Below are 70469 nucleotides of genomic sequence, written 5' to 3' on the forward strand. Positions count from 1 at the left end.
CGGCTTGGTCGTGCGGGCGCTCGGCCGGCGTGCCTCGCCATTGGCTGGCCGCCGGTAGCCCCACTGGCGTGCGTCGCCCCCATAGGCGGGCGCGGCCGTCCGTCCGCGGGCCCGGCGCCGCTCGAGCGCGCCGCGCGTGTCCCGCCCTCGCCGCCGCTCGTCGCTCGCCGGCCGGCGGCCTCGCTGGGCCTCAGCTCCGTGGCGGCGGCGGCGGAAGGCGCCGGGCCGCGCAGGCCCATGGCGGCGGCCGCGGCGCTCCTGGCGCGAGCGGGCCTCCGCGGGCGGCGGGGCCGGCGGCGGCGCGGGCGGCGGGTCTCCGCCGGGCGGCTGGGCCGTGGCGCGCCTCGAGGGCCGCGAGTTCGAGTACCTGATGAAGAAGCGCTCGGTGACCATCGGCCGCAACTCGTCGCAGGGCTCGGTGGACGTGAGCATGGGCCACTCGAGCTTCATCTCTCGGCGCCACCTGGAGATTTTCACGCCCCCGGGCGGCGGCCATGGCGGGGCGGCCCCCGAGCCCTCGGCGCAGCCTGGGCCCGACGCCGGCGGCGACTTCTACCTGCGCTGTCTGGGCAAGAACGGCGTGTTCGTGGACGGCGTGTTCCAGAGGCGCGGGGCGCCGCCGCTGCAGCTGCCGCGCGTGTGAGTGGGCCCGCGGCCGCGACCCCGACCCCGACCCCGACCCGCGCTCTGACCCTGCCCCTGACCCGCGGCGCCCGCCCCCCGCTCCCGGCCTCGGCCGGGGCAGCTCCTGGCCTCGTCCCTGCGCCCGACGACCGGGCCACCCATCGTCCCCGCCGGGTCCCCGTCTGTGACCCAGTGTCCCGGCCTCATCCACGCCGCTCGTGATCAGGGCACAGACGCCACCGCCTGTCGGAGGCCGCCCCTCCCTCCCTCCTCCGAGGCCGGAGGTGCAGCACCTCGCACGTGGGCCTGGCTTGGTGGGGTCCGTGCTCCGGGAGTCTGCGCGTCTCCATAACCAGCGCGTCGATAGTGCTGAGCGAGACGTTCGACTCTAGTTGGCGGATTTACCCAGAGCTGAGCGCCGTCGTTGCTCGGTTGAGGATGGCGTGTCTGTTACTTCCTTTTTGTTCTGCGCGTTTCAGTAGTGAATTATTTCAGGAGTGTGTCTCTTAAGCTACGAGGACTCCTTTTGCCGCCTCTTATTTTCAGTAGCCTAAAAATTGAAAACTTTTCGAGCACGATGAATTTTTAAGTCTTTGCCCAGAACCTTAAAATTTGGGGAAAGCTGGATACTTTTAACATTCCCACACTTTTTAAAGTCAGATGATTATTTAGAGATAATTACAAAGCCTTAGGGTGTGTTAATTGAGTTGGCCTCTTGGGGAATGTCAGTCCTGCTGCAAAACAGTTCAACTTGGTTCTTTGGTTTTATGAAGTTATCATTGTGCTTAAAAAACGACTTGCTCTCTAGGAAATGCTAATTATTCCTCAGGTGCTCCTTTCCAATCGTTGCCAGTAGAGCCTTTGTCACAAACTGGAATTTTTAAGTGCTTTTGTTGGAAATGCTGATTGGAGCTGTTGCTTTTCGTAATTCCTTGATTTTTGTATCTGTGTGTTGTGCTGTTACTTAGACAGCTTTTGTTCCCTAAACCTTGATGGGAGCATTTCAATCCAGAATGCTGTTTCTGTGTATTTATGCTCTAGACTGCGTAAAACCCATAGGACGGGCCTTTTAATGACAGTTTGTTGTTTGCAAATAACTTGATGTCACAACAAAGGTATCTTACCTCTGAGGATTTTGAGGTTTTTAAAGAAAATTCTTATTACCATTCAGCCAAAACCATTTGTGTTAACATGCTAAGCATGGAAATAACTTGACCTTTTGGTGAGGAGCGGAATTCAGACGTTTTGAGGGCAGTGTGGGCCTCGCAGAAGTGATGAGTAAGAAGGGAGTGGGGTGGGGGCCGGCCTCTGACGGCGCCCCCCCGGCGTGTGTGCAGGGAGGAGTCCGGGCAGCAAGGCCGAGCCCTGGACTTCTGAAGGGCCTGGAACCTCTACGCAAACTGGCAGGGGAGTGGTTTTTTCCACAAAGGGATTTTTATATTTTTACAGCTTAAAATAAGTGGGACTTTGCAGCGCCTCTGTTTTTGTAAGGCATCATTTTCACGTTTCTAGCGTAGTGGGCACCAGGTACAGGTAAACGGAAGACACTGTAAAGACTGTTGGTACTAGCGAAATGTAGACAGATTGTTTTAAAAATCTTTTTCTTGAAATTAAATTCAGCTTTATGTTACACATTCTTTTTAAGTTAAAAAAATCAAACTCTAAGTTTAAGAAAAGCGCATGTAATATAGAGCAATTAGGCAGAGGTTGAAATATTGCTTATTTACATTTGCCTATTGAATTGAAAATAACTGTAGAGTTAAAAAATGACAACCCAAGGTTTGTTATTTGAATGACAATGATTTTATTCCAATTCCAATTTTAAGATGAATGTACGTTTTGTAGTTAATATTAAAATTTCACAATGACTGCAGAGCCTGGAAAAGCTATGGCTGCTATTAATGCATAACATACTGCTCTTGGTCTTTACACACACACACACACACACACACACACACACACACACACACCGGGGATGCCAAAAAAATGTGTACAAGTGGACACTTTGGCCAATGTTGCTCAAGCAGTCGTTCGCCGTAATCACAAGTGTCTGGATGCTGATGGTAACCACTTCGAGCATCTCTTGTAATTGCAAAAGTCAAACGTGACTTGTATTCATCTTTTGTTATCGGTATATATTGAGTATTACAATTTTAATACAGTTTTCCTTTTTAAAAATGTATATGCATTTTTTTGACATTCTCTATGTGTGTGTGAATATATATATATATATATATATATATATAATTATATAATTATGTAGTATATAGTTGTATATGTATAATTTGAATTTTTGGAAACTTTAGCTGTGCTGTCAACTTTGGAAAAAGTATCCCAGTTGTACTGTGTTGGGTTGGCATTGTACAGAAATAAACACCCATACTGGTCTAGAATCGTTAGGCATCATTTTTTCCATTTGTACAGGGGTAACACTGTATTAAATACGTAAGGTCTTATCTACATGGGTTTGATTGCAGACATTAATGAAGTATTCTCTAAATAATGAAAAAAATTTTCAGAGCATTTGGAAGCGTACGTAAGTAGTCCAGGCTTAAAGTACGGTTCATTGTTTTATTAAAATGCTAAATAATGTATTAATTAGGGGGAATAGAGATAGACGAGGACTGTGCTGCAGTCATGAGTATTTCATGGTTTGGGTGAGATCTGAGTACAGCGCCTTTTGCACAGTGGTTGGTGAGCCATGCCCAGTGTGGACCAGCGGGTGTAGGGCTGGGAGTGCTGAGCGTGTATAAGAGGGCCAGGCCTGCGGTTTTCTAGAAAACAAGTGACTTCCAGAAATCCTTGGTGTTTGGCCAAGTATGCAGGGCTGTGTGTACAGAAATGCAACTTTCCTCTCTAGAAAGGAGCGTCTGACTTGGCTGGAGGTGCAGGTGTTATTGGGACTGGGGGTGGTATGTAGGGTGGGCTGCACGGGAGAGCCCAGAGCCACATGGGCGGGGCTTCTGGAAGTGGGAGGTTGAGGCACCTTGCAGGTGAGGCTGGGCTGGCAGCCTGGCGCTAGAGAAGTTGGAATTGGGGCTGGAAGGGCCCTTGGGGTGAGCTGTGGAGCGTGTGAGTTGCCTGGGCCTGGTAGGGGGAGCGTGCACGGCCCTCAATGACAGACTGAAGAATGCCCTCTTTGAGGACCTGGTCTGGGGTCTGGGTGAGCAGCCAAGTGTGTTAGCAAGGCTGTTGGGCGAGAATGCCTGGGGGTGTCGCTGCTCTTGTTGCCATGGTAGCAAACAGTATAATTTACAAATAAAAATAAACAACTCCTTAACAGTTGTTTACACCTTGAGATATCAAGTGAATTTGACAACATTTTTGATCAATAAGATCCTGTGATATCTAATAGCCAAACAAAAGCAGAACAAGTTGAATTCATTATTGCCCTAAACTATTGAACGTGCAAAAGTGTAGCTGTGTTGGTTTAGAAAAGTGGCCCGTTTCTGTGCTGAACTGCCTGTCAGTCGGTGATACAGCAACACCTCCTTTCTTTGTGGGATGTTTTAACTTGCAGATTAAGTTTGGTGATGTCACATTTGAAGACTCATTAAGTTAGATAGCATCCTCTAAGGTGAGGACTGGAGACGCCAGCACACAGTGGCTTCTGGAGCTTTCCAGGTGGAGACTCCCAAGAGATGTGAACTCAGAAATGGGGGTGGGGCAACACCGAGGTTCCCAGAGAAGAGCAGAACCAGAAAGCGAGATAATAAGCCGGCGCTGCCAAGAGAGGAGCTGGCCTGGAGAAGCGGACAGTGACCTGAGGGCATTTTGGAGGATGAGAAAGGCTGGGCAGTGGGATGGAGATGGGGTGTAAGGTGTTTGTGGGTGGGATGGGTGTGGTAAGGAGGGCAGACCTCAGGATTCCCAGGGGAGGTGGGTGTAGGACCCACTGAGCGATGCAGCTGAGGCCAGTCGGCCCGAAGAGTGGGCACACACGAGGTGTGGAGGGGACAGTTCCCAGTAGAAGGTAAAATGGGGCATCTTGTTTGAAGACCCGAGCAGGGCCACTAATGAGGCCTAGCGGATTTTATTTTTCTTTTTTCATTCACTTTAAACACTTTACCCACCCTCCCACCCCCTCCCTTTCGGAGGCTGTCAGCTTGTTCTCTGTCTGTGGCATGGTTTCTTGTTCCAGGGCTGTAGGATTGGTTGAAACGCCTTCATTTTTATGACCTGAGACTGGGATGAGCTTGTAAGCAGAGCTGAGGGTCAGAATCCCTGATGGCAGGACCCCAGGACCCAGGGGTGGGCAACGTGCCATGGGCAGGTGCTCAAAGCCCAGGGGCAGAGGTGCTTTGTGCTTTGAAAAGTGCTTAGTGTACAAATGAATAGCTTTTCATGACCACTGTGTACTTTTCTTTAAAAGCTACAATATGCATTCATGCATCAAATTGAGATACATTTTTATCATTGACTTGCAGACATTGGAAACACAGTGCAGCTGTGTTAGCATAATCATTACTGTACTGTGTTAAAAATCACCTCGTGTTCAGTAGTTCTTCTAGTGGTAAAACTCAGTTTGCTCCTTGGCTTAGATTTAAAATAAGTTGAATTTCTAACACATTTTGAGAAACAAGTCTGCGTGATGGGACTTGTCACCTGTGGGATCGCTTGTATGCTTACTAACTGTTAGGAGAGGGCGAGGAGGGTTCTGGAGTCGGACAGACTGGGGCCAAATGCCAGCTCTGCTGCTTAACCTGCCTGAGTTTTAGTTCCCTCATTTCTGACACGGGGATAACAACTGACATCATGTGACAATTAGCACCACACCTGTGCCCCTGCTAGACATCAGGGGCCACATGTGTCCTGGTGTAGAGGGCCCCATAAGGATCTGATGTGACAGAAAATGTGACATGAGGGTAGAAATGTCCCCTTGCTCATAACTCCACGTGCACACATGCGTGCAGTAAATTGATCGAGGGCCTCTTGGAGTACGGGGGGAAGTCTGAGCTTCCTTCTGCCAGGGGAGGTTGCCCTTCCCCAGCAGGACCTAAGGCTAAAGACTGGCCTTGGGACGTGGTCGGTGTCGCCCAGCAGGCCGAGCCTGGACAGGTCCATCTGGGCGTACCCCTCCCTCCCTCCCGAAGGCTCCTTTCCAACATGTCAGTTTCACCACAAACATCCTGCTTCAGAGGAAAAGGGGAAGGGCCCCTGCCTTGGGCCGTCAGCAAAGGTTCTGATTTGAAGCATATTTGTTCATTGATGCCATCAGTCAAAGAACTATGATTGACCATGTGCTGTTTTTCTTTCCAAACTGCTTTTCACTGAAGTGTAATGAGCCACAACATGAGGTCGGATGATTAAGGTCGCAAACTCACCCTATAAACAGTGCTACACACCTCATTGCTGAATATCACTATGGTCACCTTCGAAGTCCTCCCCTTGGGAAGCTATGCACCGACGCCAGTGCCTAGTCCACCCTTCAAAGCCATTTTGGAACTCTTTTTCTGGAATGGCCATCAGAGCTGTCGTCGTATTACCCTTGATGTCCTGAATGTCATCAAAATGTCTTCCTTTCAATATTTCCTTTATCTTTGGGTAAAGAAAGAAGTCATGGGGGCCAGATCAGGTGAGTAGGGAGGGTGTTCCAATACAGTCATTTGTTTCCTGGCTAAAAACTCCCTCACAGACAGTGCTGTGTGAGCTGGTGCATTGTCGTGATGCAAGAGCCATGAATTGTTGGTGGAAAGTACAGGTCGTGTAACTGCTTCATGCAGCCTTTTCATTACCTCCAAATAGTAAACTTGTCCAGTTGGTACAAATTCGTAATGAATAATCCCTCTGATATCAAAAAAAGGTCAGCGACATTACTGCAATGAGTTCGCGAACTTAATTGTCAGACCTGTACTTTTGAAATGGGTCATGGTTTCTTTCTGGGAGGCAGCGAGGACCTGAAGCCGGGGTCCCCTGCAGGCCTGCAGGTGAGCGTGGGTGCTCAGGGCCCCTAGGAGTGGAGGTCACAGCCGTTCTGGTGACCAGCCTGTTCGCAGCCGCTTCTGCTGTCAGGGTCGGGAAGATAGATCGCTCCCTTTTCCTGGCCTCGTGCTGTAACTCCGCTTGTCTCTCGGCTCCTCCATGGGGTCCAGGTCCTCTGTATGTCTGTGCCACCCAGAAATGGCACAGAGCCATCGTCACGTGGTACATGTCCAGAATGTGTGCGCCAGGTGACTGGTTTAGGACGGTGCTGGTACCTGGGTGTCTCACGTGCTGGTTCTAGTCAGATGTGGCTCCCCCATTGATGCCCCCACTTACCAGCAAGTCCCATCTAGTTGCAGAAGCACAGCATAGTTTCATGCGTAATTGGTGGAAATATTCCAGAAGGTGAGGCTGTTATAGTAACAGCAGATTTTTCCATTGTGACATTGGAACAATTCTTGCTTTGCTGAGGATAAAGGTGGGTTTTTTTGGAAAATGAAAAAAGGGGTTTCTAAAATAAGGAAGCTTTGAATGAAAGCAGTTATCATTTTGGATAGTATTCTTATCTGTTTAACATTTTTGTGTGGCTCCTGTTTTCTTTCATGTCTGGGTTTTGGAGTAGTTTACAATATCTTAATGATAACATAGGAAGCCGACTCCCACACTTCCAGTCCCAGTTCCTAATGAGGATTTTTGAATTTGTTAATGAAACCTAACACACCAGCATGTTTAAGGCACACGTTGTCACTTCTGTGATTTGAAGCAGTGTGAGCCCCGCGACAAGGAAGTGGCCGTGGGGACATGAGGCAGCGCTTTTCAGAAACTCACACGCATCAGTTTCTAGGGTGTGTGTTTGGTCCCGGGCACCCCGCTCCTTGGCTGGGGACCGGGAAGGAGCTCTGCTGAGACTTCCACAGAGTTTAGACATTTGGTTTTGCTGCAGTTTGTCATTTGGGACAGAATGCTTGTGTGTCTTCTTCAGTGAGAGGTATCAGAGCATAGCAGGTTCTCAGATAATACCGTTTCGATGTAACGTTGATGAGTTGCCCTAGGAGCTTAACTCTTGCTTATATCACTTAGGCTGGGGTACAGTCGGTTTAGTTATACGTTGTTTCGCTCAAAGTCGCAGAGCGTATAAGTGAGGACTAACTGCAGAACAGTGGGTCTCACTGGGGCACCCTCTCCCTTCCCGCGATGTTTGGCCATATCTGGAGACACGTTAGGTTGGCACAACAGGGGGAGGTACTTCTGGCGTCTAGTGGGTCAGGGCCAGGGACGCTGCTAAATGCCCTCCAATGCACAGGACAGCCCCCCAAGAGTGAAGGGTCCAGCCCCAAGCTCCGTGGTGGGGTGCTAGAGGCCTGTGCAGTAGAGTGTGATCTGGCAGTTGGTAGCAGTTGGACATCACTCTCAGCCCAATGGGTGGTCCTTGATTAGGACCTTTAAGTGACCAAAGCATTTGCTGCAAAGCGTGTGGTGGGCACCTTTCTGACACGGCCCGAGGTAGAGAGACCTGGTGTGGGGCCACTCCTCTGCAGCTTCAGAAAAACCCAGAATGCGGTCCTAAATCTTCCCTGAGTTGTTAGCAGGTTGGTCTCAGTACTGTAGGGAGTAGCCTGAGGTTCTCTCCCTTGGAATATGTACTCAGGCATGTCCACTGGCTTTCGTGAGGTTGGTAAAATTACTCTGAGAACATCTATGATTAATGGGAAAAAGACATTGAGTTGTTCTAGTGGAGTTCCAGTTTTTTGTGGTCTTGGTTTCCCTGGAAAATAATTGACAGTGTGAGGGAGTGTGACATTACTGTCACTGCAACCACACTGTGAAAGACTTCTGCTGCCAGATGTTGTCTTCTCGTGTATTTGTCACTAATACAGTCATGCGTCACATAGCATTTCAGTTAGTGACAGGCCACATGTGGCATGTACGACAGTGGTCCTGTAGGTTACAATGGAGCTGAAGATTCCTGTGGCCTAGTGACATCGTGGCCGGCATGACATCACAGCGCACTCCCCATGCGTTTGTGGGGACGCTGGTGTCAACAGACCCCTGCGCTGTCAGTCGTGTAAAAGTCAGCACATAATGATTGTGTGCAGTGCACAATACTTGATGGTAAACGACCATATCACTGGTTTATGTTTACTGTACTTTTATCATTATTTTATAGTGTACTCTTTATACTTATTACAAAATGTTGTGAACCAGTATGCCATCTTAACACTGGCATTACATCTCGTGTTTAGTGTGTTTCTCTTGATTGCATCGTGTTCCCTTGTGTTTGATTTAATCTCGTGTTTTGTTCATCACGGCCCCTCAGCGTACACAGAATCACTGCTATGTTGCCAGTAAGAGGCCACGTCCAGTGACTGACCTGGAAATGAAGTTAACAGTGACTAAGGGCTGTGAAGGTGCGACATCAGTGATGGTTTTACTTGCCAGTCAGGCCTGTCCCATCCCATCATGGTACGATCGTGAAGAATAAGAACAAAGTGACAGAAGCTGTTAAAGGTTCTGCTTCATTGGAGGCAATGAGATGAGTAAAAGTGTGAAGGGCCTAAAATCAGACGTGGAGAGATTTCTACTGACCTGAACTGAAGGCCAGGCACAGAGCGTGTCCCTCTGAGCACCATGACCAAAGCAAAAAGTTAGTTGAAAGAAAAGGCTGGACCCAACTACAATGTTGAACTGACTGCTTGCCCTGTGTGGTGTAAACGATTCAAGAATCCTCATTCATTCCATGACGTGGAAGTGAGTGGTCAGACTGTGAGTGCGGATGTGAAGGCAGCTGAAGAATTTTGGGAAACTCTAGATCAGCTGATTGTGGAGGAAAATTACTCGCCAGAGCAAATATTCAATCTGGATGAAACCTCCCTGTTTTGGAAACGGACCCTGAAAGGACTTTTCCTCCAGAAGGAGGCCAAGTCAGTGCCAGGTTTCGGGGCTTTTACGGACCAGGTGACAGTCTTGCTTGGGGGCAGTGCTGCAGGCTGCAAACTGAGACCCTTTGTGATCTGAGAACCCCAGGGCCTTCAAACATGTCAGACAGCACCCAGTGCCAGTCAGGAGGCACGGACGGCACAGCACCGCTTCCAAGCAGCCCTCCGGAATTGCTGCTACACCAGCAAAATGGAGAAGTGCTGTGAGGACAATGACGTGCATTTCAAAAATTTGCTTCTTGTTGGTAGTGCTCCCGGACACCCTCCTCTTATGGGTGACCTTGCTCCCAATGTCACAGTTGTGTTTCTCCTTCCAAACACCACCTCTGACCAACCAGGGGGTCAGGGAGTTATGGTCAGGGAGCTATAGCAGCTTTTAAGGCCACTGCGCTGCCAGGCTGTTGCTGCCCCTGAGGGGACACTGAGAGAACACGGACGCAGTTCTGGAAGGATCACACCTCTCTGACAGCATCGAGAGCCTTGCTCAGGCTCTTGGGGCGATGTCACCAAGGACTAGGAGTGGCGTCTGGACAAAGACATCAAGAGGCTCATCCGTGATTTCAAAGGGTTTGCCAAGGAGGAGGAGGCTGCAAACGTCACCAGGGCTGTGGCAGAGATGGCAAACGACTTGCCCTGGTGTGGATGAGGGTGGCATCGGGGAGCTCCTACAGGGGTCCCTGAGGAGACGTCTAACCAGGGGTTGGTGGGGCGGGAACAGGCAAGAGAAGAGGAAACTGCAGGAGAAGAGAAAGAAGAGGAACCCCCAAGACACTCACAGTGAGCGTTTAGCAGACGCTTTGTAGACCTCAGCAAGCTCCTTAAAAAGTCCGAAAATGTGGCCCCAACACGGCCCAACACTGAAAGGTTTTCAGAATAGAGAGGAACGTTCATGGTGTGTTATTGCTTACACGCAAACCTACGATGCCCAAAAAAAAAGGAGAAAAAGAAAGAAAAGAAACCCAGCAAACCATTCTGGGCATATTTCTAAAAAGAGCGACATCTCCTCAAAGAGTCTCAGGCGGGCCCTTCGGGGGTGCTCCAGAAGAAGGCAGTATTGTCACAGGAGACGACAGCTGCATGCGTGTCATCGCCCCTGAGACCTCCAGTGGGACAGGATGTGGGTGTGGGGACAGTGGTACTGATGGCCGGGACCCTGAGGCGGCCTGTGCTAAGGTGTTTCTGTGTCGTAGTTTTCAACAACAAAAAATTAAAAAGTAAAAAAAATAAACTTTTAAGTAGGAAAAAGCTTATAGAATTAGGATGTAAAGAAAGAAAATATTTTTGTACAGCTGTACAATGTGTTTTAAGCTAAGTGTTATTACAAAAGAAAGTTTAAAAAAGTTTTGAAGTTTATAAAGTAAAAAAGTTACAGTAAGCTAAGGTTAATTTATTGAAGAAAGAAATTTTTTCATAAATTCGTGGAGGCCGAGCGCAGTGTGTATAAAGTGCACGGCCGTGGGCAGCCGTGTCCGTGGCTGTGGCAGCCCCTGCTCGCTCCCTGATTCAGCGACGACCCGTCCTGCAGGCTCCTCGGCAAGTGTCCTGCACACACAGGCGGACCGTTTCTTACCTTTTATCCGTGTTCTCACTCCACCTGTGCTGTGTTTAGGTCTCTCTAGACGCACAGGCACTCACCACTGTGTTACAGGTGCCGACAGTACTCAGTACAGTAACGTGCTGGACAGGCTGGTAGCCCAGGAGCCTCGGGCTGTGCCATCCAGCCCAGGTGTGCAGTGGGCGGCACTGTCCAGGTGTGTACGTGCCCCTGACGTTCGCACGACGACGAAATCGCCTGACGCCGCATTTCTCAGGAGGAATCCTGTCGTCGAGTGATTCGTGACTGTAATCGGCGGTGTGAAACTCGTCTTTTGACTCTCAAACAGATGGGACACAGAAAACCCTAAACAAGTAAATTGGAGACTCACTGTTGTGTTTTCAGAATATAATAGCGTTTTGAGTGCATACGTGGTGTTTTAAAGAGGCCCATTGCTGTCCCACAGGGGTGGGCAGAGGCAGCGGGATCTAAAACCTGCCCACCCTCCGCGGTCCCTCTTCCCAGTTCAGCACCTGCTGACTGCAGACTTCAGACGGCTTTGCAGAGTTTTCACCAATTGGTTCGGACAGTTTCTGCTTGTTTTCCACGGTTTGGGGGAGGGTGCTGGGGTGAGGCAATGAGAGGAGCTTGGCGCTTCCTACGGGGCCGCCTGGCTCATGTCACTCCCGAGGACCAGTTCTTTTGAGTGGAAATTGTAATTCTTTTAATTCTTATTTCTTCATTGAGTATGAAATAGCAGCAGTTCTTTTTCTTGGATTTAGTGATGTGACATTTGAATAAAATCAAATTGTCTCGTTTTTTAAAAAGAGTATGAAAATATTTCTAAATTATCTCGAGTGTAAAATAACATGAAAGTCACACGCATTCATTCTCAATGAGTCTCTCTTGGCTATTCTTAGTCATGTGTTAGGGTCTATACTTAGAGTCAGGAAATAAGAAATTCTTCAGTGGTCTTATACTGTGTGAAGTGTTGATTTCATTTTCTTTAAAATCCCTCAGGAGAAAGCCAGACCATAATAGTGATTTTGTTAAAGAAATGTTTCCTCATACCTGCAGTCTTAGGAAGGATGTTTACTTTACCATAAAGTAAGAAATAATTTCCCTGTAAGTTTAAAATTTAAAATGTTGCCATGGTCCGGCTCCCCAGCGGGGGTGGGTGGGTGGACTTCTTCCTGCAGGTGGTGGGGGGACAGCAGCTGCCGTGTGAGGGGACGCAGGCCGGCCCGGCTCCCGCTCCTGCGCGCATCTTCCTGTGCGTCCCGTTGGATTGATTCTGGCCCCTGTTCTAGGTGAGAGTTGAGGCTTGGAGGGTGTTGATCCAAAGGGGCAGAGCTTGGAAACGGTAGGGCTGAGATTTGAACCCGCGTCCAGCTTCCTTGCCAGTGTTTTTAACCACTAAGCTCTATTCAAGGCCAAGAAAAAGCCATTAATTGGAGGTTGGGAAAATCTGCAAGTCAAACTGAAACAGGCTTTTTAATTGCACTAATTAGTCTATTTCGGCATTTAGATTATGTAAATTACACTGTGGTCAAGGACGTACCATATAGCCACTCAAGCGTATTTATCCACATAGAATGAAGTTTCCATATTTAGCAGGAAAAGTTAAAAGAACAGTGTGTGCAGCGTGATCTGCTGGTTAGAAGTATGGGTGTGTGTGTGTGTGTGTGTGTGTGTGTGTGTTGTGCCGGGTGCATGTCTGCATTCCAGACACCACCAAGCGGGGAAGAGGCTCCTGTGTCTGCACATGAGCACTGTGGGCTGACATTTCTGCTTTCCTTTGTTAAAAAATTTCTGTAATGAACATATATTTCTGTGTAATGAGAAAACGTTCCATCCCAAAGTTGACGGCTCTGCTCTGGTTTACATCAATCTATTCTCTCGGCATATTAGTGACTCATGTTCTGTAGCAAGTGAAGCCATTTCCCCAGCAGCCTTCGTTCGTTACACAGAATGGCTGAAGAGCTGTGATGCTATAGGCGGGTGTTTTCTTACTTCGAGTTATGCCTTTGACACCGAAGAACATTTAAGCTTGCCTTGAAATGCTGTGTCTTGTTCCTAGAATGGGCAGTGGCCACATGTCGTGGCAGCTGTGCCCACCAGTAGATGACGTCACTACTCTCCACTCTCAGGAACGACTGTTGGAAACATCATCTCCGTTTCTCAAAAATCGGAGGGTCGCTCTTCTGCTCTAAAGGGGGAATAAGGCGCAAATGCATCCTGACCCCACGCGCGAGATGTCTGTTCTGTCTGAGCTACCCTTCCAGGGCAGTCTGAGGGGCACTTGATTCTGTAGTTCTCTGCCTGGGCCTGGCAGCTTGGGACCAGACAGGGAAACCAGCAAGGGCTTAGATGGAAAGGAGTGCGCAGACTCCAGGGACAGAGATGTTTTGGCGTCCTGAGTGCTCTGAGATTGTAGGAGGGTGACATCAGCTGAAAGCATAGCATTTCAGGTGTAAACCCGGCCAGGAGCAGGTGAGGTGCTGGCAGAAGCTGAGCTGGCCTCTCAGACTGCAGGGGCCTGTTGTCAGAGTGCCTCTGCCCCCGGGGTCTGGGTTTCATCTGTCGGCGCCCCCTCTGCCAGGAAGAGGGGAAGGCGCAGGATTGCGTCTGCCTCGCCCCTCCTTGCTGGCTTCATTACTGTCCCTGTGGTGACATGTGGCCCTGCTTCTGGGTGCTCAGACCCCTACTAAGCCCTGCTGTGAGCATGAGGTCGCGTGGGGCCAGGTGGTGTCCTGCTGTGCTCAGCCCCTCACTAGGGTGGGTTCATCCTTTCCAACCCCTGGTTCTTAACTGGGGGTGGGCGTCTTCTAAACACAACCTGTGCTTAGACCGTCCCCCCCCTTCAGAGACTGGTTAACTGGAGGAGGGAGCTGTGGGGGATGCGGGAGTGTGTGGGCACACGTGGGTGGCATGTAGCGGTTGTACTTGGTTTGCCATGTGTGGTTTATTTTTCTTTCTTCCTTTTTCAACTGTCTTTGGCCACTCTAGGTTTACCTGAGAAACTGTGGGATCCGTTAAACGTGAGCAGTTAAGAGACATAATGTTGACAGTGTGGAAGTGCCCCTGCGCTGTGGGCACCTGGTCTGGCTTCAGGGAGGCCTCCTCGGCTTGTTCTCTGGAGGGGCATTTCCCATTTCGGAGTTCAGTATTTTCTAAATCTACTCCCCTCAACTATTTGGAAATGCTAGCTAAATAAAACAACATACTATCAGAATAATATTTTGAAATTCATATATATTTTTTGGTAATAGACTTTATTCTTAGAGCAGTTTTAGGTTCACAGCAAAATTGAGGGGAGGTACAGAGAGTTCCCATCCCCTCCCCCCACTATCAACATCCCCACCAGATGGCACGTGAACCTACACTGACACGTCTTCCCCCAAGGTCCGTGGCTGACATTAGGGTCATTCTCTGTGTTGTACATCCTATGGGTTTGGACAAACAGAAAGTGACACGTACCCCCACTACAGCGTCATGGAGGGTATTTTCACTGCTCTGAAAGTGTACCCCCCTCCATTCATCCCTCCCTCTCCAGCCCGACAACCCCTGATCCTTTTACTGTCTCCTTAGTTACGTCTGTGCTGGAATGTCATAGGGTTGAAATCACCCAGTATGCATGCAGCCTTCTCAGCTGGGCTTCTTTCACTCAGTCATATGCACCTAAAGTTCCTCCCTGTCTTTTCACGCTTTTCCTTTTAGTGCCAGGTAATGTCCCACTGTCTGGGGGGACCTCTCTATATTCATCCATCACCTGCTAAGGGTACCTCAGCTGCTTCCACATTTGGGCAGTTATTGAATGAAACTGCCATAAACATCTGTGTGCAGGTTTTGTGTGGACATAAGTTTCACCTCCTTTGGGTAAATCCCAAGGAGCACGATCGCTGGATCACTTGGTAAGACTGTGTTTCCTTCTGTAAGAAACTGACAAACTGCCTTTTGAAGTGGCTGCGCCATCTGCATCCCCGCCAGGAATGAGTGAGTTCCTGTGGCTCCACGTCCTCACCAGCCTTTGGGGATGTCAGCGTTACTCATTGTGGCCGTTCTGGCAGGCGTGCAGTGGTGTTTCATTGTCTTCGTTTGCATTTTCCTGATGACATATGATGCGAGCATCTTTTCATAGGCTTGTTGGTGAGATGTGTGTTCAGAACTTTGGCTCATTTTTAAATCGTTGTTTTCTTCTTGAGCTTTAAGAGTTCTTAGGTACATTCTTTATCAAGTGTGTCTTTTGCAAATGTTTTCTCCCAGTCTGACTTTTCTTCTCATTCTCTTGATGAAATGTCTTTTAAAAAAAAATAGCTAAGATTTAGTGTTTGCTATATGCCAGACATAATTGTAAATGCTGTTTAAATTTTTTTTATTGTGGTAAAATACACATAGCGTTTACCATCTGAACCATTTTTAAGAGCACAGCTCAGTGGCATTAAGCACTTCACAGTGTTGTCAGCCGTCACCACCATCATCTCCAGAACTTTCCATCTTTCCAAACTGAAACTGCATGCCTATTAAACAACTCCCCACCTCCCTCCCCCAGCCCCTGGCAGCCGCCATCTACTGTCTGTCTCTGTGGATTTGATTCCCCTCGGCACCTCATGTGGAATCATACAGGATCTGTCCTTTTGTGTGTGGCTTACTTCACTTTGCATTATGTCCTCCAGATTCATCCATGTTGTAGCCTGTGCCACAATTTCCTGATGAAATGTATTTAAAAAAAAAAAAAAAGAAAGAAAACATTGTGGGGCTGGCCCGGTGGCTCAGGTGGTTGGAGCGCCATGGTCCTCCCAATGCCGAGGCTGCTGGTTCAATTCCCACAGGGGCCAGTGAGCTGCACCCTCTACAGCTAAGATTGTGAATAACAGCTCTCCCTGGAGCTGGGCTGCCGTGGGCTACCGTGGGCTGCTGTGAGCTGCTGTGAGTGGCCGACCAACAACCAGCAACTGACTGCCTCAGCTGGGAGGCTCCTAATACCAGCAGGGGCCAGGGAGCTGTGTCCGACACAACTAGACTGAGAAACAACGGCTTGAACTGGAGTGGGGGGGGGAGGTGAAAGGGGGGAACAAAATACAACACATTGTGGGGCGGCCGGTTAGCTCAGTTGGTTAGAGCGCAGTGCTGATAACACCAAGGCTGCCGGTTAGATCCCTGCTGGGCCACTGTGAGCTGCGCCTCCTTTTAAAAGAAAAAAAATTGCAGTTTGGTCATTAATGGAGTCTGATCAAGTTATTGAGGATCAAACATGACCCATATGGGGGACGCTACTTACCGAGGAGACAGGTGACATGTAGACATGAATGTTAGTCTACAGGTCTTTGTGCCTCGCTCCGTGGGGGCGGGGCTTTGGGTGTGGCTGTGAGCTGGAGAGATGGCGGGGAGCAGAGGCAGGCACCTTGTCTGCTGGGAGCCCAGGGCCTGCCTTTGGAGGCAGGCTCTCTCTTTACTTCCTTGTTTACTTGAATAGTTCTGGGGTCCCCTTTGAGAGCTGTCATTGGAAACTAGAGCAGTGTGGAGGCCAGAGAGGGGAGGAGTTTTGCTGTTTCTGTTCTTTGATGGCTTTGCATTTTTATGCTGCATGCTTTTATTACTTGTTGAGAATAACAACAGCACTAATAGATGTTCTCTGGACAACATCTGAATGGATTTGTTCTTTTTGAGGGAAGCCGTGTAACTTCCCTGAAACAAAATTTCTGGAGAAATTTGTAGGAAGGGGCACCGTGCGTGGCCCAGCAGGTCTCACAGAAACCCAGGGAGCCAGAGGTGTTTGAGGACATTGGGAAAGTAGGGCAGTGTGTGCATGTAACTCTGTACAGTAGCATTTCTGGCGCTGGCCGGCCGCATGCGTAGTCTAAGTGGGATAGTTAGGCTATAATTAGCTCCTCCTCAGTTCAGGTCAGAACTGGCTGCCAGCCGATTTCAGGCCAGGCTTTTTGGAGCTGTTTGGAAATTGTGAACAAGGAATTGTGGACCAGTCTGAGGCATAGAGGCTCCCCTGAGGCAAGTCACTGTGGCAGGGACACGGAGAGTAGGGTGTGGGCAGGTGACTGCACTCGGCAGCTTTGAAGCCTCCCGCTCCAAGGCTGCAGTGCCGCTGTCTGTCTGCCGCAGCTGTCCCTCCTCCTGTGAGCTGCTGCTCATCGGGACCGGGGGCCCCTGTCCTGTGTACCCTGCGTCTCTGAGTTCGTGGAACTGTGTCTGTCCTGTCATTCCCCTTGAACTTTTCTCACGCCTGCCCCTGGCCTTTCCTTCTGCGGCAGAGCTTGCCTGCTCTTTTGGAGTCATTTCTTACTTGGTGTCTAGCTGTGTCACTCTCCACAGTTGTTTTAGTTTTTAGTGTAATCCATACTCAGAAACGCCCAGATCCTAAATTTAAAGCTTAATGAGAACCCACGGTATAACCTGCTCCCAGTAAAGAGCCATTGAGTTGTCAGCACCCCAGAAGCTGCCATGTGCCCTCCCAGCCCCAGAAACACCGTCCTGAATTCTAGACCGTAGGTGGTTTTGTTTGCTTTGAGCTTGTACACATGGACTCCCTCAGAACATTAGGGGTGGTGTTGGCTTCTCACTGAATACGCCATGGTTTTGTACCTGCTGTGGGTCATTCATTCTCTCTGCTGTCAAGGACTGATTTCAGGAACACGACTGTCCCACATCTTAATAGTCTGCTGCAGGTGGACATGTGGCTGGTTTTGGGGGCTGTGACAATGGGTAAAGCTGCGAGTGTTTGACAGGCGTGTTTTCAGCTGGAAGACTTTCCCACTAGAAGCTTCATCGAGATGCCGGCAGCAGTGCTGTTATGTGTGCTCGTGACTGCCGCTCATGGGACTGGGGCGTCAGCTTCGGGGGTGCAGCCCCGTGGGACACACTGCAGAGGGCCCGCCCCGCCGTCTGCACCGAGGCTGTGGGTGATCCAGATGGGGGGCGCTGGTGGCGTTATTTCTCACAACTAGTGGGTGTCTTCGTTAGTCCAGATGGTTCCTGAATGACTGAAAATTACAGCAGTTTGTGCCACGCTTTATAAGTCTTCTGGAAGCACAGCGTGGCCACACTCATGTGCAGTGCCGCCCTCGTCCCCAGCCTGGCATCAGGATCTGAAATGGATGTGTCCTCTGAGTGGGCCTTTCCCCAGCAGCAAAAGGCCACACAGAGGGGTAGACGAGGCAGTGCTTTCCAGCACTTTCATTAACGGGACTTCAGCACAGCAGATGGGGACAGGGGGACAACACACAAAATTCTTCTCCAAGCCAAAGAAAAACGCAGAAGCACTGGGCAGCCACTAGTGAAGCTGCGGTCAGGAGTGTTTCTGGAATCGAGGCTTTCTGGTGTGTGGGGACAGACACACATGGAAGGGCACCGTTTCTCAATATCCGGTGTCTTAGGGTGCAGGGCCCACTCCATCATACGTGGGGGCCAGTGCAAACTGGAAGTGCAGATGAAGAAAGCAGGAGGAGGGCTTTTCATGTCTTCTGTGCCCTCTCAGTCTGCCATGCTGCTTTTGTTACTTGATGCCAAGCTTTCTTAGGTGGAGGCCAGTGCACACCGTCCCAGACACCCCCGCAGCCCCTGTCCAGGCCCAGCCGGGACGCGGCTGCAGGAGGCAAGGTGTGTGTGAGCCGAGTCTTCAAGCCCTGGGCTAGGCACCATTGTCCCGTTGGACGTCACTCACAAAACACAAATTCAGAGGTGAAATTCTGCGGGTTTCAAGATGGGGCGATAGGGCGGTGAGCTTCACCCTGGGCCCTTCTGAGCGCCGCCTGTGTGTGAGCTTTATTTCACCAACTGTCGTTTCTGAGTCCCTTCGAAACAGGACACGCGGTGCAAGTGTCTCCGCACTCAGAGACGGGGGTCCCAGCTGGTGCTGCAGCCCGAGCTGCAGGCACCTTCCCAATACAAGATTCCAGGCTCGCCAGAAGGCGGGCGCAGAATCTGAGGGAAACCACAGCAAGGCGTGCTTCCGTAGCCGCACAGTACGTCCCGCGTTGGCGTAGAAACCCGCCTTCAGCGTGTGCAGGGTGGGTAGGAGGTGCAAGCCGAGGCGATCCCTGTGTCTTAAGGTCCATTGCTGAGGAGTGACAGAAGGAAAGGACGGACTGTTCAGGGCTTCTGACTTCTTTCCCAGTCTGTGTGTCATTGTCCGAAAATGTCTTAAACTCAGTCATGCTATCTGAACCTTGTGAGCTTAAAGTCACCGCTGGTCTCTCAAAGCTGCCACCCCGGAGGGGCACTACAGCCCCTCCCTGAACGGGCACAGCTGTCCCCTTGCTGACTCCCTTCGGGAGCGAGGCTGCGCCCGCCAGGCCCTGGGCCGGTTCACACTGATGATGGTGGCAGCTCGCCGCGGTGTGGCATGTCACTCCTGCTCCTAGCACAGCGGAAATGGCCTGTGTGGTGGGAGGGTCACTCAGGAGTCGCTGACACACTTGGTCAGGTAAGGGCCGCTGGTCAGGCCAGGCTGTCGTACGTTTCAGTCTTTCTTTCGTACATTAGAGGACACGAGGAGAGCATGATGCAAGTGCACGTAGAGGCCCATTTAAAATGCCTCTGGCTGCAGTCCTTCTCCGAGTTTGGAAAGAAGAACAGTTTGGCTCACATTTTTGCAGAAGATAAAAAGGGAAGCGGGTTCGCCATCGTGGCTGAGTGGGGCCTGGAGCCCATTTTGAAGTCCCCTGTCATGTTGCTCCTTCATGGGGATGCTGGCTGAGTTCTCCAGGTTCCTCCTCTTCCTTGAGTGGCATGGGGCCCTCTCTACGCTGAGGACACCGAGGTGTGTCCCCATCCAGGCTTCACTAATGGCCACTTGGTGTCCCCTGGGGTGGTGGGTAACAGGCACCTCACGTGTCACATGTCCCCATAGCCATTGCACCCTGGGCGTGTTCCTCAGCCACCCATTCATTTGCATCTCCTGTCACATGGGCCAGAGCGTGGAGCTGGTCATTCTGTGTCTTCCCTCCGCACCCACACAGCAGGGCTCAGACCAGCCAGACCCCACCTGCTCCCTGTCCCCCGTCCCCACACCCGCGCCCTGGGCTCCTCTCTCCCAGGTCACTGCATTGAGTTGCCCCCGTCCTGCCCTTCCACTTGTGCCATGCCGCGGCCTTCCTTCCGTGACGTTGACAGTTTTGAGGAGGACAGGACAGTGTTTTGTAGAACGCCCTTCAATTTAATGTGTCTGCTGTTCCTTCTTGGTGAGGTCCGGGTTATTTTAGCAGGAAACCCAGAAGTGAGCTGTGTTCTCTCTGCGCCCCACGGTGGGGACACGCCTGCGGGGCTCTCCTCTCCCAGTACCGCCGTTACCTGGTTCCCCGGGTTCCTCCTGAGTGGTCTCCTCGGACGCAAGGCACCCAGCCCAGTGGGTGCCATGTGGGTCACTGAATTAGGTCAAGCGACAAACTGAAGAGTTTGTTCAGTTTTCTGAAATACTCTTAAACCCTGAGCTACTCCAGAATGATCCTGACGACGCTGGCATTCCGATGTGCTTTCTTGAGTAGGTGGAAATGAGCCCGCTCGGGAGAATTTTCGAGCTCGGAGTGTGTGTCTGAGTACGTGCAGCAGAGGATATCGGGAATCGGGGGCACAGGGCGCCATTCTACCTGGGCCTGCGGTCCCTGTGGCTGCCAGGGCGCTCACCTTGCAGAGTGGCACTGTGGGGCCACACCTGCCATCCCTGCCGTATTAGCTCCTGACCTGGGAGCCAACCATACCTCTCAAGTGGCCCGATGGGACAGCGGGTGGCTTCTGTCACCCAGGTTCCCAGCAGACATTCCTTGATGCCTCCGGATGTGTCCCTTTTGATGGAGCGAGGGGTCTGCATTCCTGAGGCCCGGGGTGAGGAGGCTCAGACTCTGCCTCTGGATCTCAGAGCAGTGCACACACCTGGGAAGGGCTCCGAGGAGCTCGTGCAGTCAGACCGTCTCCTGAGAGGGCCGTCCGTCCTGTCCTGTTGGCGGGTTGTGTGTAGGTTGTGGTTGGCAAGGGGAGAGTGCTGGGCGGTCGGGGGAGGCCGCTGTGTGGGTGGTGAGGGGTGGGAGGGGACCCCGTGCAGTGAACGAGCGGACGTGATGTCAGAGGAAGGATGGCGCCCAAGGAGCCCGTGAGGGGCGGGCTTGTGCCCGCGGGCAGGAGGGGCGCAGGCTGACTTCCCCCTGAGCCTTGCTGTATCCTCGAGCACCGGTGCAACTCATGCTGTTTTAGAAACTCACTCTGGCTACTGGGGGTGGGGCTGGGCGGAGGGGTGTGTGGGGCGTCTCTGGTGGCATCGTACGTGCGCAGGGGTGACGTCATCCCTACCTGGCCTCTGCCCACTCTCCAAGGGAGCACCTCTGTGGTCCGACTGCCTGTCTCTGGACACTGCCTGGTGCCCCTTGGGGCTGCGGACGCGGTACAGGAGCAACGCAGGTGGACATGTGGGAACCAGTGGTTGGGGCTGCAGACACCACGGTTTCCCCACTGCTTTCTGCATGCATCGCTTTTCTTGGTGGGTCTTTGTGATCTTGGGACATGTCACTTGTGCAGGTTTGAGGATCCCCTGGGGCGGCCGCTGGGGCTACATTCCCCTCCCTCCCCCAGCCCCTGGCCACCACTTGTCTGTGGTTTTGTTGTTTCGGGAATGGTGCATAAATGAGATCCCACGCCATGTAACTTTGGGGACCGGCCCTGCACGATGGCTGCTCCTTTTACGACCGGGTTGTATCTGAGGTGAGTGAGTCAGTCTGGCGCAGCACTGGCCATCCGGGGTGGGGGACAGGGGCGTCCTTTCCAGGTGGGCAATGAACAGCTGCTGTGGACACTCGTGTGGCCACTGGGTGACCGCGAGTGTTCACTTCTCCTGGGAAACACCCAGAGTGTAATTGCTTGGTTGTGTGATATACGTGTTTCACTTCACGAGAAACTGCAGGCTGGTTTCCTGGGGGCCACACCTTTTCCCTCACCACCAGCAGCGTGGGGGTCTGTTTGTCCCATCCTCACCGCACTTCGCCCGTTCTAGGTATTTAGTGGCATCTCATGGTGCTTTGCTTTGCATTGCTCGAGTGGCAGGTGACGTTGAACATTTTTTCACGTGTTTGTTTGCCATCTGTGTATCTTTGGTGAAGTGTTTTTTCCACATGTTTTGCCCATTTTATTATTTGTTTTCTTACTGTCATTTCCAGATAGGTCTTCTTTACCGTCTGGATCCGAGTCCTCTGTCGGACATGGGATTTGTAAAGGTTTTCTCCTAGAAGGCGAACACGCGAGATGTGGCTTGTGTTTTCAGTGTCTTAGCAGCGTCTCTGGCAGAGCAGACGTTTTCACTTCTGATGATGGGGTATGTTGTGAAAGTGAGAGCTGACGGCTTAGCAGCTGAGTTGGATGAAACCTGCCATTCTGGCCTGAGCAGCGGCTGATGCTGTCCGCCACGTGGGGGGCACAGGGGAGCAGCCGGTGTGGGACTCGTTAGAGATGCCCATGTGGGTGCATGTGCGAAGGCAGGGCAGACAGGTCCAGAGCGCAGGAAATGGGGGTTTGGGAGTCATTCGGGTCATGTGGAATTGAAGGTCCCGGGCCTGCCTGCATGAGATGGAGAAACTCAGAAGCTGGGGTTGTGGTCTGGGGCGTCGGTCGTTGGGAGTAGAGGAGGAGCGCCTGGTGCGGGATTGAGAGGGAACCCCGAGTGCAGGGACGGGACACCAAGAAGGAGGTGGTCGGCACATCAGGTTCTGCTCTGTCCACCGAGACTCCGGGGGGACTGACCTCACGAGGGAAGTAAAGGGGCAGAGAACCAGATGGCAGTGCCTTCAAAGGGGGGCGTGTGCAGGGAGGAAGGCAGGCAGTGTGTCCAGCCCTGCCGAGTGACATCCTTTCCTGCCCCAACTAAAGCGTTGGGAAGTATGGACTTGAAATTGTCACTGGAAGTGGGAGGGATGTGAGATCTCCACGTGCTGGCTCCTTCTCTGGCAGGTGCCCAAGTAGGACAGGGTGGTAGGCACAGCCGGCTGAGCACCGTGTGCTGGCCGTGTGACCGTGTAGAGGGAGTGCCGGAAGCAGGCGCCCTGTAACCGGGCGTGAAGGTGGAGCTGTTTTTAACGTTTAGTCTGTGAAGGCGTTTGGCTTGCGTTACTTTTTTTAAAAAAATAAACATACTTGAGTCACGGCAAGAAAGCTATTTTGAAGGTGACCAGAGTATTCAATTGTAAACTTTTCCCTGTAGTTTAATAGGTCTGACTTGTTGGCTCAGTGAAAAAGTTGATGCTATTTTTTAAAAGAAAAGGAATGACCGTTCTTTTGAAGGAGAAATAGTTACAAAACTGTCTGTTTCTGCTGCATGACCCTGGTGTACCTTTATATTTACGGTGAAAGGAACCACGCATGCCAAGTGGTGGTTCTTCGCTAGGAGTCTGCTATGGGACCTGAAACACACCTGCGCATTTCTCTCCGAGGCGTAGTCGGACGAGGTGGTGTCTGAGTCTTTTTTGAGTCTCCTCTCCTGTGTTTTCCTGTTTGGCTGGTCTAAGTGACCTTTGTGTTCATTAGTGTTTCAAGTCACGAAATGCCTCCGTTTCGTCCTAAGCTGAGTGAGCACGGAGGCGCGTCAGAAGGGGGCTTCTCGGGGCTCCCTCACGTCAGGCCGCGGCACCAGGTCCTTCAGCCCAGCAGGACGGGTGCTGACGCTGGGTGTTGTTTTTCAGGTGCACGTTCCGCTTCCCGAGCACGAACATCAAGATAACATTCACTGCCCTGTCCAGCGACCAGAGGGAGAAGCAGGAGGCGCCCGAGTCCCCGGAGAAGCCCGTGCAGGCCCACATCTCGCCCCTGACCATCAACATTCCAGACACCATGGCCCACCTCATCAGCCCCCTCCCCTCCCCCACGGGAACCATCAGGTACCACAGCTCCCGCAGCGAGCTGGTAGGGGGCTGCCATGTCTGTGATCATGTCTGCATTTCAGTCCTCTTGCTTTGGGACCTTCAGGTGCCGTGTGAGTCACGGTGACACACGTGGAAGGAGATGACACACGTGTGGGGGGTGACACGTGGTGGTGTGATGTGGAGGGAAGTGACACGTGGGGGAGGTGACACATGGAGAGGGAGGTGTTGGGACGCTGAAAACCCTGGTTCGTTTCTGAACGCTCTTCGCTCAGTCCTGTCCTGACAGATTCCAAATGGTCCTGGTTTACTTAGGAATCCTTTTATTTTAGCGCAAGTTGAAGGGGCAGGTGACCTGTCCTGTTGGTCTGAAGTCTGAGATAGGTTTTCCTTTGTATTTTGAGTTTTTGTAGTTTGTCAGAAGTTCATGTAGATTCTGGGGACTCGTACTTTGGATCGATGACTTTGACACAATGAAGTGACAAATTTGTGTTCTTCATGATGTCTGAAGAGAGACTGGGCTCCTCGGGAAGCGGAGGACTGTGGCTTCAGGCCACACCGTCTGCGGAGGGCTGGGGGTCAGGCCGAGCAGCCACGGGCACCGTGGACGCAGCCTGCGGTGGGAGCAGAGCTCCGCGTGGCCAGCGGGGCCCGGGGCAGCTGGGCCTCCTGGCTCCTGCTGTCTTGTAGGTGTGCAGACATGTGCCTGGGCATCCGCTTAGCTGTGGTGGTGTTGGACAGGAACACAGTTGCTTCTCTCTGGAGCCAGGCTCCTGCCGTGCAGGTCTGCCTCTTGGGGAAGGGCTGTCTGGCCGCGCGTGCAGACCCTGCGTGTGGCAGAGCTCGTGAGGGCAGAGGGACCTGGCAGCCCCCGGGTGACACCTGTGGTTGCGTGCTCAGCTCTTCCCGCAAACCCAGCGTCAGTGGTCGGCCTCTGGAGCCGCGTTCGCTCTGGCGCCTGGCGGTCAGCTCGGCTGCCCGAGCACCTCGGCCCCTCCCACCTGCTTGACCTGTGCACATGTCCGCATGTGGCCTAAGGGACCGAGCAGTGGGGGTACCGGCGGGCAGGCGGAGAGGAGAGAGCCCGTGGGCACAGGCCGCGCAGGGAAGGCGGGTGGTCAGGGAAGGCGGGTGGTCGGAGACCTTGACCAGCCTCCCCACACCCTCTGCTCCGTCTCCTGCAGGACCCGGGTCACGCCCTCGCCAGCACTGACCAGCCCCCTTTGTGCGGGGTGACACGGCGGGCGGAGCAAACCCGCCGTTTCCAGACCCCTGTCCAGCCCGAGGCCCCTTGTCGTCCTCGGGCTCACACCGCTTAAGCCCCCGCTGGTTTGGAGCCACTAGAGCTGTCGGTGCGCAGGAAACGCCCCGTGCCGTGGAGGCGTGCCCTGCCTGCCCTGCTGTGCGCGTGCGGGGCTGGGCGCTGGGCCCCTCCCCCTTCCTCCCACCCTCCTTCCCGCCCTCCATCCCAGTTCAGTTTTCTGATGGTAACTACGTTCATTAAGTGCCTTTTCCAGAAATTTTCTTTACATTTGCAGTACTTGTCTTTCCCACCCCGACACAAATGAGAGCTAACCATACGCTCTCCTGTACCATAACGGATCTTGAAGCCGACCTTCCCTTGGTGTCCTTGTTTCAATAGCGCGTTCTCTGTGAAGTATAGTACTGCGCTGAAAAGCCAGCACAACTCGGTGACTTACACAAACGAACATGGCCTTGAGTCAGCGCAGATCGTGAGGCGACACCCCGTGCCCAGCCCCACCTGTGAAAGAAACGTGCGTTTCACAGCTGGGTTCCTAGTTCTGTTTCCTGGGTGTGCTCCCAGCGCCGTAGCGGCCTGCAACGTGTCTGTGCCCACAGCCTCGTCCCCTTCTGAGCCACCCTGTCCTCAGCCTGGCTGCCCTCCCCCTCCCCTGGCTCCCCAGTGGGGAGGGCCCAGCGGGGCCTGTGCTGTGTCCCTCTGCCAGGCTGGAGTCCTGGCGCTGGCGCGTTTGGCTCTGTTGGGGTAAGTTCCGGAACCATCCTGACCTTCAGTTTCCTCCTGGATGAGGTGGGTGGGCCACCACCTCCTTTGAGTGTTTTATGATTGCGTGAGATGTCATGTGTGGAAGCAAATACCTGATTTCCACCTGTTTCTTGGGGTGATTGTCAATGTCACAGAGAATTAATGAGTTCATTGTCCCAGAAATGCTGATCCTGTCTTGTGCAGCTTGTTTTCCCTGCGTTCAGAGGCAGTCCTGGGAGCACAGTGCGCTGTCTGCTCTGTAACGTACTCATAGAAACAACCTTCTCTCTTCCGCAGCGCTGCGAACTCTTGCCCATCCAGCCCCCGGGGAGCAGGGTCTTCAGGGTACAAAGTGGGCCGTGTGATACCATCTGACCTCAGTTTAATAGCCGACAGCTCACAGCCAGAAAATGAGAAGGAAGCTTCAGGCGGAGACAGCCCAAAGGTAAGTGTTTCGTAGCCTTGAGACGGAACCAGGAGCCATCGTGTGGCGAGCTGTCCTCACCCTGTCACCTGCATGTCTACTGACATCCCCACTGGGGCCGCCAGGAAGTGCCTCTGCCGTGTATTGCTGACATGCACGTCTGAGTGGCTGGGGGTCACTGCGATCATCTCGGTAGTTTGGGGTCTTACACACGCGTTGGCTCGGGTGCTCAGCAATGGCTTCTCCCCAAGGGGCCACTGAGGGCCCAGGTGCTGAGAGCGCAGCAGACAGTGGGGACAGAGAGCCCTTCGGTCCTTGTGGGCTGACATCCATTGGGCCCCAGGGAACCATTCCTGGGTGCAGCCCTGCCCAGGCGCTGAAGATGAGCGCGCACACACTTCCGAACACACGTGCACACGTATGCACACACAGCTGGGGAGGCTCCATCTATCCCTTCTGCTCAGTGACTAGATGGTCACTCCAACCCTACGTGCTTTCATTCTGTGACCCAGTAATTCCCCGTTTGGACTCTGTCTAAAAGAAAAGAACCAAAGTCACAAACAGGATTCTAAAACAGCGCATGGAAAGCAACCGACATGTCCCATAAGGAGAGTGATCGAGTAAGGGACTGTCCTGGGACGTGTTTACTGGTAGGGGAGCGTTCTTGTTATGCTGCTAAGTGTAGGAGAGAACAGATGTCTGCGCAGTGTTGCTGGGATGACATACTTACACAGTGTGCGCATGCGGACCCCCACTAGGGCCTGGCAGGAAGTGCGTTTCTCATGGTTTTCGTTTTTGCCATTTGGACTTATTCCTACAGTAGTTTTAATAGCCTTTTTTACGCTGCTATACGTGTGTTCACTCACTTCCTCCAAATATCACAAATGCTTTCCAAGTTACATTACTTTTACAGTAAAGAGAACTAAGTATTGTCACAGGAACGCTGGAAAACACGAGAATCCTGAATTAACTTCAATACTCTTTTTTTTTTTTTGACTTCAATGCAGGATGACTCCAAGCCGCCTTATTCCTATGCACAGCTAATCGTACAAGCAATTACGATGGCTCCTGATAAACAGCTCACCCTCAATGGGATTTATACGCACATCACTAAAAACTACCCGTACTACAGGACTGCGGACAAGGGCTGGCAGGTAAGGCCACTTCAGGGTGTTACTAGGCATTTCTGTCACATGCCTGTCGATGCTGACTGACAGCTGGCAGGAAAGCTGAGCTGCTGTTCTACTGAACATGGGCACATGTGCAGATGGTAGGATGAGAGGCGTGACATTTTCTTGCTCAGAGGCCCGCTGTTGCCACACTCTTTCTGACCTCCTTAGTGCAGAGCAGAAGGTTCTAGAAGAAAAATCTTAATTTATGTATTTTACTGCCATGGTCCCCTCGGGTGGGCAGGCATGGCTTGTTGGAGATGTGTGTCCACCAGAGCGGTTCATTTCACGTCTGAGATGAGGCGTTATAAATCAGTGCATCCTTCATGCTGGCGTTCTTCTGCCTTCCTTACCTGTGTCTGCTGATGTACACGGCTTTTTAAAGTTTGCCCAGAGATGGTTCTCAAACTGTTTTACCAAGGACCCCTTTCTTCAGAAGACATTGTCTCCAGTTGGCCAGCACGTAACAGGTGAGGGCCACGCCGCCCTGTTTGAGGTGGGGGCCCAGCTACTTGTCCCCTGTGCTTCCGGCCCAGGGCGTTGAACCTGGGCCTCATCGGAGGACACTCTGAGATCGGTGCATGTTTCCATTGCTTAGCTTTCTAATTTAGTTTAATTTTTAAGCCTTTACACTGCATATTTTTTTTCTTGTTCTGTGTATCTATTGTGTGTGGCCATTTACTGGATATACAGTAGGACTTCACTAATTCAGACACTGGGAAAGGGTAAGTTTCACATACAGAATGTTAAAATCATGCAGAGAAGAAATGTACATTTATAATTTTTTTGTTTGTTTTTGTTTTGTTTTTAACAGTAGAACATGAATTTATTATTTCAAATAGGGTGTACTAAATTATAAGATATTCAAATAAAATTGATTTAGTACATTTGTAATTTTCAAGTTCATTAAGTAACCAGGAATGGCTGCAGAATTTCTTTGAGGCTTAGTGAGTAAATGATCCTTTGAAAAATGAATGTGTCTGTCGGGCCGTAGCCAAGGGACATGGGGGCGGGGGGGCACCGCTTTCCCTTTAGTGGAGGATACAGACTTGGCACTTTACCTGCAGAAGTGGAAGCGTGTTTTCATAAAAGTAGTCTACCAACCAAGTCCTGATTCTTTCCTTCCTAAGGGATCTGAGTCCTGTCAGGGTCTTCAGCTGTGGAGGGAACAGGGTGACCTGGTGTCCCGTCTGGGCCTGGGGCGCGTGGCGCCGTGAGGCACCTGGCCCTGTGAAGTGCAGCGCGCTGCAGGCCCGGTGATCAGACTCCACTTGGCTGGGCCTCGTGGGGAGTGTTTCTCAGAAGCCCAGCCAGCCTCGGACCTGCCCTTGGCTCCCAACACCCTTTTGAGTGACAACTGCTTCCCGCACCAGAGGTCCCCTCGCCCTGAGACTGAGCGGCCCTGCTGGCTGCCCGCTGGCTCCCAGACGGGCCTTCGCAGTCCCCGTGGAGCAGGTCACAGATGTAATTAATGCGAGTAAGGCCCCTCTACTGAACTGTCGTTGGCGCCTGTTCGTATTGAAACATCAGCTTTTCTGTCCAGGGAGAGTCCCTCAGGGCCCCTGCCCGCGTGTAGGGCTGCTCCTGGGACATGTCACACCTCCTGGCCCCAGCTGTCCTAGGGCTGCGCCCCCTTTAATTGATGGACACGCACTGTCTGTTTCTTCTTTCCCCAGCGGTCCTTTTCTGTCCACAGGACTGAGCCACGTGTGCTCCATTCTGTCCTGAGATACTTGAGCTGCTCTTCCCAAAGCTTTGACTGCACTTGAAGTCTCTGTGGAAGACCTTATCCCCATTGCCCGCCTCCTGTTTCAGAAGAGTCAGATCCTTTTCTTTTGAGAAGAAAACAGCTGTCAACCAAAACAGCCCATTTTTAAAATGTAGATTTCCAGACTGCGTCCTGCCCTCCCAGGGGGTGGGGTGGCATCACCCTGCAGTCAGCAGGGCCTAGGGGGCTTGAGGCCCAGGCTTTGTTGGTCCCTGAAAGGACATGTGTTGACACTTCCCACGACGCCCACCCGGAGTGCTCAGTGGGCTCCACAGCTGCCTTCAGACTTGCTTTTGGGGTGTAGCTTTGTGTCCCCATGACAGAGGAGAGTCTAGGATCAAACCCCACGTGGGGGACCGTGTGTGTAGAGATGGTGTGTTGCTCTCTTTGCGTATTATGCCACGGGATTTTCTCAGGATTTGTGATTATAACTGCACCCAGCCCAGACTTGGGGTATTTGTTGTGACGAAAATTTTGAGAACCCTGGGGCGTGTGTCCTCTGGCAGGACTGGTGCTGCGTCCTTACTGGCAGGCGCTCTGATGGTGGACGTCCCTTCTGGAGCGCACGCCGTGCTTCCTGTCTTTGGTTTCTTCGCAGGATACACTGCAGAGCGCTCAGTGCTGAGCGGGACTGGTTGGCAGGCTGCCCGGGAAGTGCCGAGGGGAGGGTGGGGCTGCCCGGGGAGGACAGCCCCAGTAAGCATGCGTGACACCCGCTCCGGCCCGCATCTCCTCACAGAGGAGACTGAGCTGCAGTCTTCAGGGCTGGCAGACGTGGGTCCCTGCAGATGGCCACAGTTAGGGGACGGTGGGGGCGCAGTGCCTAGCAGTGCCGACCCTCTCTTCACGAAGAGTCCCCACCTTTTCTGAGCCCTCATGATAGTCCCGACCCATTGGAGCCAGTCAGTGTGGCTCTGAGCATGTGGCTAGGCTGCCCAGTCACAGAGGCCTGCAGGCCCTAGACATGTGCTGTGTGTCTGCAAGAGCCGTCTCAGTGCCTCCTCACGTTTCCGAGGCTCATTGGCTGGACAGTCACAGCTGACCATTTATCAGTGGGGCCTCGTTTGCCCGCGGGGTTATTGTTAGGGTGGAGGGGGGCTTACACCCTCTTCTGATGGGGTAGCCTGGGTTCTGTTACGTTTCCACACAGAAAACAGCCGTCCCCTTCCTTCACAGGTGGTCAGAGGTAGAGGGTGACGCAACAGCAGCGTTGCTGAGCCCGGCCTTGCCATCGGTGCTAACCCTGGCGCCCCATCCCCTGCATGAGCACTTCTGGCCCCCGCCCCGACGGCACTCACTTCCGTTGCTCCTGACATGCTCGGTGGCCTGTCCCCATCATCAGTGCAGGTCCCGTCTCATTTGGGGGCTCACCACCTCCCTTTCAGACGTCATTCAGCACTGTGGTTTGGCAGTCACGTCTGAGGTCCCGCATGGGTACCCAGGTCCCCCCTAGCATTCAGGCAGTCAGGACCTCCCCACGCAGCTGTGAGGAGGATTGTCTCGTTCACAGTGAAGTGCTGTCGTATGTCACCCTCTGGCTATTCTTTTCTCAGTCCACAGTCTTAAAATCTGCCTTCTCCAAACTTCACCAGGCCTGAGTGCAGCTGGAGGGCTGTTGTCTGTCTGGTGGCAGCAATTTGGTTTTCTGGAGTTGTTGATAGAAAGCTGTTGGTTGGTTATCAGCTGAACCCTGTGCTAAAACAGCACAGCACGTATTTGTGGTCGTGGAAACATCCTCAGTGTCATATAGTAGTTTGCTCATAAACAATTTCATGAGTCCTTCACGTTGCCCACGGGGCAGCTGACGTCCGCAGGCGTTAACTGTCCATTGCGGCCTGTGGCTGGCATGCTACTTGAACAGTCACTTAGTAGGTGGCCTGTCAGCTTGTACTGAACAGTTTAGATCCCTGAGGCACTTGAGGCGTGGCTGGCAGTGCTACGCAAAGGCTATGGCAGGGAGTCTGGTTATTACCAGTTAGAAGCTATCATTGTTCTGCTTGCCAATTTTAAGTGCACACATTCAGGTGAGCGCATGAGACAGCCCGCGTGCAGGACTCACCCGGCTTTTCCTGACCTTCAGGAGATTTTAGGGTCAAGTTTGCTGCCAGCAGTTGTCCAGGTTCCAGGGGGGAGCTTTCCTCAAATCCTCTGTGAACTGAGCTTTTTGTTGTAGAAAGAAGGGAGCAGGGGTTGGTAGAGAAATCTTCTCCCCATGCCGTGCCTCCCAAGACTGCTGAGGGGCAAACGAGCTGTGTATGGAAGTGCTTCGCCAGGTGGTGACTGGAAGATGGTGTCAGCATTCGGCCTCTGGCTCCCTTCTCTCTCTTCCTGTTTTGCCGGGTGCTCCATCCTGTGTTGTAATTCACTTTAAATGGCTGTGACAGCTTCTGTAAGAAAAGTATTTTAAAGCATTGGCTTCTCTGGGCTCTGCGTCTCCAAACGGAGAGGGTGGCAGGAAAGGTTCAGTGTCAGCAGTGATGGTCCTTGGTTTCCTACCTGGAAAAAAGATGGAAGCTGACGGTTTCCCATTGAAAATGGCCTGTTTCCTTGTGGTGTGGCCTCGGGCCCCCTCCTGCTGAGGGGTGGCACCTCAGCTCCTCTGTCACTTAGGGGAGGGGCCAGCTCCTTCCAGCAGCTTCCCACCGTCTCTGCCCTCTGCAGGAGCCCAGCGCCCAGGGGTCTGCTTTGCAGGGCATTAAAATGAAGCACAGTTTTATTTCTCAGCAAGGAAGTATATGAATTCTACGTATTTTTTTATGTTTCATAGAATTCAATTCGCCACAATCTCTCTCTGAATCGTTATTTCATCAAAGTACCACGTTCCCAGGAAGAACCAGGCAAAGGCTCATTCTGGAGGATAGACCCTGCCTCTGAAAGCAGATTAATAGAGCAGGCTTTTAGGAAAAGACGGCCTAGGGGCGTGCCTTGCTTTAGAACCCCTGTGGGACCGCTCTCGTCTAGGTAAGGACAAGGCAAGCAGGCCTCCCCTGTGCTCGTACCTTCACCTGCCGTGCGTGGGAAAAGGAAGGAACCACCAGATGCATTACGATTCCATCCTGGGGTGGGGGTGGGGGTGGGGGAGACTTGGGTGCCATGTGTCTGATTCTCGTGGTCCCAGACAGTTCAGGTGGTTTGTACAGTTTTACTTGAGCTCCCTTCCCATGGAGTAGCGGCTGCCTCATTGAACCCGTCGCACACTGTCGTGTGGTGACTCAGTGTCACGGTCATGGCAATGTCCCTCTCCCTTGGCATGTGATGAGCTCTCGGAAAGCTGCCTGGGAGCCGCTTAAACTCAAAGCTGATTTGCACAGTGTTCATTGCCTGATTTTACAGTCACCCATTTTTAGCTTGATTACTGGATACTGTTTTTAAACAAAAACCAAATGACTGTAACCTGAGTCTTAAGCCCCCGCCACCCGCTTGCACACGGCCAGCTCCCGCTGCCTGACTGTGGACAGGCTGTGTAGAGGGCACTAGCCAGCCCGGCCTGCGCTGGGCGTGTGACAGTGGCACCCGGCACACGGTGGCCCCCGCCTGGCCCAGCGAGGCTCGCTGAGTGTCCGTCCATCGCAGCTGTTCACAGAGAAAGTAAGACTTATGCACATGGAGTCGGTTGGCAGAAGACAAATGATACCCCTTTTTGCAAAATACACTTACTGAAACGATAAGGCTGAGTTACAGGTGCTTTACCTTTAAAAACCCACTGTCTTCTCTTTGGCAACGCAGAAGTGCCCCTGCCTCTCCTAACCACGCCGGAGTGCTGTCTGCTCACTCCAGTGGCGCCCAGACCCCCGAGAGCCTGTCGAGGGAAGGTTCCCCGGCCCCCCTGGAGCCCGATCCTGGCGCCTCACAGCCCAAACTCGCTGTCATCCAGGAGGCACGCTTTGCCCAGAGCGCACCAGGTGAGCCGGGCAGGGGTGTTGGGAGGGCCACTCACCAGGAGTCCTCGGGCCCTCTGTGCCTTGTACGTGAGACCTGTCCCGCCCCTGACGTTACGTTATAGGCTCTAAAAACTGATAGCACTGAGAGTTTTAAAACATCACCGAACATTTTCTTGTGTGAACTGTGTATAGGTGCTTGAAGTCATTTCATTAGAATCAACTTGTTTCTGTTAGTTGCTTCATTGTTCACAAATCTATGAAAAGGATTCACCCCAAAAGGAAGTAACATCAGTCAGACAAACTAGACACTGATTGGCAGCAAAAATGTCCATTTAACGACTAGATGAGCGTTTTGCAGTTGGAAGTCGCCGTGCACAATAGAAACACGGGCCCTGAGGGATTAAACCATGCGCAGTGTGGCACTGCGCACACTGATTCTGTGACGGCTCCCAGGGGCCACATGTCTGCTTCCACTCAGTGTCATTCCAGGCCACGCTGCTGACACCCACCTGCCCGTCCAGCTGCTGTCATCCCTGTCGTCTCCTTCCTTTCAGCCCCAACCGGGAAGCGCACAGGGGGTCTGAGGGGCTTCTCAGGGCCCCACTCTGTCTGAACGTCCCACTCCCCTCGCCCCCGCTGGACGGTGCAGACCTTAACCCCAGGGCCCCATGGTAGTTTCCTCCCAGTGCTGCCGACGTTTCTTTCTAATGAGGAAAGAGCTGTGGGAAGAGCTGTTGTAAGAAACCTGAGTACAGCAGAGGTTGTGCTGTTAGTATTTATGTCAACGAGTGGGACACCTCCATTAAAATACTGAGTTTCTCTCTTCACGAGCGGATGCACTGCAACAAGCTGCAGGGGCCACACCTGTCACTCACCCATCTGCGTCCCTAGGGAGTGGCCACGGTCAGTGGGTGTGGGGCAGCTGGTGGGAGGCACGCGCAAGCCTCACGCCTGCCCCGTGTGCTCTGCAGGCTCGCCTCTGTCCAGTCAGCCCGTTTTAATCACTGTGCAGCGGCAGCTGCCCCCCACCATCAAGCCCGTCACTTACACTGTCGCTGCCCCCGTGACCACCTCGACCTCCCAGCAGCCCGTTGTGCAGACAGTTCACGTCGTCCACCAGATCCCAGCAGTGTCCGTTACCAGCGTGGCCGGGCAGGCCGTGGTCACTCAAGCAGCCGTGCTGGCCCCCCCAAAGGCAGAGCCCCAAGAAAATGGAGAGCACCGCGAAGTGAAAGGTAAGCAGTGGAGGCCGCCTGGCTGCACCCTGGGTTCCCCAGGGGCTGCCTGTCCAGCGTTTGTGATGTGCACTCGCTGTAAACTAGTGAGATTTCCACAGCTTTGCAGTGATATTAGAGGCTGTCATTTCTCTTTTCTTTTCATTTTAGTGAAAGTAGAGCCCATTCCTGCGATTAGCCATGCCACTCTAGGCGCCGCCAGCCGGATCATTCAGACATCACAGACCACCCCTGTCCAGACGGTCACCATTGTGCAACAGGCACCTCTAGGTCAGCACCAGCTGCCAATAAAAACTGTAACGCAAAACGGGACGCACGTGGTGCCAGTCCCCACCGCTGCCCACGGCCAGGCCAACAGCGGTAAGCAGCTCGTTCCGACTGTTACAATGTTAACCTTTTCTCCTTGGGGGACGAGGGGGGCACCAAACGGCACTGCAGGAAACCTGGTCACGATTTCATTGCTTGTTGGTCGTTTCTGTACCTTCTTTGGAGAAATGTCTAAGTCTTTGCCCGGTTTTTCATTGGGTTGTTTATCTTCTTGTTATTGAGTTGTAGGAGCTCTTTATATATTCTGGAATTGGCTCCTGATCAGAAATAGGATTTGCAGTGTTCTCCCCATCAGTGGGTGTGTCTTTCACTTTCTTGATAGTGTCTTTTATGCACAAAAGTGTAATTTTGATGAAATCCAGTCTCTCTGTTTCCCCTTTTGCTTCTTGTGCTTTGGAGTCATACCCATTGCCAAGGCCAAGTCCTGAAGACTTACCTGTTCTCGTCTACTGAGAGTTCTATAGTTTGAGCTCTTACGTTTAGGTCCTTGATCCATTTTGAGTTAATTTCTGTGTATGGTGTGAGGAAAGGGTCCCCAACTTAATCCGTCGGCGTGTGGATGCCCAGTCATCTCCGCACTATTTGTTGGAAGGACTGTCCTTTCCCCACTGAGTGGTCTCGGCGCCCTTGTTGACAGTCAGTTGACCTCAGATATGGGGGTTTATTTCTATCAGTTCTGTTTCACTGATCTTCATATCTGTCCTTAGGCAGGAACCACACTGCAGCTTTGTAGAAAGTTTTAAAATCAGGACGTGTGAGTTCTCCAGCCTTGTTCTTTTTCAAGATTACTTTGGCTGTTCTAGATACCTTGCAATTCCCTGTGAATTTCAGGATGGGTTTTTCTGTTTCTGTAAAAAAATAAATAAATAAACATTGGGGTGTTTGGTAGGGGTTGCGTTGAATCTGTACATTTCTTTGGTTAGTAATGACATCTCAGTATTACGTCTTTCTACCCATGAACTTGGGGTGTGTTTCCATTTATTTAGGTCTTTGGTTTTCTTTCAGCAATGTTTTGTCGTTTTCAGTATAAAAGTCTCGTAGTATTTAAGTTTTGGTTGAATTTCTTCCTATTTTATTCCTTTGGATGTTTACCCACATGGAGTTGCTTTCTTAGTTTCCTTTATAAATTGTTCATTGCTACTATAGAGAAATACAACTGATTTTTGCAAGTTGATCTTGGATTTTCTACCTATTGGAGACACGTTCTCTGCCAACAGAGATGCTTCACTTCCTTTCCCGTTTGGATGCCCTTTGTTCCCTCTTCCTGTCCAGCTGCTCTGGCAAAACTCCCGGTCGTGTTTCAGAATGGTGGCAGAGCGGGCGTGCTTGTCTTGCTCCTGGTCTCAGGGCACAGCCCCCAGTCTGTCGCCGAGGCTGATGTCAGTGTGGGTTTGTCCTCTACTTGCTTCTGTTCAGGAACTTGCACCCTAGTTCTGGTTTGCCACGTAGTTGGTTATGGAAGGGTGTTGAGTTTCGTCCAGTGCCTTTTCTGGGCTATGATGATTGCGTGGGATTTTTCCTTGTTCCTTGTGTCGCTGGGATGGCTGCCCCTTTCATATGTTGAGTTCTGCTTGCTAACAGTTTGTTGAGGATATTTGTGTCATATCCATCAGCAGTGTTGGTTTGTAGTTCTCTTGGTTTGTCGTGTCTCTGTCTGGCTTTGGTATCAGGGTAATGCTGGCCTCATGGAAACAACTGGGATGTCAGGCCTGGGCCAGCACATGGTGAATCCTCTCCTGGCAGCTTCTGGGGCTGCTTGCACTGCTCCCCAGAAAACCCAACATGCTCAGGCCATTCCTCAGCCTCTCAGCCCCACTGGGCTGTGCTTCTGGTCACAGGTTCAGTCAATGTTTGCCAGGGCTCTTGGGGGACAGCAGGAGTCAGAAGGAAAGGTCGCCTCATCTTGCTGACAGTGTCCTCCTATTACCCTTAAGGAGAAGTCCCAGCCAGACCAGTGTGTCACCTCCTGTCCTCACAGGTATTGTCCCTTCTGCTCAGAAAACGGCCCCAGTCCTCCAGTCCCTCCTGCGCTGGGATCCAGGCAGGGCTCTTGCTGTCACCCTGCTGGTCCAGGCCCTTGCCTGCTGTGAGGGAGGTGACAGTTGGCGGTGGCCCACGTCTTCATATTAGCCCAGCCTCCCAGTGACTGCGTGCAGAGCCCTAGTTGGAACGAGCAGGCGCCCGCTGGACCACCTCGCGCTGTGTCCCTGCCGCATGTGCAGGGAGGAGGTGCTCGGAACCCCCAGGGGTGCGACGGCAGAGCCACCTCTCCTGTCAGCATTATTCTGCAGCTGTCCGTCTGAGGCTGACGAGAACAGGATATTGGGGGGTGGGGGGGATCCCACAGGTGGCCTCGGTGTTTGCAGGATTCACCTGCTCACCACAGCGTTTGTGGGCCCCCCCCCCCCCACCGGCTCGCTCATGGCTCTGGCCTTGGCCACACTGCAGTTCTGGGGCGAGCAGGGCCGAGCCCGTCCCGTCCCGTCCCTCTGTCCACATGGGTCCTTTCTGTAGTGCGTTGGGGCCATGACTTTCAGGTGTTGTCCTTTTGCTGTTGACAGGCCCCCAGCACAGTGCTCACAGTGCCCTGCGTTCCAGGCAGAGGCTGGTAGGCCTCCTGGAGAGAATGTGGGTGTTGGGGAGCTGCCGTCAGGCAGGTCTGAGCTGGGTGTTACGGAACCAGAGTAGATGCAGCAAGTTGTCTGAGCCACAAACACAGCGAAAAGGGATGTGTTGATTCCCGGCGATGGCGGGCCCTGCTTGCCCTGGGACGGCGGCTCAGCGCCTGCTCCCTGGTCTGCCTGGTCCACTTGGTTCTGGGCACTGAGTCCCTCGCATCGGTGTCAAGCATGTCTTAGCAGGCGGTCCTGGGCTCAGCAAGGAATGTGGCCGTGCGGATGGCGCCCGGCGTCCCTTGGAAGGTGACAAGTTGTCCTCCTGCTGTGGTACTGTGTGACCGAGGGCGGAGCGTCCTGATGGTAAACACGGTGCCCACTTCCTGCTTCCACAGTGGCCTGGACGGCCTCCCCCGCGGGCTTGTGTGGCTTCTTAGAGGGTGCAGGCTGGCCTCCCGCCGAGCCGGCCCCCCACAGCCGCCTCTCACCTTCGGAATGGGAAGCCTGTCACCCCGGCACGTGGCTGGAGTTGCGGTAGGCATGGCCACTTCTGTCCAAAGGTACAGAAAGGAAAGCCTGGTGGTTTTGGTGACACCCCTATGGCCCTTGGCCCCAGTGCTCAGTGGGCTTGCTGAAGTGGCACAATCCAGTGGGGGTGGGCACTCGGTGCTGGCTTCTGGTCACGGGTCCGTCTGCTGCCCATTTCCAAATGCCCTCTGCACATCTGGGCCACTAGCAGGGCTCTGCTTGCTGCTGTTTGACAGGCCTAAGAGTTATGGGCTGATGCCATGTCCGTGGCCCTCACTGTTCGTTGCTTTCGCCTTTCTGAGGGTTTGCTTCTCACCGGTAGCAGCAGGCCCTGCCTGCTCAGTGTGGCTAGGGAGCCCAGCGATGCCCTGTGTGGAAATCTGGTACCCTGTCCCCAGATCCCTCCCTCCTGGTAGCTGGCGGTCCCTGTCTGTTAGAGTGTTCCCAGGCTTTGCTCACTTTCCCACCCGACCATCAGCTCCCGTTCTGCTAATGCTGCCACAGCTGCTCCTCCCGGAGTGCCAGTCATTCGACCAGACTGGGCCCAGTGGCCAAATGCAGCTGGGGCTGTGGTGTGTCCGCCTGCCTTGGCCCCCACAGGAGGCCGCACAGCTCTAGGTGACGGACAAACTCACAGAGGAAGCGGGTCAGGGGTCCCTACCTCTGGCCTCCCTCCTCCCGAAGGCGTGACCTCAGCAGAGCTGCACCCCAGCGTGCTGTGGGGCTCGGGGACCTGTGCCTTCCCAGGCCGGGGGCTTTCGGCGCTTGGGAGGTCCTTGCCAGCATCCTTTGTTGGCTGTCGGCCTCCAAAGCCCCTTAGGACCCTGCTGCCCTGTGTCACTTGAAGCCAGTGCCAGGACACGCTGCTCCTTGTCCCCCAGCTGGCCAGGTCTGAGGGTCTTGGCTGTCCTTTGCTGGTCCAGTGAGACTCAAGCAGGCTGGCATTGTCCTGTGAGCATGTAGCCCGGCAGTGGCCCCTGCAGGTCCTGTGAGTGTGAGAAAGCACTTCTTTCGGCCCAGTCCCGCCCTGTCACTTAGCAGAGGCTGAGCAGCCCTGCTTTTGTCCGCCTCCTGGAGTTGGCCTCGTGGGCAGAGCACTGCATGGGAGGGAAGTGGCCCTTGTCCCACACGGCCTGTGAGGAGAGGAGGGGGAAGGGCGTGGCGCCAGATCCCTGGGCCCACGCCCCTCCTCACGCCTGTGGGGTCAGTGGGACAGCCCAGCCAGCTGCTGTCTGTCCCACCTTTGACCTCAGTGTCCCCAGGGTTCTGTCAGGACACCACCCTCTCTGAAGTGATAAAAAGATGTCAGCTGTTAATAACCAGCCCCCGCCCCGCAGTGACTTGCGCAGGCCCCTGTGCCCATGGCCACCTCGGTGTGGAGCCCACGGGAGAAGCTGAGCCTGGGGTCTGACGCCCTGTGTCTTTGCAGCGGCCGCGAGTCCTCTGCACATGCTGGCGACACACGCGTCGGCCTCAGCCTCCCTGCCCACCAAGCGCCAGAACGGGGATCCATCGGAGCAGCCGGAGCTGAAGCGGCTCAAGACCGAGGACAGTGACAGCATCGTCATCGCCTTGAGCGTGGACACGGCGCCGACGGCCGGGAGGGAGAAGGGCGTCCAGAACTAGAGCCCGGACAGCGTTTCTTACATCATTGTCAACTCTGTGGTGCCAAAAGGAGACACTGCGTGTCACCGACGCTCGGAGCGCACCCTGCGGTTGGACTTCACTCAGCACTGAAAACACAAACCCAGGTGGCCTTACCGCTCCTTCCTGTAGAGACAGGCCTCACCTGACCCGGCCACCGCCGGCTGCTCAGGCAGCGTCTCCAGCCCAGCGCCATCTTTTCCCTGCACAGGGGCTGCTGCCGCCCTCAGGACCCGCGGGACTGGCGCCGGTGGACGAGTCGACATCTGTTGTTCCCACGTGGAGTTAGACTATTGTGAGGTGAACTTTCTCTCTTTACAGAACAGTGGGGTCTTTGACATTTCAGATCACTCCATTTCTACCCTGGGAACTCGGAATCACACTGGACCTGTGGTGTGGAATTCTTTTGGAGAAAAGAAACTGTAGTTTTGTTTGTTTTCAGTGTTTGTTTCGGCCTCTGGAATGATTCACTCTTCAGGTGGGGCTGGCAGCTGCACAGCTCCCAGGACAGTGGCTGCATTTCCGCATGTAGGACGACAGGCAGACGGATACCTGGGCACGTGGGTGGACTGCGGGCCGCGGGCCGCACTTCTCTTTCTTGCTCCTTTCTGTTGTTTGTTTCTCTGTGTTGGCTTTGTCCCTGGCATACCTTCCCACTCTAAGTAAAACGGTCTCTTAAGTATGCTGTATGTTTAAAACGACAGAAATGTCACAGATTCAGTCTTTTATCACCCTTTCAAATAAATGTCACAGATCTCTCTGTGGCACGTTTGCTATTCGAGGTGCCGTCCACCGGCTGTGTGCCCGCTCCTGTGGGGGTGTCTCGGGAACTCTGCGTGACCACGAGGGGCTTGGAGACAAGCACGGTGTTGTGCACGGGACACATCAAGGTCATTTTCTGAGCTGTAGGAAATTCCCCTCGACCTTCTAGAACTGAATCCACTACTAAGGCTGACTTCTCTCCTACGAAACATCAAATCGAGAGGAAAGGAAACAGGTGAGAGAGTGACAAGTAGGAGGCACCACGGCCTCGGCCCCACGTCACCGGGAGAAAAGCACTCGCCCTTCCAGAGTGTTCCAGGGGCCAGGCCGAGCATCCATGCAGATAGAAAGACGGCTTTGGCCTTATTGTGAAAGTTTAAATGTCATCACCATAACGTTATTTATTTAAATGTAGTTATTTTGGTATTTAAATTTTTTTTTTTTTTTTTTTTTTTTTTTTTTTTTTAAAGAGAGGGAAAAACCCTGTATTTTCCTGGTGGAATGCAATGGCTCAGAATGGTATATTTAGGTGATTTTAAAACATTTATTATTTACCTAAAGACCAAATATGATGAATCTGTTCAAAGTATTGTGTGTCAATCCACAGTATGGAGGTGTCACAATGTTACTGCAGATAATGCGTATTAAAAATTATGGAATTACTGCACAGTAGCTGGATTTATAACTCAGCCATTTAAAAAATAAAACGAAACCATCATGTGAATGAGACCGTGTGTGCGACAGTGGAAAACTGAACTTGCAGACTGAAGCACAGCGGGGGCTGCAGGGCAGCAGCGTGTCTCCCCGGCACTTTACAAGTCCCTGAGGATGTATATTTTTATTTGTCTTTTTACCTAGAAGGTTTGCAGTTTGCAAAATAATTTGGACGGCGCTGTGTCCTATGTGTGGGGTCGGCCACTCCCCCAAGTGGTCCAGACCCGCCCGGCACGGCTCCTGCAGCCCCCAGCTGGGAGTTCTAGGTAGGCGAATGGAGAAGACCACCCCAGTGGGACCTGGGCTCGGCCGACGCTCAGCTGCCCTGTACATCCTCCTGCAGCTGTGTCCACACAGCAGCGTACCTGACCCCCAGACAGACATGGGCAGGTCTTCCCCCATGAGCCTGGGCCATCAGTGGGTTGTTTCTGAGCCTAAAGCGCAGACCTCACGGTCTGGAGGGATTTCTCCTGGGATTAAGACCAGTGCCCAGTTCTGCAGTTTTACAGAAGAGGACGCTCTGCTGTACAGCAGCTGGAGTGTGTCTGTTCCAGGCCGAGGGCATTCTCTTTCCTTTTTCCTTCTTGCTACCTTATTCAGGTGGCTCACGATTGACACGTAGAAATTTTAAGGATAATAAGGAGAGGGCAGGAAAAACCGTGGATCAGCAAACTACCGTGTTCCAGGCACTGGAAATTTTTTTCAGTTCAGCTCTGAATTCCCAAGAGTCCTCACACAACAGAGGTCACGGAGCTTGTATCCTTGCCACCACGTCAACTGACCGGTTGCACTCAATTCCTTCCCAGCCATCCACTGGCAGTTCCTAAGTGTCTTCTTTCAAGAGGTTTCTGCTTTGACCTTTGCCAAACTTCTGAGCTTCCTTAGGAACGTCATTTCAGCAGCGTTGCCCTGAATCGAACAAAAACACAAAAGGGAAACTCACGTGATCCACGTGGCAGGGTGCATTCCAGTGAGTGGGGTTTGGGGTTGGGCTTCTCTGCGTCGGTAGAGCCCCCACGTGGATAGCTGAGCTGAGCGCCTTTACAACACATCACCCCACGTCGTCCGCTAGAACAAAGCAGATGGGAGTCAAGGTCAGAAGGGATGGGGCAGTAGCAGGACTTGGGATTTCTATGCTCTGTGACACAAGGAGATATGTGACAATCTTCAAGTCCTAACCTCCACTAGTCTAGAAAGTATAGTGGTGATTTGTGTGCAAAGATTTGAAATTTTAAAAGTACCAAGTTCCTGAAATCCAATAAAATATTTTTATTAATTTTAATTGAATGCAGAGTATCATTGTCATTTTGATAAACTTAAGCAGGCATTTCTTCTTTCACTTTATGGTCTTTTCTGAGCATGTAAAAGGCCTAGAGCCGGAGCCACGGTGAGGCAGCAGAGGGGTCCCCACTCGTCAGGGCACCGACTCTGTGCACGTGAGAGCGGTGAGGGTCGTCTGCAGTGGTAACAGTCCGGAACCGAAATCACTGTCTGGCACCAGGGGAAATCTTGTCGGAAGGGTCACGTGGCCAGCGAGTCCCAACACGCACGCTGACCCCCCAGCTCCTACAGAAAGTGTGACGGGTTTGCTGGAGCGTTTCCATGCCAACCCCTGGGCTAAGGACTTTCTCCTAAGGGAAGGAAGCACTCACAATTGGTCTTTCAGATCTGTCATGCATGTTGTGTTAATAGGTGCTTTAAAATGTGTGACGAGCTTAACTCCCCATCTCAAGAAAAGCAAGTTTGGTGATTAACCTGGGTCCCCTCGAGGAAGTCACACTGGGTGAGTCAGAGGTGGCAGCTGTCCTGGAGGGTGACAGCCACTACCCAAGACAAAGGTGTGGCGTGGAGGAGGCTACCACCCTTCATGTCACTGAAGCCCGGGTTACTGTAGGGAGGCCACATTCATCCGTAACGAGACATCGGGCCCATGACGAACCTACATGAGGTGCCACATGGTGAGTTCAGGCCGGCACAGGGAGGCGGGAGAACTACAGTGACCATGGCCCACTGGCCGGCGCTCCCTGGCTTCCGTGGAAACCACGAAGACTGACACACACGGTACTGCCCCGCTCTGCACTCGTGTTCACAGCAATACAGAACTCGATTTGCACATGGGCCTCTGGTGACTGCTGATGCGATGGCTACACTTGGCCCAAGAGTGTCGTTCAGAGTCCCCGTGTGTAAGCACACTGCTCGTGGGTCTCCCAGTGGTCACAGCTACAAACCAGTGACAGAATAAATAAGCAACCATCTCAGGCCTCTGAAAAAGAAACACTTGCAGGCAGACTGGGGCAGGGGATTTAGAAATGGAGAGCAACCACGTGACTGATGTCCTGGATTTTCTTCCTCTTGTATCTCCCGGCACAGACGACGTGAACGTTGGCATACCCAGGAAGGTACTCATCCCTCTCGTCTGGCCAGGGTCCCAGGAAAAGTCCCCTATGGGACAGACCATGCAGGGGGTGGGGGGTCATGAAGCTGTAAGCTGAGACACAGGGGACTCTGAGAAACCCCTTTATTGAGAGGAGGAATAGGAAAGTGGGGGTCTGTAGTTAAAGGGGTGGGCGCAGGGAAGACGCCATCACTTTTCTCTTTTTGTCTCCCACTCTTTTGGCCCCATGCTGGACCCAGTCACACGAAGTGTACATCAAAGGAAATTACCTGAGCATTTTAGCCAGAGGACCAGGAAAAGGGGTGCCTGGGAGATGGGAAGTGTGGGGCGGTCACGGAAAAGAGCAAGTTAGAGGAAGAACCGCTAAAACTGTAGATGGCATCCGGGGTTCACCTGAGCTGCACACGCCTGCACTGACCTGAGGAAGCAGAGATTTCATTAACTGCCTTACAAATTGGCCCCGGTGGTGTCCACAGGTGGGGCCCAAAGAGCACTGCACAGGCTTGGAGAGAACTGACACCAGAACCACAACCAAAAAGGACAGGTCAGCAAGTGCAGTCTGAACCGAGCCAGACTATTACTTGCCTGCTTAAGAAAAAGCACAAAACAAAACATTCTCTAGAAGATTTTAATAGGACTCAAGAGTCTCATATTGTGCAAAATGTCCAGAATACAATCCAAAACGAGTCAGCATGAAGGTCCCAGGAAAATCTCTAAAGGAAAAGGAAAAGAAACAGATGGCAACTTAAATGTGCTGCATAATCCGAGAAATACATTAGAGCTTTCTACAGCATAGCTCTATTATAACCATAATTCATCAAGCATAGGCAAATGCTCTTGGGCCAAAAAAAAAAAAAAAAAAAATAGAACTTAACTGAAATGAAACATTCAGTGGATGAACAGAAACGTGTTTGGAAATAGAAACAAACCAAGCCTCGGGACTTTGGGACAATATAAAAAGATGTGAGTTGATGGATTCCCAGAAAAGAGAAAATAATGGTTGAAAATGTCCCAAATTTGGTGAGACATAGATTTAAAGACTCACAAAGTTCAGTGAACCCCAAATAGGATAAACTCAAAGGAAACAATATCAAGACACACCTTTGACTCTGGAACTGATGAGTTTAGCGTGAAAGCAGCCAAAGTGTCATTGTAAACAGTGCAACAATTTGAAGAACTAGATTTCTTACCAAAAACCACGGACACCATTTGACTGGAAAACTTGAAAGACTGAAAGTAACTGTCACTCTAGAATACTGTATCCGTAGACAATATCAGGCATGCAGAGGGAATACAGATAGGTAAGTGAAGGGAAACTAAGAATTCTTAAGCAGTAAAGCTGCTCAAAAAGAAATGCTAAAGGCAGTTCTTGAGGCGAAAAGTAAATGATAGAAACTTGGAACTTCAGGAAGGAAGAAAGAGATCAACAGAAATGGTAAATATCTGGTCAAATATAAGAAACTAATTCTTCCTCTTAAGTTCTTCAACATGTCTGACTTTTCAATGTAAAAGTTTTAACATTGCCCTGCAGATTCTCAGTGTATGAAAATGTAACATTGACAAATATACAATATAAGGAGGAAGGTCAAGGTGTGTGAGGTTTCTACATTTCACTTGAAGTGGTAAAACATTAGTTCTGAAGTCGACAGAAAAGTTAGCTTTGGAGACTGTAATCACTAATAATACCTAACAAAGATCAAGTAAAAAGCCATTTTCAAATGCTGGGACCTTGGAGATGTTACAGGTTCAATTTCAGGCCCCTGCAATAAGGCAAATAGCACAATTGAGTGAACCACATGAAGTTTTGGTTTCCGAGTGCATATAAAAAATTGACACTGTGCTATGGTCCATTAAGTGTGCCAAAATAAGCGCCTAAAAAAACAATGGACATATCGTAGTCAAAAATGCTTTATCGTGCAAAAAATCTAACCGTGACCTGAGCCTTCAGTGAGTCATAAACTTTTTGCCTCGATGTTGATGAAAATGCAGAACCTGCCGAGTGTAGTGAAGTGAAGCACAACAACCGAGCTATGCCTGCAATTCAACAGAAGGCAGGGAATGGAGCCGAAGGGAGGGGACAAGGAAATGAGCACAAACCTCACGGACAAGCAGGACAGCGCCCCGTCGGTTTGATGAGGAGGGTTGTCTGGCCAGGGGCCTTTGTGCGAGTGGAACCTGCCGTTCGGCCATCCCAGGCCTTCCCAGCTGACCTGACTGTCCGGCAACACATAATACTGACCCCCGAGGTCAGGCCTTATACCACACCCCACCAGCTGAAAGGATAGTAAAGGAATCCTATGAAAAACTAAACTTGACAACTCTGATGGAATAGACTAATTCCTTGAAATACATAAACTATCAACATTCCCTAAAGAATAATTAGATAACCCGAATAGGCTTAGTTATGAAAGAAATTGAATTTGTAATTCAAAAGCTCCCGACACAGGAAACGTAAGGAACGCTGCCATGGGAGATGGCAGAGCAGAAGCTCCGGGTATCGGTCCCCCCACCAAATCAACTAGTAGCTTGCAGAAACGGTCTGAATAAACTATGGGAACTATGGCGTCTGCTCAAACACTTGAACATCCAGGGCAGTGTTCGACAGAGGCTCGTGAATTTCAGTGAATTCTGGCCTTTCAGGTAGCGGCTACCATGTCCCATCATTCAGCCCAGAGCAGGGAGCCACGGGGACAGCCTCTCATGTTCCTGGTGCAACTTGATGAAGCCAGGGTGGACAACAGGGACTGTTCCCTCCAAAAGTTGGAGTCGTGTGTTTTAATCTTCCTGATGGTTTGCTGAGGGGCTGGTTCAGAAGCTGCTCATTACGTCATTCCCCACAATTGAAGCAGCTTCCCTGTCAGCATAGGTTGAGGGGGTGTAAAAGGCTTTCTTTTAAGGCTGTGAAACATAAAAAACTTAGTGGATCCAGGAATTAAAGGAAATCTCAAACAAATCAGACACACAAGCTAAAGAAACAGACTTCCGTAACAACACCTGACAAGATATACAGTCTTTGCAAAATAGTTTGGAAAAGTCACTGAACAAATGCACAACACCACCCTTCCTCAAGCAACAACGGCAGTCCTTGGGGGAGGGGGAGAACCTGATTTCCAGAGTCAACCACTCTACAACATTCAAAATGTCTAGTTGTCAACAAAAATTACAAAACACAGAAAGGACGAGACAATTATGGGCTATTCACATGAAAAAATAATGGACAGAAACCATCTGTGAGGAAACCCAGAAAAGGAACTTACTACACAAAGACTTTAATATGCTCAAATAACTGATGGAAACTATGGCCAAAGAATGGAAAGAAATCAGAACCATGTATGAACAAGTAGGGAAATAAAAAAAAAGAAATTATTAAAAGGAAACAGAAAATTTGGAGCTGAAAAGTACAATAGCTGAAAAAACAAATTCACTGTGGGGGTTCAACAGCAGATTTGAGCAGGCAGCAGAAAGAATCAGTGAAGTTGAAGATAGAGTAACTGAAATAACCCAATCTAATCAGAAAGAAAAAAATTTAAAAACATGAACAGCACATAAGGGACCTGTGGGATGCCATCTAGTGTACCAACATATATTCTATGAGAACTCCAGAGGAAAAAGAGAGAAATGGGCAAAAAGAATATTTGAAATGTGGTTGAGAACTCCCCCAAAATAATGAAGCATGAATCTACACATCCAGGAAGCACAATAGAACTCAAACAGGAAAAACTTAGAGATCCAAAGCTTACATCAAACTCAGTGGTAAAAGACACCTTTTCCGCTAAGGTCAAGGAAAACACAAAAACACCTTCTTTCACAACTGTTGTTCAACATGTACTGGAAGCCTTAGCCAAAACAATTGAGGAAAAAATAAAATACACCTAAAGTGGAAAGGAAGAAGTAAAACTATCTTAATTTGCTGATGACGTGAATGTATAGAAATCCCCCTAGAACAACACACACACACACACACACACACACTCACTACTGGAGCTAGGAAACGAATTCAGCGAGGTTATAGTGTATAAGATCAAGACACAAAAATCACTTGTATGGGGACCGGCCCTGTGGCTCAGGCGGTGAGAGCTCCGTGCTCCTAACTCCCAAGGCTGCCGGTTCGATTCCCACATGGGCCAGTGGGCTCTCAACCACAAGGTTGCCAGTTCGATTCCTCGAGTCCCACATGGGATGGTGGGCTCCACCCCCTGCAACTAAGATTGAACATGGCACCTTGAGCTGAGCTGCCACTGAGCCCCCGGATGGCTCAGTTGGTTGGAGCGCGTCCACTCAACCACAAGGTTGCCAGTTCGATTCCTCGAGTCCCACAAGGGATGGTGGGCTCCACCCCCTGCAACTAAGATTGAACACGGCACCTTGAGCTGAGCTGCCTCCCGGATGACTCAGTTGGTTGGAGTGCGTCCTCTCAACCACAAGGTTGCCAGTTCGATTCCTCGAGTCCCGCAAGGGATGGTGGGCTGCGCCCCCTGCAACTAGCAACAGCAACTGGACCTGGAGCTCAGCTGCGCCCTCCACAACTAAGATTGAAAGGACAACAACTTGACTTGGAAAAAAAGTCCTGGAAGTACGCACTGTTCCCCCAATAAAATCTTTTTTTTTTTTTTTTTTTTTTTGGCATTAAAATAATTTATTAGGATTTTTTCACTGATTATTCTTGAATGAAAACATTCAAGATTATTTATTAACACAATGTAATATAAGGTCTTACATTTAACTAAGAATTTGGAAATCACAATTAAAGTCCACACATTAATCCTTATTATTCATAGCATTTTTAGAATATTTTGAAATTTTACATTTTAAGAGGTTATTATTACAAATTAATTTCTTTTTTTTTTTTAATTAAATTTATTGGGGTGACAATTGTTAGTAAAATTACATAGATTTCAGGTGTACAATTCTGTATTACATCATCTATAAATCCCATTGTATGTTCATCACCCAGAGTCAGTTCTTCCATCACCCAATAAAATCTTTAAAAAAAAAAAAAAAAAAAAAAAAAAAAGATCACTTGTATGTCTATTAACCAGCAATGAAGAATCCAAAAGTAAACTTAGAAAACCCATTTACTAGAGCATCCAACAGAATAAAATACCTAGGAATAAATTTAACTAAGGAGATGAAAGATTTATAGACTCAAAACTACAAGCCATTGCTGATAGAAATTTAAAAGACCTAAATAGATGCAAAGATACCCTTACTTCATCAGTAGGAAGACTGAAAGTGGTTCAAATGGCAACTCGCCAAAGCTGTCTACAGATTCAGTACAACCCCTCTCAATTCCAGTGGGCTTTCTTGCAGGAATGGAAAAGCCAGTCTTCAAATGCATAAGAAAAATTAAGGGGCCCGAAATAGCTAGAACAATGTTAGGGGAAAAAGTTGGAGGACTCACAAATCCTGATTTCAAATCTTCCTACAAAGCTACAGTCATCAAACCATTGTGGTTTTGGCCTAAGGACAGATGTGCATACCAATGGGATAGAACTCAATCAGAGTCTAGAAATAAACCCAACATCCCTGGCCAACTGACTTTCAACAAGGGTGCCCAGACCATTCAATGGGGGAAAGAATAGTCTCTTCAACAAATGAATAGCCATATGCAAAATAATGAAGTAGGAATCTTACCTCATTTCATAGAAAACATTTAATTCAGAATGGATCAATGAACTAAATAGAAGAGCTAAAACTATTAGAAGAAAATATAGGGGTAAATATTCATGAACTCAGACTTAGCAATGGATTCAGTTTGACACCAGAAGTATCAGCAATAACAACAAAAGACATCAAGTGAGCTGCATAAAAATTGAAAACATTTGTGCATCGAAGGCTACTATCAAGAATGTGCAAAGGCACATATAGAATGGGAGGAAAGTCTGCAAATCATAGATAACAGGGTCTAGTATCCAGAACATATTGAAGCTGTCTTAGAACTCAACAACAAAAATCCAATTGAAAAATTGGCAAATGCAGCTGTGACGCCGGCCACAACATGGATGAACCGTGAAGACATGCTGAGTGAATAAGCCAGACTCCAAAGGACAGATACTGTATAATTCCACTTATATGAGGTCCTAGAGGAGTCAAAATCATGGGGACAGTATGTGAAACATAGGTTACAAAGTGCTGAGAGTGGTGAGGGGGCATATTTGCTTAATGGGCCCAATTTCAGTTTAGGATAATGAAAAATGCTGGAGGTGGAGACAACACTGAATGTACTTAATGTGACTGAACTGTACACAGAAATGGTTAAGATGGCAAATTGTTACGTCTATTTTACAATTTAAAAAATTGTGGAAAGGACTTGAGTAGACATTTCTCCAAAGCACATACACCAACAACTGACAGGCACATGATAAGACGCTGAACGCCACTGGTCATTGAGGAAATGCAAACCCTCTTCTCATCCACTAGGATGGCGTCGATGGTGAAAATGGTGATAAGTGTTGGTGAGGATGTGGGGACACGGGAACGAACGCTCGGCACTGCTGATGGGGTCGCCAAACGTACAGCTGCTGTGCAAGATGGTGTGACAGTTCCTCATGGAATTGCCCGGTGCCCCAGCAAAGTCCACTCCTAGGTCTGCACCCCAAAATGAAAACACATCCAGAGAATCTTTCCAGGGAGGTTCACAGCACCCCGTTCACAGCCGCCAAAAGTGGAACCAACCCAGTTCCCAGCAGCAGGTGAGTGGTCACCAAATACGGTCTGTCTGCACAATGGAGGTGACTCACCTGCAGAGAAGAACGAAGCTCGGACGCACCACAGCCTGGGGGAGCCCTGGAACGCCGTGCTAAGTGGAAGACGCCAGATGCAGCAGGTCACACTGTGTGGTTAGTTCCATACGACATCTCGAACAGGAAATCCAGAACAAAAGCAGGTGAGTGGTCACAAAGTGGGGAGATGGGGGAAATGGGGATGATTTCTTAACAGGTCCTGGGTATTCTGGGGGGTGAGGAAGTTGTGAAACTAGAGACAGGTGGCAGCTGCCCAACATTGTGAATATACTAAATGCCACTGAGGATACACTTTACAATGGTTAATTGCATGTTGAGTTCCACCTCAATGAAAACAAAGAAAACTCCAGGCCTAGATATCACTAGCAAATTCTACCCTACGTGGAGGAAAACACCTTCCTGAGTTGCGCCTGTAGGGACACACTCAGGAAACACCGGGTTGGTGGGGCAGCCAGGGGCGTGTGTAGCACAGAGGGTTGAACGAAACCGTGCTGGACCGCGGGGTGGGGTGGGGGTGGGGCGGGGTGCCGGATGGAGGCCCCAGTGCGCTCCGCGAGGACGGCCAAGGAGGACACAGCCGAGCACTTACCGCGTACTAGCGGCTTTCCCAAACCCTGCGAAGTGCGCGGCTCAGGGACTTCTCACAACGAAACAGTCTCGCTTAGGAAACGGGGAAACCGAGGCCCAGGGCCGGCGGTGGCTTGCCCAAGGTCATCCAGCTGGGAGACGACAAGTGGGGATCCCACCTCCGGTGTGCCTTTCATTCCCTCCAACCTCAGAGTCTGCAGAACCAAGATCCTGAGGCTTCCCAGGTGGTTTGGGGGAGTCGGGACACTAACCATCGGTGACCGGAAGGGGCATTCCGCCTGCCCCACCGGCTTCCCTAAGGGTGGCCGGTTCTCCGACATCTGGAGGGTCTGTCTTAGCAGGAGCCCTTTCTGTCCTCAAGACGCATGTGTCCCACGGGGGGCCTGCCGCCCTCCTCCTGGCTCCCCACAGCCAGTGCGGTCTCTTCCTAGGGGCTGGGGTCCATCTCGTCCCAGCGCTCCCTGCCTCGCCGGCTTTACCAGTCCTGAGTCCTAACCGAAGGCTCGGTGGGCCCCGAAAGAGCAGGGTGGTGAGAGCACCCAGCACACCCCCTCAAACCCCGGGAAGCCCTCAGTGTGCCTGCCACCTGCCCGCGATCCCTCCTGCACGTCCCCACTCGTGCCCAGCGCCCTTCCTGCAGCCTCCCACTCCCTTGGTCTCCTGCCTCCTCCACCAGGCGCCCAGGAGAGCCTCTGACCGCCTTAGGGGTCTGGGCTGGAGTCCAGGGCCGGAAGACCGAGGGGGCCCCCTCCAGGCCGGGCTGCTTGCGTGCGGGCTTCCTTCCCAGCACCGAGAACTCGCGTGGCCCCTGTTGATTAAGGAGCACCTGCCTTCACGAGCTGCCATTTTGGCCCAACACTTATTCTTATCCGCAGTCTATCTCTTTGAACACAGAGCAACGGTTTCCAGTTCCCCGAGTCTGAGTTGAGGAGCTGGTAGAGGGCGGGCACGGGACAGAGCCCCAGGTCTCCCCTTGACCTTCCCCATTCGGCCGGGTCTGGCGTGAACTGTCCTGAGTGATGAACATGGGCTGTTGTCTGTGGGAGCCGAGATGGGACAGCGCGGAAGCAGCACCAGCCCAGAGGTGGCCAGAGAAGGATGCAAGCCTTGGGGCTTCTGAGCACACCTGAGCCTGCAGGCCGGGGCGGGGCTGAGGGCGGGACCTGAGGAAGCGCTGGGGGTAGGGGCGTGGTCTAAGCACCGCATTGGGCGGGAGGGGCAGGGCGTGGGCGTGGCACTGACATGATGGGGGCGGGGCGGGGCGGGGCGTAGGTGTGGCGTAAAACCTACCTTAAAAGGGTTTCCTGCGGCTCTGGTACTTTCTCCAGCATCCATGAAGTTACAGTTTTGCTTAAAATAGGTTTTCTTTCTTCGGTGGGAGAACAACTGGCACCTTGGCTGTGAATGCTTGGTGAGTCATCAGCAAGTATGTACCCAGTGTGAAACTGCTCAGCTGTTGGTTTCTATTTACTTCTTGACAGCAAGGGAAAGAAATAAGAAGAGTTAATTGGTGTGTGCAAGTGCCTGAGGCTTTGGAGAAAGTATAGTCAGTCCCTTTTTAGTTCTTCAGCCTATTTTTATTTGAGCATCAGAAAAAGAAACTTAAGAAATGCTTTTACATAGTCAAATGGGACACAAATTTTCACATTATGTTAAGAGATTCCTTGTATATCACCCAGAGATGGAAGACATTCCTTCTCTCCTCCACCGTCCATAGTAGCTGCTTCAATGGTGCTTAGGCCAGAGACCACAACAATGCCACACAGAAACCAATTGCAGCGCCAACGGGGAACAAACCCTCAAACAGTTAACACAGTTACTGTAGAACCCAGCAATTCCACTCCTGTAGACACACCCAAGAGAAGTAAAAACATGTCGACACAGGCCCTTGTACACAGATATTCATAACAACTGTGCATCACAGCCCACAGTAGAAACAACCCCAGTGCCCATCCACAGATGAATGAACAAACAAAATGGGGTCTGTCCATATAATATTATTTAGCTTTAAAAAGGAAGGTCATTCTGAAGGTCACACCTTACAACATACATGAACACTGAAGACATGCTGACTGAACTCAGCCAGGCACAAAAGGATAAAGCCAATATGTGGTACCTTGAGTAGCCAAATCCACAGATACAGAAAATAGAATGCAGGTTGCCAGGGGCTGGGGGATGGCAAATGGGGAGTTAAGTGTGTCATGGGGACAGTTTCAACTTGGGGAAGACGACAAAGTTCTGGAGATGATGATGGTGATGGTTACACAACAATGTGAATGCCTGATGCCAATGAATTTTACTTAAAATGGTAAAGTGTATGTTATGTATATTTTCCACACAATTGAAAAATGTAAACCAAACCAAACCGGGGCTGCTATGCTTCTGCAATGGAAGCCCCTGGCAGGACCTCTGGCCGTCCTGTTTTCTCTGAGCCCACCCTTGCTCCAGTATCAGCAGGAAGAACAATCCCCACCTCTCAGGAATGCTGTGAAGTTAAAGTGTGCAAACCGCAGATGCCCTAAACTCTCTCCTTGCCCATCCACCACAGGCCTGGAGCCTCACCCCCAAGTCCTGATGATACCCTGTCCCTGAGACCCTCCTCTCTGCTACATGCACTGCCATGGCCAGACTCTCCTCTCCCCTCTCCCCAGGAGTACTATCCAACATCACAAGGCAGGACCAGGTGGAAACAGAACAGTCACAATGGGGGGATGGGATCTGCCAGGGTGGAGGCCCGACATGTGGAAAACACGCCTGTTCTCACTTCCACGTGAGGGTTGTCACGTGGAAATCAAATCTCTCTAAACCAGTGATCCTCAACTGTGTGGGGAGGAGGGATCTTGCACCCCCGTCCCAGGTATATTTGGCAATTCAGGAGACATTTTTAGCGGTTACAACGGGTGGAGGGGTGCTATGTACTGGTAGCTAATGCGTAGGGGTCAGGGATGCTGCTCCGAGCAGGCAACGCAGAGGACAGCCTCGCCAGGGAGAGGGACCCGGCGCCCAGCGTGGCGGCCTCGCCAGGGAGAGGGACCCGGCGCCCAGCGTGGCGGCCTCGCCAGGGAGAGGGACCCGGCCCCCAGCGTGACGGCCTCGCCAGGGAGAGGGACCCGGCGCCCAGCGTGGCGGCCTCGCCAGGGAGAGGGACCCGGCCCCCAGCGTGACGGCCTCGCCAGGGAGAAGGACCCGGCCCCCAGCGTGACGGCCTCGCCAGGGAGAGGGACCCGGCCCCCAGCGTGGCGGCCTGAGTTGATAAAGACAGGCCGTTCTGCGCACGAGTGACCCTGCAGGGGCTGCTCATGGTCGTACATGTTGAGAAATTCGCACGAGTCACATGGCCACCCACAATTGGCTGAGGGCGCGGCAGCTTTCCACTCTGTGTTGTTCTCTGCTCCTCGTGCCAGGGGTGTAGGGTGTTTGGGGTGATCTGCCCTTTGGGTGGCAGTGGGTTTCCTGGAAAATGTTTATCTGGTTCTCAGTCACTTCTGCGTCCAGAGTTGCCATCAGCCCTGGACTGGCTTCAGGAACCCGACCTGCCAGACAGTGAGGGGACACAGGGCCAAGGGCGCCCCTGCGAGGACGGGCCCAGGGTCTCGGCTCCGGAAGGCAGAGAACAAACAAGGCTGAGAGGGCTAGTGAGGAATTCTTGTCACCGCACGGGCAAGGCTCACGAGGGCTTGGCTTCCTGTGGCTTCTGGACAGTGGGCAGCTGTGGCCAGTCAGGAATACTCGCCAACCAGCGCCCGTTCCGAACACGCTGAGCCTTGTGGGAACCTTGTACCTGGGCCTTATGAGAAGGCGTGGGTTCGTGAAGCACACCTCTGTTCACAAATCTCAACCCACTGGGGCTTATGGCAACCCGACATCCTGTATTGGAGTCCGGTGGTTGCAGACAAATTGGCAGGACAACAATCTCTCTTCTCCCTGGACAAATTATCACAAGAGCCGCACACAGAGAGGCAGTCACACGTCATGCAGACACAAAGTAAACAGACATGGCGCCCCCAGCTGTTGCCGCACGCACATGGGCGGCAGCCATCTGCTGTGCACAGCGGCGACCCCTGCCTGGGGACAGCAGCGGGGCGTGCTGGCGAGGCCTCTGGTCGCTCTCCGCCCTTGGGTGGGGAAACCCCGTATGTCCTCACACGGCCCCCCAGGTGCTCGGCGAGACTGACCCAGGGGTCGAGGCAGTCTCAACAGTCACGAGCCTGCAGGCATCCAACACCCCCAAGGTGAGTGTGAGCGGGTGTGCCGGCCTCACCCACCGCCACACCCCCGTGGGCTTGAGCCCCGCTCACCCAGCCATCCTCCCACAACCAGCGGCAGGTAAAATAAATGCAGCCCACGCGCGTCACGGTTCTCCTCAAATCAAACGATTCTTGTGTATTTTGACCCAATAAGGAAGGAAAATGTGATGATACGTCAGAGAGCGGGCACTCGCACGGGAAGGATTTTATTCCGACAGACGCTCCCCAGGTCAGACTCCGGGCACAGAAGGCCTAGCGCCCGCGGCTCGCTAGACAAGGGAAGCGGGGGCGGGAGGCGCCCCACCCTGCCTTGTCCCCCAGCGCCGCACACACACGTGCACCGACGCACACGCGCAGCGGCCACACACGAACACGTGCACACGTGCACCCACAGGCTGCGTCGCTCTGGGACAAGGACAAGGCCCTGGAGGAGCCGCGGGGGACACCGTGAGCTCGCCCCGGATGGAGACCCCTGACTCCAGGCAAACTGGCCCGCGCGTCCAGGCCACCCGTCTGCCTACCGAACCGGCCCTCGGCACCCCCGCCGGCCCACGCAGCAGAGAAAACGCCAGGCCAGACCTCTGCTCGCCCGGCACCGCGTGGGCTGCGAGAGCAGCGTGCCCAGCCCTGCCCTCTCGGGCTCCGCCCCGCCCCGCCCCCGGACTTCCATTGGCTGTGGCAGTAGCGTCACTGCTCTCGGCCCCGCCCATGGCCCACCTCCCGTCCTCTGTAGGCCGCGGCCTTCGCATCCTCCCGGGACTGGCGGGTGAGCGTCAGCCAGGAGGTGGAGACGACGGCCAGATGGACGGGAAGCGCAGCCAATGAACACACGCAGCCGCCCTAGCAACTGCGAAACGCCAATGGCGCGGTGGGGCGGAGCCGCGTGCTGTCAGGCGCGGGGCCGCGGGGCGGCGACGATCCCCGGACAGCAGGTTCGTGCGGCGGCTGTGTGCCCTGCGGTCGCCTCAGTGCGGTCCCGTCGGCCGGGCATGGGCGCGGCGCCGGCGGCGGCACCATGAGCGCCCTGGGCAGCCCGGTCCGCGCGTACGACTTTCTGCTCAAGTTCCTGCTGGTGGGCGACAGCGACGTGGGCAAGGGCGAGATCCTGGCGAGCCTGCAGGACGGCGCAGCCGAGTCACCGTACGGCCACCCGGCGGGTGAGCGCGGGGCCGGGACCGGGGAGGAGCGGGGCTGGGGGTGCGCCTGGGGGTAGCGGGAGTGCGGGGCTCGCGGCGGACCCGTCTCTGTCTGGATCCGGCTGTCACTGCTCCGGCGGCCTCAGCTGCAACCCCGTTTCGCACGTGCGGGACCCAGGCGTCTCGCTGCGGGCCTGGAGTTGGCACAGGGGCGCGTCCTCCATCCTCTCGCTGCGCTCTGCGCGCCGGCGGGAGCGAGCTGCTGGGCGGGCGCGGGAGTCCTCCCGACCTGGCGATGACTGCGGGGCGGCGAGAGTGTGGGGACGACGCGGCCGGGGTTTGGGGAGGTGGCCCCGCAGGGCGACCCACGTGAGCACGACGCATTTGGAAAGAACGCGTGGGGGTTGCGGAGACCGCGGGAGCCGATCCGAGCGTAGGATCCCAGCGCAGCGGGCGAAGCTCCCAGGTGGCGGCTCTTCGCGTGGGTGGGATGGGAGGGGAGGGAGAGGAGACTCGAGAGCACGAATCCGGAGGCTTCTCCAGGGTTCCCGGCGTGTCCGAGATGCTCCTCGCCGAGGCGGACCGGCCTGGGAAGGCAAGGAACCAAGTGACCCTCGAGAGTGCGGCTGGGGCGGAGGAGGTGCAGGAGAGCGGGTTCCAGGTCGAGGGGAAGCCCAGAGCTGCCAGAGCGCGAGGGCAGCGGGCGACGCTGAGAGTCCCCGAAGTTTGAGAGCTGCAGCCTGGAGAGGCCATGAAGGGCGGGAAGAGAGGAGAGGAACGCGCGGGGGCGGAAGCCTGGGCCAGGAGGCGGGAGGGAGGCCAGTCCTGGCCTTTACCAGCACAGCTGCTGTGGTGGTGCAGGTTAAGTGGCCGTGGACGGAAACCCGTGCGTCGTGCGTGCTCACCTTTCCGCTGTCACGCCGGGCGTGTGAACCACATTCCCACCACCGACCCTAGCGCTCCGTGTCAGGCCACCCTCTCTGTCTCCTGGGCTTGCAGTCTGATTCTGGGGCGCAGAGAAGGGCAGCCCAGGGAGTGGGGTGTCTTCTTATTTTTTAATTTGAAGATCTAATTGGCTTTGTCAAGCCCTCAATGGGGCTCAGTAAGGGTGCAGGACGTCCCTAAAGGGCAAAGGCTGTGGCAGGACCCTGGGCGGGCTGTGTGGGCCTCAGGGGATGTAAAGATGGTCTGCAGAGTCAGCCGGAGGGACCATGAGGTGGAAAAACAGTGGGAGCACGGGAGAATCTTAGGGAGAGTGGCCTGGGGAGAGGGGAGTGGGCAGAGAGCTGGAGAGTTTGAGGTGATGGGCATGAGCTGATGATGAGAGCCTGGATTCATCCTCAAATCACAATGGACAGAAGAGTCACCTGGGGGGGGGGTCATGAAAATGCAGCAGATTCTGCATGGCCCACCATGATGCTATTAGCTACACGTGGCTTTGTCAATTTGTGTTAAAATGAAACACAAAAGTTTATATTAGCCGCATTTCAAAGTGCTCAACAGGGATGTGTGGCTAGTGACCTACAGGAGAGCAGAGACATTGGGCTGCTGCACAGCCCTGGAGTTTAAGCTCCAAAAGGGCAGGGATGTTTCCTCCGCAGCTGAGTCCTGGGGGCTGGGGTCAGTGCATGGAGCAGCCACAGTGGAAGTGAAGGAACAAAACATCCACAGACAAAGCGTGGTGCTTTCAAAGCTGTGTGTTTGGGGGAAGGAGCTGCAGAACGCTTTGAATTCTATCGTGATGTGGGGCAAATAGGAATGTGCACAAAATGTTTGTAAGCCTTCTGTCTGCTTGGTTTGAATAAGGGCTTCACTGCGCTTCTGTTGCATTACTTCCTTTTTGTTACATGCTCAACTGAGGACTTCTCAAAAACAATGCTTTCTTCTAAAAGTTTCCCTTGACACAGAGGGAGGACTTCGGCTGAAGGACACTGTCCACAACACCTTTTGTTGTCCACTTGGCTTGAGACACTGCAGAAAAGAACCAGTGTCATCAGTGTGCCCCTCATGGGTTTTGATTGACTGGAAGATTCTTCTAGGGTTAAGAAAAGAGATTATGAAAAACTGTAGGAGGCTGAAATTATTATTGTTATTATTGTTATCATTGTTAATATTATTGTTTTAAAATCACGTTTCATGTCAAAACAATGTGAGTGCTTCTGGCTTTGAGAGGCGTGAGCGTTTTCAGCTTCACGTTTTCATCCCCTCCACCTATGCAGCACCTGAGTTTTGTAGCCTGGGTGTTGTTTTCACATTGCCCAGGTTTAGAACACTCACTTCCATGCTGTAGCTGCAATGGCCGTAATTGCTCAGAAATAACTCACCATTTGAGGATGCAGCACTCATCACCGCCCTTTTACATTCTGTGTCTGTCAGCTCTTTATCTTGCTGTCCCTCTAATTAGCCATTTAATTTTCCATTATTTTCCAGGAAGGGTCCATGAGTATTTCCTGGGTGTTTCCATGTTTGAGACTGTCTGCCCATTGCCTTTATCTTTGAACGATAGCATGGCTGGGTATAATACTCTTAGGTTATGTTTTCATTCCCTCAGCACTTTGTACCTGTCGTCCCACTGTCCCCTGATGTTGGATGTGCTGTGGTAAAGCCTGAAGTCAGCTGATATTTTCCCCCATGTGGGTGATTTGCCTTTTCTTCCTGAATTTCTAAAGAATTCTTACTTTTGCCTCATAGGTCACTAGTTTAACCAGACCACGTCTCAGAGTTGAATAATTAGTGTTGAACTTCTAGTATACTTTGTACTCTTTGAATTTGCACATTTTTTTTTTTTTACTTTCAGGGAATTTACTTTATGTCCTTAAAACACCTTCTGTTACATTTGTTGGTGTTTTCACTTCAAGGACACCAGTTGTATTAGCTTCTTACTGCTGCTGGGCAAATTGCTACACACTTAGTGGCTTAAAGCAACACTGGGCTAAAATCAAGGTGTGGGCAGGGCTGAGTTCCTTTCTAGAGGTGCTAGGGCTTTTTGTTTCCTTGACTTTTCCAAATGCAAGAATCTACTCACATTGCTTAGTTTCTGGCTCCTTCTTCTTCCTTCAAAGCCAGCAATGGCCCCTTAAGTCCTTTGTCAGAAATATGTATTGTGGACACCCACTCTCATCTGTGTTTTGCCCTTTCACTCCTTTGACAGAGTGTTTGGATAAACAGAAGCCCTTAACTTTAACACAATCCAGTGGTCACTGTGTGTGGTTAGGGCTTTGTCCCGGGCGGCAAGGCTCTGCCTGCACCTGGCTGAGTCCTTCTCATGTCATATCACCCTGACACTGACTCTCTGCCTCCATCTTTACTTTTAAGAGCTCTTGTGATTAATTACATGGTGCCCATCTTGATAATCCAGGGCAACCCCCAGGATAATTTTAAGGTGAGCTGGTTCGCAAACTTTATTCCATCTGCTACGTTCACCCCCCTTTTCCATGCAACCTAACATATTCACAAATTCAGGATATTAGGACATGGGTACCTTTGGGGGGACATCATGCTGCCGACTGTACCAATTATCCTTATGTTGGATCATTTTTATTTGTCTTCCATATCCATTCACTTTGTTCTAATTGCTTTGCTCTTTTTTGTCTTTCTCTTCTGGATTTCTGTGATTATCTCACACCTTTCTTATTTCTTGGTAATTTTGATTTTAGTAAACCGTTTCTAATTTATTATATTAGGTCAGTAACGATGTTTGGGTGTGCAATTTTTTCCCCCTTACTTTACAATTTCCCTTTTTTTCAATTTTTAAAAATTTCTTTAGAAAATTCATTTCAATTAAAAAAACCTCTTCTTTGAACTCTTATTTTACCACCTTAATGTTTTTATTAAGCAGTTTTATTGCGTGAATTGGGATGGATTTCTTTCTGTTCCTTGGCTCATGTTTTCTTTTAGGTTGGGTTGTCTCTTTTTCCTTTCTTTTATAACCTTTTCCTGAAGTATGGAATGCATATAGACAAAGGTACATGTTGTAATTGCATAGCCCCATGAATTCTCACAAACCTAACACTCATGTAGCCGGCACCAGATTAAGAAACAAAACACGATCTCGAGCCCCAGGCTGTGCTCCATCACCACCCTGGCCTCAGCAGACCCATGGTCCCAACTTCTAGCAGCGTAGTGTGGTTTTGCCTGTATTTATTCTGCATAAAAGTGAAGTCATACACTTACTGCCCCTCTTGCTCCATGATGCGTGGGGCAGGCTTCATGTCACGTGTGTCATAGCCCTGTGTGAATACACCATGGTTTACTTATCCAGCCTGCTGGGGATGGGTATTTTGGTGCTTTCCAATCTCTGACCATTAGAGTTAGCTCTGCTCTGAAGGAATATTCCTGTTAGTGTCTTTGGGCATCCATAAGATGTGTTCCTGTCGGAATAGACCTAAAGCTGGAATGGCTGAGTATTAGACACATGTGTATGCAGATGTTTAGCTTTGGCAGGTACTCCCCAGGCATTTTCCAGTTTATACTCCCTCCAGTAAAGAACGGGGGTTCTGGTGGCTCACAGCCCCACCCACACTTGGCATGCGCTCTCTTCTGCATTCCGGCCATTCTGGAAAGCGTGTAGTTGAATCTGCAATTTTCTGATGACTGATGAGATTGAACACCTTTTTATGTTTATTTGGATTTCCTCCTTTGTAAAATGTCTGAGTCTTTTGTCTGTTTTCCCTATTAGGTTGAATTTTTTTTGTTGATTAGTAGGAGTGTTTTAAAAATATGTTCTGGCCACGAGTCCTTTGTCAGAAATATGTATTGTGGACACCCACTCTCACCTGTGTTTTGCCCTTTCACTCCTTTGACAGAGTGTTTGGATAAACAGAAGCCCTTAACTTTAACACAATCCAGTGGTCACTGTTTGTGGTTAGGGCTTTGTCCTGGGTGGCAAGGCTCTGCCTGCACCTGGCTGACAAAGCTGCTCTCCCGAGAAAGCCCTGCTGTTACTGTTGCACCTTCGACAGTGATGGCTGCTTTCTGGCTGGAATGAGGGTTCAGGTCGGGGTCAAGACACAATTCTTTCCCAGTGGATATCCAGTTGGAGAGACTGGCTTTCCCTGCACTGTGCTGTCTCCGAGGCCACAGCCCGGGACCGCACCACCTCGTTCTGGCTCTGTGCCATGGGCGAGCAGTCTGCCTGTGTGCCAAGCACACGTGGGCTCTCTGCTTTGCTGGTGGGTCTGCCCTGGGCTGGCCCTTTGTGATGCTGCATTTCCCTGCATCCTGCTCACACTGAGGCGGCTCCACCCGCGTGTCTTCCTGGCTCTGACACAGTGTGGTGAAGCCTGGCTTCTCCATCTTGGGCCCACAGCTGGAGGGAAGGGCCATGGATGCCAGACTGTCCTGCAACCTGAGCGCAGGGGAAGGACCAAGAGGGCGTGTTCCAGTTCATTCCCTGGGGCTGTGGCCCCACTGAGGTTGCACTGCCCTGGGAGAGGGTCTCCGTTCTTGCAGTGACATCTCACACTTCTGGTCCTGCCCCTTCCCTGCTGGCCCTGGAGCCTCACTTTGGTCTCCTCTTGAAGTCCTGCTTCTCCCAGGCAGAAGTGGAGAGAAAAAGGCCTCAGCAGCCAGACTCTGGGAGAGCAGGCGGGGTCCGGGCCGCAGCTGCGCTGCCTGTCTGCCGACCCGGGTCTCCTGCCTCCCCCTGGCTCCACTGGTGATGTCCCCGCCGCCTGCTCGGTGCCCTTCCCTTGGCTCATTGCTGATTTCATTAGTGATGGGGGGAGGGAAGTAGATCAAACTGACACTTAATGCTACAATCTCTTGCCTCCCATTCCCCTCCGCCCCCCAGGAGACTGTCTTCTCTGACTACATTCTCCTGGCTGGTTCTCCAACTCCCTTTCCCCGCAGGAAAATCCCATCTTTCTGTTTCATTGTTGCTGAGAGCTAATAATAACTCCCATTTATTGGGAATGAAGGGCCCAGTGAGGGTCACTCCCTCAAGATCACAGAGTGTCTCATAGCTGGAGTGTGGACGAGGGGTGGGTGCGGGGCCCCGCTGCTGATCACACCCTCTGCAGCCCCCCAGGTTTAGAAAAGGCTCAGAGAGGTGCTTTCCTTCCCGCAAAGCAGCAAGGCGTGTCAAAGCTATTTCCCTAAAGTGCCCCTGGTGTGGGTTTTCTCCTTTCTCTCTGCCTCACGCACAGGCCCCACCAGGAGCTGTGGGTTCTCTCCCCGCTCACTGCCTGTGTGACGGTGCCCACAAGGTGGGTTTGCTGGGTTTACAGCTGCTTTGCTGGTTTCCCTTGGCAACCACTTGAAGATAGATTTAAGGTGCGATTTGTCAAGTCGTCTCTGTCGGGTCCTGCTTTACTGTCTTCCGTCTACGTGACGGAGTGACTCCTTGGAGAAGAGACGTCTTCTCTTCACCTTCCCGGCAGCCTTGTGGACACTCCATACCTTGTTTTAATGCATTCGGTTTTTTTAATTATGTTGTAAATGCTTCCACATATTTGAACATAACAAAATTGACTTTGTATCAGACTTTCTGTTAGAAGCCTTTAGTTGAGCCCTGCATCCTCTGTGTCCGGTGAGGTCCCCTCCCTGCAGTGGTCACCGCACCTTTAGTCCGACCTCCCCAATGCAGGGCAAGCCTGATTTCGGGTGAGGGGCAGTGAGGGGTCAGAACCGGCCAGCCCAGGCTCCTCCCGGGCAGAGGGTCAGCTCCCAGGGCTGGAGGCCCACTCGCCGCCCCGTGTTCTCTGTCACTGGCAGCGGGCACCACAGCCAGGTGTCCTGCCTGCTCGCCGGCCCAGGAGCTCAGGTTCCCCAGCGCCGAGCCCTTTGGGGTGAAGAGAAGCAGCAGGGCATGTGGGAGGTGGCGGGGGCATCAGCCAGCATTTGCAAGCCGTGGGCCACTGCATGTGAAGAGATTTTTTTTTGGGGGGGGAACCGTTTTTTGCAACTTTCTCCCCAGGCTTCTTCAGCTTAATTGGCTGCAAAAGATCTGTGTATGAGCCCAAACTGGGAAGACGTGCAGTGCCCAGGGGGCTTGGGCTTAAAACTATCAGAGATGTAGATTTTATCACATCCGAACAAACCATGTAAAAGGCAGTCCTGTTCTGACAGCAGGTCCCAGGGGCTGGGCAGGGTTACCTCCTTCCGGGGGCCTGACCACATTCCCCACTAGCCCTGGAAGGCTGTGCTGTCCACCCACAGGTTGTCACAGGAGCTCCAGCGTCTCCAAAGCTGGTCCCACTGTCTGCATCATGCCGGCTGCGGTGCCTCCAGCGTCTTGGTCAGCTGTGTGCCCTGCCTGCCCGAGATGCTGCTCTCCAGGTTCTTGAAGTGGGTCAGTGCCCCTTGCTTGGTAAACAGAATCACCTGTTCAGTTCTGGAGATACTGCTTGACGGGACTGGCATTTTGTCTGGTGGGGGAAAAAAGTGAAAACAAGTGAGCAGAGGTAGAATCATAATCACACACATTAAACTCAGGCTGACCCTAATCCATCCGGTTAAAAGTTGTCTCAATAGGAAAAAGGAATGGGTAGGTGTGAGGAACATGCAGCTCCCTCTTAGATGAAGAAACACCATCAGGAAGTTAAACTTGTTTCTTCCGGTTTACCGTGATGTGCATGTTCCAGAAGATGGACCACGGATGCATAGTGTGGGTTTAAATAATTTAAACCACATGGGCTTGCTGTCCGAGAGACGCAAAGCTAGCATCGTCAGACTCGGGGACAGTTAGGGGACGGACGGGAGCCTGCCCTGGACCTCCCCTCTTTCTGGGTGTTGGCCGGCGGGGAGCGGGTGGTGGGAGGCGGGGGTTGCAGTGGCTGTTGTGTTGGACGGTGTATTCATTTCCACAAATGGGAAGGCCAGCGGTCTGAGGCCTGCGGAGGCTCCCGGGGACGGTCCCGGTCCAGCTCTGGTGTTGCTGGCACCCTTGGCGTCTCGGGCTTGTGCCAGCACCGGAATCTCCGCCACCCTCACTGCACGGCCTTCTCCGAATCTCCCCGTCCTCGTCAGGGCACCGGGCATCGGATTAGGGCTCACTCTAGTTCAGTGTGACCTCAACAAGCTTGATCACATCTGCAAAGACCCTATTTCCAAAAACTGCCACATTCACAGGTTCCAGGTGGATGTGGATTTTGGGGGATGCTGTTCAGCCCAGAACCGATAGTGACACTGCCAAGATGCACGGTTTCCTTTTCATGAAGGAAGAACTGGGAACCTAGGCCCCCCGTGGGAATTCCCTCTTCTCATAGCTTCTGGCCTGGAATTTCCTGCCTTATCTGTTCTGTTCCCCGCCATGGGCTGGGCGCGGTGGGGGCCATGTCCCGGGACCAGCCCGAGGCGGGCTGCATGTCCAAGTTTGTCCATGGGACCCCATGGGTGACACCAGGTTCATCTTGCTAAGTCACCTCATTAAAAAGGAGCCGGGTGGATTGTGCAGAGAGCCGAGTAACTGCCTCCAGTGTGGAGTCCTCTGGTGAGGCACTCGTCAAGTCCCCCGCTATTTAGAAACACCAGGGAGCCCCCGAGGCTGGGCGTAGGGCGCCTGTAGCGAAGCTGGGAGCCTGTCCCTGGGCCCCGGGGCCTCCCTGCTTCTCCCACGCAGAGCCCCAATATCCTGCCCTTGCCACCCCCCACCCCCTTCTTATCCGAGAAGCCAGGCAGAGTCGGCTTCTGGGCAGGAGACCTATGTGCATATTTTTGAGGTGAAAGTCACACACTATAACACAAACCGTTTTGATGTGCAAAGCCGAGTGATGTGTGGCATGGTCACGTGTGCAGCCCCCACACTCCTGGTGGCAGAACATTCCTCACCCCCAAAGGAAGCCCCTGCCCCAGCCCCGGGCGCCGCCGGTCTCCTTTCAGCATAAGACACATTTCTCAGAAGTCAGGCTCTCAGACATGAATCGGTTTGTGAATGGCATTGAACCCACATTCACACCAGGAGCAGGTCTTCCTCTGTGATGGCTCGTGTGGTGTCTGCTTACTCACTGATGGAATTAGGCAGGTCGGGGGACTGACCTGGGCCACCAAATTATTTATTCACCATGTGGAGCTAAAAGTGTGCAGTGGCTTGGCAAATGACGTGCCCTCTTTCCTTAAGAAGGCTAAAATTATCTCTTCTTGCCTCTGTTATTCTGACTCACTCGAACATTCCGACAGACTTTGTTCGAGAAGTTTCGTGTATTTTTATTTCATTTTTGATGGACAGAGTTGTTGAGGAGTTAGCAAAGGCAGCGAATGTGAATTATACACTGACGCTATGACTCCCCAAAATGATAGGTTCTCAGGAACCAAAATGTGAGGTCCCACATCACAGAATCAGAGAAGAGGGCATAAATATGAAAAGAGCAAACACATAAGTGGGAGAAAACATAAAAGAAAACATTGCAGAGAATAAAAGAGAATGGTCCAAAAATAAGTTTATGGAGAAAAGCAGTTCTTCTCACAGTGGGACCTTGAACCTGGCGGTGAAGGGGTGTGATTTGGGAGTTTCTCTGTGGCAGGCACAGCTGTGTTAGAGGGTCTGTCCTCTGGAAACCAGAGGTCTGGGGAAGACTAGAGCTTTTGCTGGGTTGAGGCTGCTGCTGATGGTAGGCACAAGACTTTATGTAGTTGTGGCAAGTGTGTCCTACCTGGTGGCAGGGGAAACTGAGGCACAGGGGAGCATGAGGAGGTGGCTGGTTGTCAGGACTGGGATTCGGTCCTGGGCACAGTCCTACATAGGGAACCGGTGGGCAACCCCACTGAATTAGTCCATCTCTGGGCTCACCTTTCCTGCCTGGTGAGACCAACCTGCATAGCCAGTGGGGTGGCAGTGTGTTTTTCACACTTCATCTCCCACCCACTGCCCTGCTCTGCCCTGTCCCAGATTCTCAGTTACAGGGGGAAAGGGAGGTGCCATGTCTGGGAGGGGGCCGCACAGCTGGACAGGTGGACGCAGAACAAGGTTGGGAGTCCCCGCCCGAGAGGAAACTGGGGCTGTGGAGGCCACATGGGCCTGAGTCGTTCCTACCACATGAGTGAGCAGCGAGCTATCGAGCTATCGCCTGCGTGACCCCTGCTGCCAGGGTTGTCTGCTGAGGGCAGGTTACTTCCTCGGGTTGTTCTGGAGGAGTGCCACCAGAAGAGGTCACATGATGGCTAATAATTAAGTCACCACTGTCAGTTACATTTTCTTTTAAGTACTTGTTTACTGTTAGTGAAGTTCGGGAACGTGGAGCTTATTGTACTTCTCTTTGGGAAGACGTTAAAATGCATCTTTTGTAGCTTTTCCCAGGATTCGTGTGTCAGACATTCTCTGTCCCTTTCTCTAGTCACACTGCTTCCTGGGTTTTCTATCAGACGGGGCATTTTTGGTGCAAATGAAAAAATCAGTTCAAAGTGGCTTAAGCGAAGAGGAGCCTGCAGCCTTAGGTGCAGGAAGCTGGGGGCAGGGCGGGCTTCAGGCACGGCTGGGTCCAGGCTCTGGCCATTCAGGAGTCTCTCTATTGTTCTTGCCCCTGCCTTCCAAGAGGCGGATCCAGACTGTGTTCAAAGGAGCAAGACTCACTCTGACACGTGTGTGACTTCCCAACTGGGACTGGAAGGCAGACCTTAAGGGAACGATATCTGCACGTTTCTGAAGGAGATTTATTTCCCACCTCAACTCTGTGCCCAGCCAAATGCAATGAAGAGTGAGGGCAGACCAGACATTTTCAGACATGCAAAGTCTCAAAAACGATCTTCCACGCACCCTTCTTGGAAAACAAAGGAAGGAATAAGCCAAGAGGGGGAGACTGGGAGCCAGTGGTGGGAGGATGGAGGGCCCAGGCCAGTGATACTGCCGGTCCCCAGTCCCCGGGAAGCAGGACAGACGCTCGGGAAGATGCCCCAGGAGGGGAAACACCTGAATGTTTGGAAGGACTGAGGAGACTTAGATAACGGGTGAGAGTGTGTGGATGAATTACTGAGAAATGCACAGAAAACCAACCGAGTAAACAAAAGGACAACTTTTAACTCCAGTCAAAACAAAATGTACATGAAGGAAAAATAAACACAGAGTCACACATGGTCCAGCTGTGGCTAGTGTTGACTTGGTCAAATTGATCGAAATTTGGATATTGATTTAACTAAAATAGCAACATCGTTTTACAGAGAGAGAGAGGGGGGCAGCTGGCGATAGAGGCGGGGGTGTCGATGAAAGAACTACATTTTCATCTTGAAGGCGGGAAGTCAATCGATGCCTAGCACTGGAAAGTCAGGAGGTAGGAATATAACAATGTTGTTTACACCGCTGGAGACACACATCAAAGGAAATGATGAAATGATTGAAAAGATGAAAACGAGGGCGGCCCCTGGGGGGGGGGGGGTGCTGCTATCTCCACACCAGGTCTCAGGATGACTGACACTTGAAATCGTGCGTATCCGTGACTTTGATGGAAAGAAAAACCAAATGTAGTTTTAAAAACTCACAGGGTGCTTACAAAGACCCTCAGGAATGAATTCTTTTATATTTATGAAGAGTTTTTAAAAATTGTCTGGACCTAAAAAACAAGTACATGAGGACACTTGCTAAATCAAGGTCACCCGCCCAGCCTGGCAGTGGGTTCCTGTCCTCGAGGACAAACGTGAACCACCTGCAGCCTGTGAAGGGTGAGGGTCCCCTCACTGTCTGGAAACAGGCGTGCCGCGGCCAAAGTTCTTTCCAGATGCAAGACTAGATTCCCAAGTGTGCGTGCTGCTTCCTATAGACGGTGCAATCCTTCAGCATTCCAAGGGAAACAAAATGTTTCCCAAAATAACTTGGATGTTGCTAGAATATGTATCTTCTTGAACAAGTACAGTTAATATTCTGCTTTTATTATATACGAATACTTTCTGTTTATTTATTTTGCATACGTGTTCCATTTACGTATTACATACACGCATACGTATTCTGTTTGTTTATTATATGCGTGCATGCATGTGTATGTCACACTATATACACCCAGTGCTGACCTCTACAAAGGGAAGGACGTGGGCATTTGAAGTTACCTTCTGGAGAGTGGGGGGAATTTTCAAGGCGTGGGAGACGTCCTTGGCCGTGGCTCCAAAGGGTGATCTCGCAGGGCCTGAAGCTACTGACCTAAACTTTTTGGAAAATCTATGCTGTGCCTTCAAATACAAGGCTGCATGTGTTGTCACTCCCGCCAGGCACATGTCTGGCCCTCAACCACTTCAAAGACAGGAGACTTTATTAATAGGACATTCTTTTCCTTGGGCTTTTTCTGGGTGAGGCGGCATAGTCCAACATTCTGGATCTTTCCAGGGAGCGCGGCAAGCACTTGGAAACGACACTTGTGTTGCACATTGGAGGAGCCTGTGCTGGTCGCACTGAGGTTTTCCTCTGGGAGGAGAGCAGCTAAGACCTGACACCCACACCAGGACTCCCCCAGTCAGGCCCTCACAGAGCACTTCTCTCTTCTGTTCCCGGCTGCCTCCCTCCCTCCCGCCAGTGCTTTCCCCTCAGATTTATAATCCCAAAGTCAGCTGTACTTGTCCAAACATTCAGTCTGATCACGTCCCAGAGTGTCTTCAGGCTGGTCTCATGTGGGTCCGTGCGCTTTGAGGGATGCTGTTGGGCACTGAAGCCAGTCAAGGCCCCGAGCTCAGAGGCAGCGGGGTCCTGGTGCCTGGAAACTGCCTGGCATCTGCCTTCTGGAAGCGGACTCTCCTTTCTTGCTTTCTGTACTCACTTAATAGAAATGCTCTTTCAATGACTTCCCCACTCTCATGGGTCCCGCTGGGCGCTGGCTCTGTGAACACAGGAGGGCTTTCTCAGGGAAGCAGGAAATTGGCTTCTGGTGGAACGGGGAGGAAATTTTCTCCTTTTGAAAAATGTTTATTGCTTTTTCTGATTTTAGAAGAAATACATGTTCATTGAAGAAAGCTTGAAAATAGAGAAATGTTGAAATAAAACGTAGCCCAGAGATTTCTTTTTTGTTTTAATTAAAGTTTATTGGGGTGACAATTGCTAGCAAAGTTACATAGGTTTCAGGTGTACAGTCCTGTAATACATCATCAATATCTCACATCGTGTGTTCACCAAGCCCAGTGATTTCTAGTGACAATTTGGGTCTGGTCCTCAGTTATCCCCTCTGCACATGCGTGCGCACACACACACAAATGCACACCTAAGTTTTGTCTTTGTGTGGTTGAGATAATTCTTCATATCTAATTTCACATTCTACATCTTCTTACTTTACATTCTTAGTGTCATCATTTGGGGGAAACCATCTCGGTGTTTTAGCCGCTTACGTGGGAGCAGTGCTGGGGCAGCTGGAGGAGGGTGGGGGAGGGGTGCGGGAGGAGGTCGGCAGTGACCAGAGGCGAGATGGGATGTCTGCAGGCACCAGGGCTGCAGGACAGCTCATGGGGCTGAAGGCCAGGTCCTACCTCCTCCCTTGGGCAGGGCCAGTGGGGCTGGTGGTGAGAGAGGAGAGGAGAGGTGGAGGCCACTGTGTGGGGGCGAATCTGGGGCAACCCACGGCAGGGTCCAGCCCCACCCCGCCCCTGTAAATGATCTCGTGAATCTGCACTGTGAGAATCCCCCTGCCCTGTGAGAACTTCTTGCCCCGCCCCTCAGAACAGTCTGTGGAAACACTTGGCTGCCAGCCGCATCTAAGCTGCAGACCCTCTTTCATAGGCATCGACTACAAGACCACCACCATCCTGCTGGACGGCCGGCGTGTGAAGCTGCAGCTCTGGTGAGTCGGGCTCATGGCCTCTGTGCAGGCCTGGCCCTGGGCCTGCCACCTGCCGGCCCGAAGCTCCCCAGAGGAGGGGGTGATCCCGTTGTCTGGGCCCCGAAGCTTGAGCCCTGGTCCAGGGGACGGGAACCTGGGCTTTGCGGCCTGGAGTCAGTCCAGAGCCCGTGGCCTCCTTGTGCCTCAGCCTCCCGAGCCCCAGGAGGGGTCACTCCCTGAGGCCCAACCCAGACCCAGGCTGGGTGGGGCCGGCCTGGCTTGCCTTCCAGTGGCTCAGGGCTGCGGCTCCTCCTTGGTCCCCCGCTGCCTGGCTGCCCTGGCTCTGAGCTTCGGGCCACACCCCTGCCCCTGCCCCTCCAGCCCCAGGGTTGGGGTGTAGGGGTTTCCCGCTGTGGCCGATTCCTGGGTGGCCGCACCCCATGCAGCTTTCCTGGCCACTGTCGTCCCCTCTCCTGAGCCACCTGTACGTCTGTCTTCCACACCTTGACTATGCTGGACAACTCCCCAAGCCCCACACACCTCCAGTAGTGGGGAGCCCCTCCTCCTCTGGGCCCCCAACCTGCCCCTTCCAGGGAGCAGCGGGGAAGCCTCTCCGCAGATGTCCCCTCAACGCCCGTCCCTTCCCACTGCCCAGCCTGGGGCCCACCCCCAGCAGCCTGGGTCCGCTCCCACCCTCCCTCCTCCCGCCCTGAGCACTGCAGGGCTTATTCTCCAGTCTGTCCTCCTCTCACTCCTCCGG

The 70469-nt window shown here is 52.2% G+C and overlaps 2 protein-coding genes across 3 annotated transcripts in view; both read left to right on the plus strand.

The window, feature by feature from the left end:
* The first annotated feature begins 222 nt into the window (after positions 1-222).
* On the plus strand, positions 223-42221 carry FOXK2 (forkhead box K2). Its single transcript, XM_019735482.2, is given in 10 exon segments — positions 223-272; positions 274-639; positions 23691-23885; positions 26170-26317; positions 27304-27450; positions 32001-32194; positions 32960-33135; positions 34086-34349; positions 34500-34709; positions 39249-42221. Coding segments are annotated over 10 exon segments (1932 nt in total). The 5' UTR covers positions 223-237; the 3' UTR covers positions 39446-42221.
* A 13432-nt stretch (positions 42222-55653) lies between these two features.
* The window catches only part of RAB40B (RAB40B, member RAS oncogene family), a 20800-nt gene continuing 5984 nt past the window's right edge, over positions 55654-70469 (plus strand). The window contains exons 1-2 of one of the 2 annotated variants that reach the window (XM_074319687.1): positions 55654-56069; positions 69610-69730. In XM_074319687.1, coding sequence (XP_074175788.1) covers positions 55928-56069; positions 69610-69730 — 263 coding nt within the window. In that variant the 5' untranslated portion in view covers positions 55654-55927. The remainder of the gene's footprint in view (positions 56070-69609; positions 69731-70469) is intronic. The other variant, XM_019735653.2, reaches the window with a different exon arrangement.

This window comes from Rhinolophus sinicus, linkage group LG15, assembly GCF_036562045.2.
Source record: "Rhinolophus sinicus isolate RSC01 linkage group LG15, ASM3656204v1, whole genome shotgun sequence".
Classification (NCBI taxonomy): Eukaryota; Metazoa; Chordata; class Mammalia; order Chiroptera; family Rhinolophidae; genus Rhinolophus; species Rhinolophus sinicus.